Genomic DNA, 72,089 nt, shown 5'->3' on the forward strand with positions numbered 1-72,089 from the left:
GGCAACCCTACAGTACTTACAGCTGATTTTGGAGACAATCACTTACCATCAAGGTTAGTTTAGACCTTATTTCCCTGGTGGTCCAGCAGAACCCAAATCTGTTTTTTATATGGAATCCCATAACCTGTGTACACTTCTATGCTAAAGCATGTTAGTCTTTAGTGTACTTTCTATTGTTGTTTTTTGTTTTTTTAGTTTGTTATTTTTTTGTAGTGTACTTGACTGAAATGGGTCTTTAAAAGGATGCTAGACTGGCCAGGTTCAAATCTGACTCATTCCCGACAACGTGTATGGATTCATCTGTCTTCCATGATGAACTTTATAAGTAAAGATTATTCAAAGGAGAAATTGCCATGTACAAGAAGCACAAGGATATTAACTAAGAAGGTGTGTCTTTGTCAATAGTGTTAAATTGAAATGTAATGTTTCCTTCAAAAACTACCAGAAATATTGCCTCTATAGAAAAATGCACAGTATATGTTCCCTTAGATAATAGCTTCTAATAAAACTGTTCCGAAAACTCAGTAAATACAGGAAATTAATTCTTTGCGCTTGCATTTTGGCTGTAATCATTTAGAGCACTCTAGTTAATTTTCATATTCATGTAATGAATATAGCATACTATTTGGGTCAGAGCTAGCAAGCTAAATGAAGCCTACATAAAGTATAAAAGAATTTCAAGTACACATTTCCTATATTTAGTACATGCTAGACTTTGAAAGTGCATGCTGTGAGAAAAATATATTCTGCCACAATAACAGCTGCACACCATGTTCTATTGAATATTCCCCTTTAAGAATTGCTTGAAGCCTGAATGATTGTGGGGGCCACTAATAGGCCCCATTTTCTTATAACTTCAGATGTCAATGCTGCTTTAGAACAGATCGCAAAGGTAGGGCAAATGGATGCACAGTGTCATGGTAAACTCAGCACCAGCTCTTTTTGCTACCATGGAAATGGAGTTGTACCTCCTATAACAGCCCCAGGCAACAATTATTAAACTGTAAATTCTCCAGAAAGTAATTCACAATTTAAACTCTTACCAGCAGTGGACAAAGTACTAGGGATAAGGACCAAAAAATATTCGTCTGTAGAACGGTAGATTTATTTAGTGTTATAAATAAGGAAAAAAAAATAAAAAAATAACTTAATTAAAAAAGTGAAATAAACATCTGATAAAATACTGTGTCTGTATTTAATAAAACAATACTGCCTAATTGGAAAATAGCATGTTATAGGAAAACAAACAAAATCACAGTAAAAAGAATAATTTAAATTAAAAAAATAATATATAAAAAATTAAATTAGCCATGGTATCCCTTTGTTCATATTATGATCGATTGAGCCAGTGAAGGATTCATGTCTCTTGACGGAGATGATGAACCCTGTTATCTAGAGGGTGAAACGCATCGAGACGAGACCGCGGACATGGTCAAACTTGTGCCTTCCGGATATTATTTTCTCATCATTACTAATCATTATGAGGTTGTATATAAGCTAAGTATACGCTCTTTGATCATGAATTTTTTTTTTTAAGGTAATACTTAGGGACACTTTATGGACCGCCGTTGTTGAGTTGGGGCGTCATATTAGGGAGCCATCCGATAGGCAGGAAGCAGCCATCTCTAAGGGTCTTATTCATTATCTTTATCTGCGTTCCCTTTTTTGTCCTCTTTTTATGTCTCTTTTGGGGAAAAGAATACACAATATTGAAGTATTGCATTAGTACTTGCCTATATTATTGATATTATGTACCTATCTGGAATATTATAGCTTCTTATTAAATAGAAAAACATATATCTACAGGGTGTTTTAATAATTATAAATAAAGTTTTACTATTTTAATATATGTTTTTTTCTGGCCATAAAGAAAATTCAAATCATTTTTGTCCATGAACACTTCTTTAAACGCAGATTGTCATTTCTGATGTCGAGCTAACGTAAACATTTATTTAATTCATAATTTTACTGCTGTGTCTGATTCACTGTGATATCTGCAGAAAGTGATGTGGGGGTTGACGCGAAATCTACATAAATGTAAATATAGAAATGTATTTCCTGTATGAAAGCTGAACCAGCGCCACCCACTAAAATTAGCATACGATCAGCACAAAAGAAAATCTGAATTGCAGATTTCGTCTGTAACCAACCTCGCCCCGCTGCGGCATCATCGTGTCAATAAATAAAGCGGGAGAAGCAATTAAAATCTGTGATCGCTGTTATTTTATTTTTATTCTTCATGTGTACAATGCAGAGTTTATTTTTTTACATATTTTTAATTTTTTTTTTCTGTCTATAATTCATTTATGCCGAGGTATAAAAAAATAAATAAAAAAATAAGCATTCTTTGAAAATATTGGAAAGGAATGAAATGGTGTGAGGCCCGGCTGCATCAAAATGAACTCGCTATTTGCATAACCTGCATGTGCCATTTGCATAAAGCATGTCTTATTTGTGTCATTAGGAGTCAGCAAAGTGGCAGTGCGGGATAATGAATGCAAGGAAATGCTATTTCCCGGAGCCAGAAAGGTATGTATTTTAGAGGTATGCATTCATTTTGCTGGTTAGTTCTGTCTACTATGGTAAGAGATTTTTTACTTACTGAATGAATTTGAAGTGTCTCTTTACAGAAATAATGCCAGCTTAGACTAAGCCATTACAACCATCCGCAAGAAGGCATATAATGGTAAAACAAAAAGCCTGCATTATACAGCATAGTGCTAATCTATACTGTACTATGTGTTTGTCTTCATTATTTAGGAAAAAAAAATCTTAACAGTGCCTTCACACAGGCATTTGTCATGTAAAATGCAATAGATTTATATGCAGAGTCGAATATTTTAGCTCTGGTGCACCACTGGAATGATAGTGTTTAGACATAATAAGTGGTATTTGCATATTGCTGCGTGACGCACCACAGAAATGGGCCGTGCCGGGCGCCCGCTCAGTACCTTCCATTGTTCTGTGCAGCCCTTGACGACTGATTGCAAATAAAATGTAATACCTGCATGTGTAAAACATGAGAAATGACGCAACCTGAGGTAATATTCCTTCAAATTCCGGATATTAACAAGGTTTTTATACTAGTGATCGTCTGGGCTGTAATTGGTGTCATTTGTCCCAGTTTACCTCACGGTAGACCGTTCTGTTTATGGATACACATATAAGTAATATATGTTTGCTTGGGGGGTGGTCCCGTGTTCTTCCTTTCTAGCCATTTTGACTAAGAAAAGAAAAAATCGACAAAAGTCTGACAAGGAACTAAATAGCGCAGGCTTTCTATTGGAAAATGAATGCAAGTGTTAACAAGGCCTAAACGTCCGCCTTTTGTATTTGTTTCTTCATTAAGCCCTAACTATGCCTCATGTCTGCAGACACAGAGAGATTTGACGTGAAGATGGTATGACAGGCTTGGCTTCTCCCGATGCAGCTGGCATTACTGATGCCCAAAGCCAGAGCCCGTTGTAGTGGGATCATGAGAGATTCGTTCAGAACACAGTTTGCCTGTCAGTTTCCCATGCGCCTCCGAGTGCTCAGCTCTGTCCCTGAATCCCCTTAATGAGAAGTGGAGGACAATGCCAGTATTGTTGTTTCTTTTGGAAATCTTGTGGAAAGAACAATTGCTGTTTACCCAAGCATTTGTGCTACCCAAACTCTGCTGATAATTACTTCTAGAGCCCTGATTAACTCTGCTCTCCGCATCAGCACAAAAGCCCATTGAAGTAGACACAGGACAGACCCTTCTCTACCTCGTGGTCTTTTCACAGTTTACAGGGCTATGTCTGAGGACATATACTTATGGCAGAAACAAGAACCTACCACCCTGATTTCTACACGACACATTAAATGATCACAAGCAAACACTAAATCTGTTCATTTCCCTAGCCGAGCCCTTCTCCAGGTATACAGCGCATCTTATTAAATGTATTAACATACGCCTTCATGCCTGACAGATCACGCAGTTGAAAATAATTGTGCAAAAAAAAAAATATGGTCAAATGATCCTTTGTATGCCTTAGTAGGCCATGTAGAGCTTTTTTTTTTCTAAGCACAAATCATTTAGTTTTTTTTTTCTTTTCCTTTTTTTTTCTATGATTTGGGTAATAATTTCAGTCTGTCAAATCTCTGGCAATAGTCCCCTCCCCCCATGCCGTTTGCTTGCAGCTCTATGCAAAACAGCATCATGAATATGCGTAATTATGGAGATTCATGGTAATTTTTCAGGGTTATCCAATGTGACGTTTATAGGACAGCAGCATATATCAATTTAAATGGGAGTGACAAATACTGTAGCTTTTTCTTTTCTTTTTTTTGCTATAGTGTTTTCAATATCCTTCTGGTTTCTCATGGGAGCACCAGGAACTGGCAGAATTTTAATATATACCATTAAAAATCAAATGCACAATTGCACTCCAGAAAACATATAATCCACATGTAAGTTATACATTGGGATGTATATATATATATATATACACATATATATTACTGTAATAAACATATGCATATATATAGAGGTATACCTATAGCATATATGTCTTTACATGTGTGTGTGTATACTGTATGTTTGTGTATATGTATGTACATATCTAATATAGACAGATTGGTAGAGAGATAGAGATGATGCCTATGTAATGAATATACAGTAGACGTGTGTATTTATACATATATGTGTGTCTAAATATACAAGTATGTGTATGTATGTATACATACACATATATGCATATATAGATATAAATATGTGTATGTATATATACATATTTGTTTATATAGAGAGAAAACCTATATGCATATGTGTTTATATAGATATATATATATATATATATATATATATATATGTATATCTATATTCATTACATAGGCATCATCTCTATCTATCTCTCTATCAATTTGTCTATATTAGATATGCACATAAATATACACAAACATACAGTATATATGTATGTATACTTTGGGTGTATATATTTATTATTTCCTATGTTTCAATGTTTACATGTACATGCTGCACACACACACACACACACACACACATATATATGTGTGTAATATATATATATATATATATATATATTTATTTACATATATATATGTGTGTGTGTGTTTGCATGTGCATATTTAAGTGTGTGTGTATATGTGAATATATGTTTGTGCATGTGTATATACATAAACGTGTTTGTGTGTGCATGCGTATATATATATGTGTGCATGTATGTATATATATCTATATGTGTGTGTACATATATATATATATATATATATATATATATATATACACATACATACACAATATCATATGTCACCCTGATAGACCATGGATGTAATGTTAAAGATATATATCAGCTCAGAATATTCTCTATCTATGTACAGTGGTAAATTACGTTGCACATGTCTCATATGTGTCCTTATTTATCAGAACAGTTCCATTTACTATTGCTCCTTATTTAAGAGCCCGTCACCCAGGCTTGAACACTCTCCAAATAATTAGTAGTGCCTGCTGTGGAAGATAGTAGCAAGGGAAATAATGAATAATGACACCGTGCATATCTACGCGATATTTAAAAAGCCTGGCTGCATAGAAAATGAGCACTGTAAGCGGGTATACTGAAAAGAGACTGGCATATGACTTTTAGAATAATCACAAAATAAACATTGCGCATCATTTACATGATCTCGCTGCGGCTGATTAAAACACATACTAAGCCAGTACAATAGGCTGCTGATTCTTACGTGTGCATTTAAATAAAGAAGACAGATTAAAAATGGAAATTATTTTAACCCCTTCAGCCTTCCGCGCACGATATCGGAACTGCCGGCGCCTTGGTAATGGCTGTGCTCTCAAATGTAATTTATTTGTCTCATCTGTAGGCCTAGAGCACTTTTGTGCATGCTGATGAACTTTTAGGTGCGCTCATGTCAGTGCAAAATACTTGAAATGAGTATAAATATTTAAAATTAGTCTCTGATGGTAAAGCTCAAAAATATTTTACAAATATATTTTTCAAATAATTTTTTTTTAGGTGGCTTTTTTCGGGCGAAATTTGAAAAATTCACTGAAATACGGCACAATTTATTTCATGTCCAAATTTACCCTCAATGCCGGATCTTTTTTTCCTGGTCATAGTCAACCTCACTTTATCATAATTAATTATATTGTGCCGTGTTTTTTAAAGGTAAAAAAAACCCTCATAGATTACCAAGACGTTCCATGTGACTGGGAGTTTTCTGATTTCATCCTAAGTGATGGACTGTAATTAGGCCCCTTCCCCAAAAATAACAAACATATTTTTTTCCTAAATAAAAGAGGCAATGTTGCTCTTCGGTCATTTTTATTCATCTGATTTATTCATTTTCCAAACCCCAAACTTCGCCTAATATTACATGTATTATTTCCCATCAAGATTTTCTGCTAATTGAAGAGCGATTTTGTATTTTCCCAAGCAGACTGTCCTTGGAAAGTCGTCTGTCTCTACAGCGCCCAAGTATAATTGCGTGTAAACTTTTGTAGATAAATGAATGCAAAAATAAATGAATGAGAGAACACAAGACAATCGAAAGCTTTTGTGTTTCATATTCATATCATTCAAATGTGAGAAGCAGCAAGCAAAATTTCCCTGTAAGAGATCCGTGAAACGCATCTTAAATGGATGCTCTAAATCCTGTAAGAAAATCAGTTTAATTTAATCCTGGATATTCTTCAGCATGCAAATGAAGGCTCCAGGTTTCCCTCAACCCCCTGTCACATAGGCAGCCAATTTACACACACTGGCATACTGTATGTGCTATGGGTTCTCTGATCACCCCTCCCCCTCTATCTCAAGACTTGGTCTCAGCTGCCTGCCCTTCACAGAAAACCACAAACCAAGGAAACATATCAGTGGTAGCGCCCTGTAAATTAACTTGACATTTGATGCAGAAAGAAAAAAAAAAACCTAAAAGCTTACAAAAGACATTGAAAACAAAAGCCACTCAGGACCAACAGTACATATATTGCGGATTTAAGAGCTCTCCGCTCTGGTGATATTCTTGTAGCCATAGCCGGTAGATACAGGCTTCAGCTTCTTTGTTAGGATAATTCATTCATTCATTCGCCGTTAAAGGCATCAGTTAATAAACGCTAACCATATTCTGTGCCGGTCCATGTAACGAGCCGTAGGGCTGCTCCATAGTGCACATGCTTCTACATAACGAAAGGCTACATTGCTGATTATTAGAGACAATATGGAAGAATGCATGGTGTCCATCCCCATTACTGTATCTCCACTACACGCCATCAAATCTGTAGTCTTCCATGTTCTATATACGGTATGTTTTCTCAATAGAAAACGCAAATGCTTTAGGCCACCATAAGGCATTAATGGCGAGCTATGGAAGATGTAATTAGTCCATACCAGAATCTATAGTCACCCAAGGTGAGACACCATGTGTATTTGGGCTATTAGACATGCAGGAATGTTAACATTGCATTATTAAGCGTTATTGTGACTGCCGTGTCCCCCTGCCTCCTCCCTTCTTCTCCCCCTTTCTCTGGCAGTCTGTGCAGAACTAGCACTACAGCATCAAACCAATGCCCGGCCCAAGCATACAGAAGCATAAATTCACTATGCAAATACAAAGAAGCCTTTTTTTATTTTATTTTTTTATTATGCATTATAGAGGTATGAAAAATGTATGTTCCGGAAAGTATAAAACGAGGCGGCTCTGAGCTAATTATGCTTCTCGCCATTGCTCTCTCGCATATGTGATTGACCTATGAACGCTATTACATGTGGGACTCATTCTTGTAGAAATATGGAAAATAAAGGAAAAAATATTTTCCATTGAAAAGTCCAAAAATAAAAATAAAATGTAACATTTTTCAGATAATCTACTATATTTTGCTTTTTTTCTGCATTTTCATGTCTATGTAAAGTCCAACAACAGTGTTTTCTATCGGCTAGGTAATGGTATGATGTATTTAGGGGGTGCATTGACTTTCCTTGATTTGTTGGCAGTGATTTGCTACTTATCATTATCACTAAACTGTACTGTTTATTGCTGCTGTAACATATGTAGGTCGATCTTTGATGATGCCAAAATTAATATTTTGCTATAGCAACACATGTAAGAGCAATAGTACACAAATAAAATGGCAGAGAATGGAAGAAAGAGTATCATCAATAGTAAAGCAATTAATAGGCACAGCTATTTTTAGGAGATGTTCATTTTATCGAGAGTCAATAAAAGCTTTTTTTTTTTTTTCCTGTACGATCTATTTGCAATTCATATTGTAGCAGCTTTCATTGTATTCTGAATCCTTTTCATTGCGGAGAGAGATGGGGAGGATGGCACATAGTGCAGTCGGGCAAAAGGAGATGATCAGCAAAAACACAGCCTCTTATTAGTAGCGTAGCATTTGGCAGTGAAAAAGAACAAAACATACACAGCCCGTGGAAGAAGAAGAGACAGCGGGCACATACAGACAATACTACCTCTGCTAATGATAATACAAGCTCATTGGCGAGATTATTACAAAAAAAACATAAAAAAGGGAAAGAAAAAAGAAAAGGAAATGAAAAATAAATAAAGGAAATGTTTTCATTTTGGCCTTCATTGAACCTCCGTATGAAGCCATCTAAGAGATGAAAAATACACGGACATGAAATATTTAAATTCAGAATTCCCTCATCTTTCTGGTTCTGCTAGGTTTCAGAACGCCCTCACGTACAATGCCATGGCTGATTTCACTTGATTTGCATACGTTCAGTATGCATACGCTCTTTGTTCTCCTGAAATGGAACACAGTATGGTGACAAAGCAAAAGCTAAATGCAGCAAGCGTTCTCCTGTGCTTTTTACATAAAGCTATCCTATTGCCATTGAAATACTTTCTTCGTGGCCTTGCTTGCATTTCTTAGATAGGAAAGCAGGATCTTTAGCAATCACTAATGATTAGGACCCTTGTAGAAATGTAGATGTTTAATACATCCAGGCTACAATAGAAAATGCAATCTAGAATCCTCGCCTTACAAAACAAAAAAAAAGCAAGAAAAAAATCTCAATCTCCCTGTATTTCATTTTTCTTTACCATTTGAACATATTGTAGAATTTCATGTGACATTCTGAATGCAGTTTTTGCTTTATAGAAATATAAAAAATATAGCAGATTAAATTTTTGCATGGGTTTTTTTTTCAAGATACAAATTTAACCTTTTTATTATTTTCATAGGGCTATTTCAGAATATATAATGGATGGTGAAAAATAGCCAAAGATTCACATGATGTTATCATTTATTAACTATAAACTACACAGCATAGGCCATGTTTCTAGGCATTCTGTACGTGGTTAATAGATCTGGCTCAGCTCCAGCCCAATTATTTGCCCAAGGGCAAGGTAATTTGAATATAAGATTTTTTTTTTCAAATAGATATTAAATGGAAATGAGATAGATGGATGGTCAGATAGATAAATAGATAGACATTAATAGCAAAAACAATAAAAGCAGAATATGCAATATCTCAAATATTGCTAAATTGTCCTCATAATTGTATTATATAAAACCCATCTATTTAATCTCAATCGAAGAACCAATTTAATGCTGTGTCTTTGACAACTGACCTGTCTCTGCTTTAGAGGCCTGTGTTATACTAAAGGTTCCCTGTGTATGCCATTTTACTCTTGTAGGATATTCATTTTTTTCCAGGCATAGGAATTTCTCACGTCACATTTAATGCCTAAGTATTAGCCCATGTTCCATTAAATTCTCCCAACCTATGTGCCAAACATAGGGCCCAACATTCAATATAGAATTGCACACACTGGACATGTTTGTCTGCTATTCAACAGATGCTAACTATAGGTTATAGGCACGTGATTATAGATCCAAATAACTTTTATATAATATGGAATATAGGAAGTAGGGAAGGTTTCTAGGTTTGGTTATTGTGATGCCTCCTGATAAACAGAATTAGTATCACATAGATGTGGAACTGTTAGAGTAGGTAAGTAAACTGATTTGGTTATTTTGGAAATGTTTTGTGATGCAAACATTAAATAATTTATAGCCCATGTCCATATGCTCTACAGTCATGGTCAAAAGTATTAACACCCCTGCAATTCTGTCAGATAATACTCAGTTTCTTCCTGAAAATGATTGCAATCACAAATTCTTTGATATTATCTTCATTTAATTTGTCTTAAATGAAAAAACACAAAAGAGAATGAAGCAAAAAGCAAAACATTGATCATTTCACACAAAACTCCAAAAATGGGCCAGACAAAAGTATTGGCATCCTCAGCCTAATACTTGGTTGCACAACCTTTAGCCAAAATAACTGCGACCAACTGCTTCCGGTAACCATCAATGAGTTTCTTACAATGCTCTGCTGGAATTTTAGACCATTCATCTTTGGCAAACTGCTCCAGGTCCCTGATATTTGAAGGGCGCCTTCTCCAAACTGCCATTTTTAGATCTCTCCACAGGTGTTCTATGGGATTCAGGTCTGGACTCATTGCTGGCCACCTTAGAAGTCTCCAGTGCTTTCTCTCAAACCATTTTCTAGTGCTTTTTGAAGTGTGTTTTGGGTCATTGTCCTGCTGGAAGACCCATGACATCTGAGGGAGACCCAGCTTTCTCACACTGGGCCCTACATTATGCTGCACAATTTGTTGCTAGTCTTCAGACTTCATAATGCCATGCACACTGTCAAGCAGTCCAGTGCCAGAGGCAGCAAAGCAACCCCAAAACATCAGGGAACCTCCGCCATGTTTGACTGTAGGGACCGTGTTCTTTTCTTTGAATGCCTCTTTTTTTCTCCTGTAAACTCTATGTTGATGCCTTTGCCCAAAAAGCTCTACTTTTGTCTCATCTGACCAGAGAACATTCTTCCAAAACGTTTTAGGCTTTTTCAGGTAAGGTTTGGCAAACTCCAGCCTGGCTTTTTTATGTCTCGGGGTAAGAAGTGGGGTCTTTCTGGGTCTCCTACCATACAGTCCCTTTTCATTCAGACGCCGACGGATAGTACGGGTTGACACTGTTGTACCCTCGGACTGCAGAGCAGCTTGAACTTGTTTGGATGTTAGTCGAGGTTCTTTATCCATCATCCGAACAATCTTGCGTTGAAATCTCTTGTCAATTCTTCTTTTCCATCCACATCTAGGGAGGTTAGCCACAGTGCCATGGGCTTTACACTTTTTGATGACACTGCGCACGGTAGACACAGGAACATTCAGGTCTTTGGAGATGGACTTGTAGCCTTGAGATTGCTCATGCTTCCTCACAATTTGGTTTCTCAAGTTCTCAGACAGTTCTTTGGTCTTCTTTCTTTTCTCCATGCTCAATGTGGTACACACAAGGACACAGGACAGAGGTTGAGTCAACTTTAATCCATGTCAACTGGCTGCAAGTGTGATTTAGTTATTGCCAACACCTGTTAGGTGCCACAGGTAAGTTACAGGTGCTGTTAATTACACAAATTAGAGAAGCATCACATGATTTTTCGAATGGTGCCAATACTTTTGTCCACCCCCTTTTTTATGTTTGGTGTGGAATTATATCCAATTTGGCTTTAGGACAATTCTTTTTGTGTTTTTTTCATTTAAGACAAATTAAATGAAGATAATAATACCAAAGAATTTGTGATTGCAATCATTTTCAGGAAGAAACTGAGTATTATCTGACAGAATTGCAGGGGTGTTAATACTTTTGGCCATGACTGTAATAGGTCATATGTACTTGATAACGGGGAAACTTCCAACATAGACTCACTTCTGTTACTGTTCGTGCACATGACCATATTTTCGGTCCAAGAGTGACGCAACAAAACATCAGATCGCACTCAAACCAGTGTTATTCTATGGGGGCTATTGACATGTCTGATTTCTTCCTAGGACTGAGTAAATCAGATAAAAAAAATCATAGAATGTCTGAGATGCATGCAATTATTGGATCACACAAGTCAATGGGTCAGTCAAAAAAATGTTGACATCCGAGTGAGGTCCGATTTTCACTTTTTCCATTTTTTCCATCTTCTCCACATCTGAGAAAATCGGATCACACTCTGATCAAATTCTGATTAGAGTTTCAGCAGAGTGTGATTAGAATAATCGAAAATGATCCTCACAGATAACAGAAAATAAAGTTGTGTGACCCTAGCGTTAGATGGAATAAAAATAAAGAAGAAGGAGAAAGAGCTGCTTAACAAACGAATAGCATAGGTATGAAATAATCAGTCATTTATTTTCATTTTCTTTGAAGCAGGCATGTTAGATAATCAATTTTTTAATTATTAAATTTTTGGCGTACATATCATCTGTTTACGTGTTATCTTTTTTGACTGTTCAATGTTTGGAAAATTTGTCAAGTAAGGCTGTATTGGGCCACTGGCCTTAAAGGGAGACAACATGACAGGGTTGAGAGGGAATATAGTGAGATAGTTTGGTAATTAGCTGGTAGTGTGGGGGTTAAAATATTTAAAATAGACCTCTTTTAGCGTTTACATTTGACAGGGGTGTCATTTCCAAAATGGGGTAACTTGGGATGTATTCTGCTCTCTAGCACTTAGGTGCTCTGTATATGGAGTCAGCAACTAGCGCTCCATCCCTACTGAGACTCTCCGTATGGTAAGCAGTACTGTACAGCCACATATGGGGTATTTCAGTATTAAGCAGAAATTGTTGGATAGATTTTGTGGTCCCTTTTCTCCTGTTACCCTTGAGAAAATAACAAAATTGAGTGTAAAAGAAAAATTTTGAGGGAAAAAAATAGATTTTTTTTAATTTTATTAGCTCTGTTATAAACTTCTGTAAAGCACCTGGTGGTTCAAGATGCTCACCATGCATCTAGATACTTTCCTTGAGGGGTCTACTTTCCAAAATGGTATCACTTGTGGAGGGTTTTTACTGTTTAGGCACATCAGGGGCCCTCCAAAAGTGACATCATACCTAACAGACCGGACATTCAGTGTCTCCCACTCACACACCACCTCCTCACCTCGTCCCCTATCTGTCGGAGTCCCTCAAGGTTCAGTTCTTGGGCCCCTGCTCTTCTCCATTTACACCTTTGGCCTGGGACAGCTCATAGAATCTCATGGCTTTCAGTATCACCTCTATGCTGATGACACACAGATCTACATCTCTGGACCAGATATCACCTCCCTACTAACCAGAATCCCTCAATGTCTGTCCACTATTTCATCCTTATTCTCCGCTAGATTTCTCAAGCTTAACATGGACAAAACAGAATTTATCATCTTTCCCCCATCTCACGCGACCCCCCCAACGAACCTATCCATTACAGTAAATGGCTGCCCACTCTCCCCAGTCCCACAAGCTCGCTGCCTCGGGGTAATCCTTGACGCTGATCTCTCCTTCAAACCACATATCCAAGCCCTTTCCACTTCCTGCCGACTTCAACTCAAAAATATTTCACAAATCCGTTCATTCCTCAACCAAGAATCTGCAAAAACCCTAGTCCATGCCCTCATCATCTCTCGCCTTGACTAGTGCAACCTCCTGCTCTGTGGCCTCCCCTCTAACACTCTCGCACCCTTCCAATCTATTCTAAACTCTGCTGCCCGACTAATCCACCTGTCCCCCCACTATTCCCCGGCCTCTCCTCTCTGTCAATCCCTTCACTGGCTCCCCATTGCCCAGAGACTCCAGTGCACAACCCTAACCATGACGTACAAAGCCATCCACAACCTGTCTCCTCCATACATCTGTGACCTCGTTTCCCGGTACTTACCTACACGCAACCTCCGATCCTCACAAGATCTCCTTCTCTACTCCCCTCTTATCTCCTCTTCCCACAATCGTATACAAGATTTCTCTCGCGTATCACCCCTACTCTGGAACCCTCTACCACAACACATCAGACTCTCGTCTACCATCGAAACCTTCAAAAAGAACCTGAAGACCCACCTCTTCCGCCAAGCCTACAACCTGCAGTAACCACCGATCGACCAAACCGCTGCATGACCAGCTCTATCCCCACCTGTTGTATTCTCACCCATCCCTTGTAGATTGTGAGCCTTCATGGGCAGGGTCCTCACTCCTCCTGTACCAGTTATGACTTGTATTGTTTAAGATTATTGTACTTGTTTTTATTATGTATACCCCTCCTCACATGTAAAGCGCCATGGAATAAATGGCGCTATAACAATAAATAATAATAATATGGTGTCTGCTCTCGATTCCAGCCAATTTTGTGTTCAAAAAATCAATCCTTGCTCCTTCCCTTTCGGGTTTTGCCTTGAACCGACACAGTGGTCTTCCTCCACACATGGGGTATCGACGTACTCAGGAGAAATTGGGCAACAATTTCTCCTGCTACGTTTGTTAGAATAAAATAATTTAGGCTAAAAGATTCTTTTTGTGGAAAAAATTGTATTTTTAATTTTCACAGCTCTATGTTATAAAAGTATGTGAAGCACCTGGGGTTCATGGCACTCACCAAACATCTAGATAAGTCCATTGAGGAGTAAGTTTCCAAAATGTGGTCACTTGTGGGGGGGTTTCCACTGTTGAGGCACATCAGGGGCTCTCCAAATGCGACATGGCGTCCGCTCATGATTCCAGCCAATTTTGCGCTCAAAACATGAAACGGTGTCCTTCCCTTCCCTTCCATCTGTTGTGCAACAGTGGTATCCCTCCACACATGGGGTATCACCGTACTTAGGAGAAATTGCTAAACAATTTTTGAGGCCTATTTTTTCCTGCTGCCTTAGTAAAAATAAAAAATTGGGGGCTAAAAGATTATTTTTGTGGAAAATATTTGATTTTTAATTTTCATAGCTCTGCGTTATGATGAGAGCATTATACTGCCTCTGTACAAATCCCTAGTTAGACCGCACATGGAGTACTGTGTCCAGTTTTGGGCACCGGTGCTCAGGAAGGATATAATGGAACTAGAGAGAGTACAAAGGAGGGCAACAAAATTAATAAAGGGGATGGGAGAACTGCAATACCCAGATAGATTAGCGAAATTAGGATTATTTAGTCTAGAAAAAAGACGACTGAGGGGCGATCTAATAACCATGTATAAGTATATAAGGGGACAATACAAATATCTCGCTGAGGATCTGTTTATACCAAGGAAGGTGACGGGCACAAGGGGGCATTCTTTGCATCTGGAGGAGAGAAGGTTTTTCCACCAACATAGAAGAGGATTCTTTACTGTTAGGGCAGTGAGAATCTGGAATTGCTTGCCTGAGGAGGTGGTGATAACGAACTCAGTCGAGGGGTTCAAGAGAGGCCTGGATGTCTTCCTGGAGCAGAACAATATTGTATCATACAATTATTAGGTTCCGTAGAAGGACGTAGATCTGGGGATTTGTTATGATGGAATATAGGCTGAACTGGATGGACAAATGTCTTTTTTCGGCCTTAGTAACTATGTTACTATGTTACTATGTTACAAACTTGTGTGAAGCACCTAGGGTTCAAGGCACTCAACAAACACCTGGATAAGTCCTTTGAGGGGTCTAGTTTCCAAAATAGGATCACTTGTTGGGGTTTTCCACTGACTAGGCATATGAGGAGCTCTCCAAACGGGACATGACATCTGCACTCAATTCCAGCCAATTTTATGTTCAAAACATCAAAAGGTGCTCCTTCCCTTCTGATCCTTGCTGTGCGATCAACTAGTTGTCTTCCTCCACACATGGGGTATTGGCATATTAAGGAGAAATTGCACATCAAATATTGTGGTTCATTTTCTCCTGACACCTTTGAGAAAATAAAACAATTGCGTCCGAAGAAAAATTTTTGTGAAAGAAGTTAAATGTTCAATTTTTCCTTCCACATTGCTTCAGTTCTTGTGAAGCACCTGATGGGTTAATAAACAGAGTTAAGTGAATATGCTCGGGTTCCGGCTTATTTGGCAAGCTATAGCACTTATAGAATAAGCTGCAGAGGAATTGCGCTGGCCCATCAGCTGATCGGTGCCACAGCTGCATGTTTCATGGCTGTGTGACAATCACAACACATGCATGGAGAGCCTGTTTGGTGGGCTTTCCATGCATGTGTCATGACAGTCACACAGCGGCGACACATGCAGCTGCAGCGACAATTAGCTGATCGGCTGGCGCAATCCAGAAAGCCGGTTCCCTGCAGCTTATTCTGTAAACGCTATAGCTTGCTAATTAAGGCTAGGTTCACATTGCATTTAGTACAATCCGATTAATGCATCCGTTAAACGCATGTACTGAAATGAGCCAAATTTGGTGTAAATTTGGCTTCACGTTAACGCTTACGTTAATGCACGTGACTGCGTTATGTCATTTTGATGTCCGTTCATGAAGCATCCGTTTGTCTGCCTTTAGGCACTGTTAATAAAGTTGTTCTCTCTTTTTTTTTTGCTCTTTTGTCAGCATTGGGTGTGTGTGGATAAACATTCTCCATGTTGAAAGCATTGAGTGAACTTCTGCAAGCAAGATGTTTGTGTCTGAGCTTGTTAGATTTTGCTTGATGCAGTTGTGACTTCGGCAGAGAAGGCATATTTCCCAAAGGAGATATTGGATCCATGAAGTGAATTTTTTACAGAATACGTATGGTGCCTTTCACACCCTGTATGTTTAGCTTCAGGATCATCCCTTTAAATTTCAATGTTATCTTTGGATGTCCATTGAAACCTTTGATATTCTGCTCTCACTTGTGAAGGATGAGATACATCATCAGCGCAGCACTTTCCGTGATAGTATTTGTGCGGAGCAATGTTTAGTGGTGACTCTGAGGTAATTATCCTTTTTTTTAACATTGTTCTATTGACAAAGACAGGATGTAATTTATCGTTTTGCATCTCTTTTAATTATGTACACTTTGCCAAATGTCCTATTCCATTTTAACTTGCCTTTATTTTAGTTGTTCTTAAAAATCTTTACAATATGTCCATAGTGCTAATTTTTTTTTTGATTGTCGACAAATATCTGGCAAAAGGAGAATCATTTGCGTCACTGCATTTTCAATTTCGACTTTGGAAATCGACTATTTGCCAACTAGTTCGTGAAACTTGTGATGCCATTTGGAACAACTTACAACCACATGTGCTATCAACCCCGAAAACAGAAATGTGGCTATCGATTTTCCAAAATTTTGAGGATGTAGCTAATTTCCCCAATTGCATTGGTGCCGTGGATGGCAAGCACATTCAGATTCAGAAACCAGTACATAGTGGATCCCTATACTATACCAAAAAAAAAATACTTTTCCATTGTATTGATGGCTATTGCGGATGCTAGATACCGTTTTGTTGCTGTGGATATTGGTGCATATGGACGGACGAACGATTCCAGAGTCTTCAAAGAGTCCAACATGGGGAAATGTTTGTACAGCAACAGCTTCAACATACCCTCAGCACAACCACTTCCAGGGACCGAAGGCCCAAGTTTGCCCTAAGTTTTAGTTGGGGATGAGGCGTTCCAACTCGGACGCAATCTGCTAAAGCCGTACTCAAGCCGTAGTCTAAACTACACAAGAGGCATTTTTAATTATCGCTTGAGCTGAGCAAGATGTTATGGGGAATGTGCCTTTGGTATTTTGACCACAAAATGGCATATCTTACTAACTTGCATGCAACTGCAACCTGAAAATGTGGACCGTATAGTGAAGGCATGCATCTGTCTGCACAATTTTGTTTCCAGACATGAACCCCTATGGGATCACATATGTTAAGATGTCTACCAACAATCAGGTTGGACGACCAATGTCTTCAAAATATTTTTAGTAAATTTTGCTGTTATTATTAAACATTTCATATTCTTGTATGGATTGAACTTTTTAAAACTTATTAAGGTTATATAAACTAAAAAAAAAATAACAAAGAATTGCCCCACACATTGCACCAATATAAACAGTCTTTATCTTTTTCACACGTTCACATGTGTATGACTTGCCATGGAACAAGACCTTCATGTATTAAGTAGGGTTGAGCGAAACTGATCGTTCATTTTCATAAGTCGCCGACTTTTGGCAAAGTCGGGTTTCATGAAACCCGACCCGATCCCTGTGTGGGGTCGGCCATGCGGTACGCGACTTTCGCGCCAAAGTCACGTTTCAATGACACGAAAAGCGCCATTTCTCAGCCAATGAAGTTGGACGCAGAGTGTGGGCAGCGTAATGACATAGGTCTCAGTCTCCACCATCTTAGAGAAGGGCATTGCAGTGATTGGCTTGCTGTCTGCGGCGTCACAGGGGCTATAAAGGGGCGTTCCCGCCGACCGCCATCTTACTGCTGCTGATCTGAGCATAGGGAGAGGTTGCTGCCGCTTCGTCAGAAGCAGGGATAGCGTTAGCCAGGGTACATTAACCCCGAAACCACTTGTGCTCTAGCGATTTCCACTGTCCAACACCACCTTTTGTTTGCAGGGACAGTGGAAGCAACATTTTTTTTCCTCAGCGCTGTAGCTCATTGGGCTGCCCTAGAAGGCTCCCTGATAGCTGCAATGCTGTGTGTACGCCGCTGTGCAAACTAACTGCTTTTTTCAAAGCACAAATCCTGTTGTTCCTTCCTTTCTGCACAGCTATCTTTTTTGTTTGTCCACACTTTTGATGTAATTTGTGCAGCAGTCCACTCCTTCTAATTGCTGCCTGCCATACCTTGCTGAGATTACTGCAGGGAGATAGTAATTGTAGGACAGTCCCTTTTTTTTTTTTCGTTACATCTCTTCAAGCCACTTTCTGCCACAGAAAATATACTCTAATACAGTGGCCCACATGTATTCACTAGTCTCCCTGAATAAAAAAAAGGGTGCAGATTAAAATTGGCAAATCTGCACCAGTGGCAGTCCTGTGTGTGGCATCTGTGTCTCATTTTCTGGCACTGAAAACATACAGTCTCACAGTGGGCCTGATTTCTTGCCAATTCTCCCAGAAATAAAAAAAAAAAAATAGTGGGAGATTAATATTGGCATTTGTGCTTGAGTGCCAGTCATGTGTGCCATATCTCTAAAATTGTGGGGCACAGAAAGCCTAGTGTCTATAATACTGGTTTTTTTTTTTTTAATTCTCCCTGAAAAAAAATAAATAGTGGGAGATTAATATTGGCATTTGTGCTTGAGTGCCAGTCGTGTGTGCCATCTCTCTCAAATTGTGGGGCACAAAAAGCCTAGTGTCTATAATACTGTTTTGTTTTATTTGTTTTTTTTAATTCTCCCTGAAAAAAAGTAAATAGTGGGAGATTAATATTGGCATTTGTGCTTGAGTGCCAGTCTTGTGTGCCATCTCTATTAATTTTGGGGCACAGAAAGCCTAGTGTCTATAATACTGTTATTTTTTTTTTTTTATTCTCCGTGAAAAAAAATAAATAGTGGGAGATTAATATTGGCATTTATGCTTGAGTGCCAGTCGTGTGTGCCATCTCTCTCAAATTGTGGGGCACAGAAAGCATAGTGTCTATAATACTGTTTTTTTGTTTGTTTTTTAATTCTCCCTTAAAAAAAAAAATAGTGGGAGATTAACATTGGCATTTGTGCTTGAGTGCCAGTCGTGTGTGCCATCTCTCTCAAATTGTGGGGCACAGAAAGCCTAGTGTCTATAATACTGGGTTTTTTTTGGTTTTTTAATTCTCCCTTAAAAAAAAAAATAGTGGGAGATTAATATTGGCATTTGTGCTTGAGTGGCAGACGTGTGTGCCATCTCTCTCAAATTTTGGGGCACAGAAAGCCTAGTGTCTAATACTGTTTTTTTTTTTTTAAATTCTCCCAGAAAAAAATAAATAGTGGGAGATTAATATTGGCATTTGTGCTTGAGTGCCAGTCGTGTGAGCCATCTCTCTCAAATTGTGGGGCACAGAGAGCCTAGTGTCTATAATACTGTTTTATTTTTTATTTTTTAATTCTCCCTGAAAAAAAAAATTAGTGGGAGATTAATATTGGCATTTGTGCTTGAGTGACAGTCCTGCGTGTGTGGCATCTCTCTCATTTTGTGCCACAGAAAAACTAGTGTGTAGCATTGTGCCTGATTTTCCTTGCAATCTCACCCACCTATAAAGGGATATCTAAATCCTACAGAAGTTTTAGTTCACCTTGTAAGTTGTTTTACAGTAACAAATACCGTTACTTTGGTTACGTTTTGCAAACAATGAGGAAGTCTGGTGGAAGAGGTCGTGGCCGTGGGCGGTCATTGCCAGCTGGTAATGATGGTAGTGGTGGTGGAGCATCAGGTGGTCGTGGGAAAAGCAATATAGCACCTAAGTCTCGAGTTGTGGAGCCTGGTTCGTCATCTGGCTACACAAGGCCTCGAACGCTCTCTTTTCTGGGAGTAGGAAAACCGCTTTTAAAGCCGGAGCAGCAAGAGCAAGTTTTGGCTTTCCTTCTGACTCAGCCTCTAGCTCTTTTGCCTCCTCTTCTGAAACTGGTAAATGTAAAAGCAGCGCATCGTTAGTGGATGTTCACAGTCAGGGACAAGTCGCTTCCTTGTCCTCTTCAGCAAAAACAACAACAGAGAAGGATGCGTCAGGCGACACAACGGGTTACTCCATGGAGCTCTTTACACATACCATTCCTGGCTTAGAAAGTGAAACAGTTAACAGGCCATGCCCATTACAAGTTGAATCGGACATGGAGTGCAGAGATGCACAGCCACAGCCAGATTACTATGCTGTTCCTTTGACTCAGACCACAACATTGCCCTCGCAGTGTACTGATCCAGAATCAGACCCTGATGAGACTATGGTGCCCCGTCACGAACGCTATACCACCGGCTTACACGGTGACACAGACGAAGTTGCACACGAGATAGAAGAGGAGGTCATAGATGACCCAGTTTTTGATCCCGATTGGCAGCCATTGGGGGAACAGGGTGCAGGCGGCAGTAGTTCTGAAGCGGAGGAGGAGGGGCCGCAGCAGGCATCATCGCAACAGGTTCCATCTGCCGGGCCCGTATCTGGCCCAAAATGCATGGCAAAGCCAAAACCAGTTGGAGGACAGCGTGGCCATCCGGTTAAAGAAGCTCAGTCTGCAATGCCTGAAAAGGTATCCGATGGTAGAAAGAGTGCAGTCTGGCATTTTTTTAAACAACATCCAATTGATCAGCGCAAAGTCATCTGTCAAAAATGTTCAACTACCTTAAGCAGAGGTCAGAATCTGAAAAGTCTAAATACAAGTTGCATGCATAGACATTTAACCACCATGCATTTGCAAGCCTGGACTAACTACCAAACGTCCCTTAAGGTTGTAGCACCCTCGGCCAATGAAGCTAGTCAGCAACGCTACATCCCTTCCATCACTGTAAGCCCACCATTTCCCGCACCACCTGCAGTATCTGTGCAGGTTTCGTTGCCAGGCCAAAGCAGTCAGGGTCAGGAAATCACCAGTTTCGTAGTAGGAAACACTGCATCTAGGGCACCGGCAAGAATACCGTCTCCAACCGTCTCTCAGTCTGCCATGTCCACCGGCACCCCCACTAGTTCCACGATCTCCAGCTCTCCAGTCGAGCTCACCCTACATGAGACTCTCGTTAGAAAAAGGAAGTACTCATCCTCGCATCCGCGTACACAGGGTTTGAACGCCTACATTGCTAGACTAATCTCGTTAGAGATGATGCCCTAATGGTTAGTTGAAAGGAAAGCTTTCAAAGCCCTGATGGACTACGCTGTACCACGCTACGAGCTACCCAGTCAACACTTCTTTTCGAGAAAAGCCATCCCAGCCCTAAACCAGCATGTTAAAGAGCACATCGTCCATGCACTCAGGCAATCTGTGAGTACAAAGGTGCACCTGACAACAGATGCATGGACCAGTAGGCATGGCCAGGGACATTATGTGTCCATCACGGCACACTGGGTGAATGTGGTGGATGCAGGGTCCACAGGGGACAGCAATATTGGGACAGTTCTGCCTAGCCCATGGTCTAGGAAACAGTTGGCTGTAGCCGTTCACCCCACCTCCTCCTCCTCCTCATCCTCCTGCAGAAGCGAGAGCTCGTCCACAGACTGCAGTCGCACAACCACTCCATCCGCAGCTGCCACTGTTGCACACCAGGTGTCCCATTATGGGGCAGCTACTGGCAAGCGTCAGCAGGCTGTATTGGCAATGAAGTGTTTGGGTGACAACAGACACACCGCGGAAGTTCTGTCCGAGTTCTTGCAGAAAGAAACGCAGTCATGGCTGGGCACTGTACATCTTGAGGCAGGCAAGGTAGTGAGTGATAACGGAAGGAATTTCATGGCTGCCATAGCCCTTTCCCAACTGAAACACATTCCTTGCCTGGCTCACACCTTAAACCTGGTGGTGCAGTGCTTCCTGAAAAGTTATCCGGGGTTATCCGACCTGCTCCTCAAAGTGCGCAGACTTTGCTCGCATATCCGCCGTTCGCCCGTACACTCCAGCCATATGCAGAACTATCAGCGGTCTTTGAACCTTCCCCAGCATCACCTAATCATTGACGTTGCAACAAGGTGGAACTCAACACTGCACATGCTTCAGAGACTGTGCGACCAGAGGCGTGCTGTTATGTATTTGTGGAAGGATACACATACACGGGCAGGCAGTAGGATGGCAGACATGGAGTTGTCAGGTGTGCAGTGGTCGAAGGTACAAGACATGTGTCAAGTTCTTCATTGTTTTGAGGAATGCACATGGCTGGTTAGTGCAGACAACGCCATAATAAGCATGAGCATCCCCCTAATGCGTCTGCTGCTGCAAAGTTTGATGCACATAAAGGAGCAGGCGTCTGCAGCAGAGGAAGAGGAAAGCCTTGATGACAGTCAGCCATTGTCTGGTCAGGGCAGTGTACAGGACGAGGTAGCGGGCGAACAGGAGGAGGACGAGGAGGATGATGGGGATGAGTATTTTTTTAATGAGGAAGCTTCTCCGGGGCCAATGGAAATTGGTGGCGTGGCAAGGCCGGGTTCTGGTTTTTTGAGGGACACAAGTGACGTAGATTTGCCTGTAACTGCCCCTCAACCCAGCACAACCGCAGATTTGACAACTGGAACTTTGGTCCACATGGCGGATTATGCCTTACGTATCCTCAAAAGGGACCCACGCATTATTAAAATGATGACCGATGACGATTACTGGTTGGCCTGCCTCCTTGATTCCCGCTATAAAGGCAAATTGCAAAATATTATGCCACATGAGAACCTGGAACAAATATTAGCAACCAAACAATCAACTCTTGTTGACCGTTCGATTCAGGCATTCCCAGCACACAGCGCCGGTGATGGTTCTCACACGAGCTGCAGGGGCCAGCAGACCAGAGGTGTTAGAGGTGCACAAATCAGAAGTGGCGTTGGACAGAGGGGTTTTCTGACCAGGTTGTGGAGTGATTTTGCTATGACCACAGACAGGACAGGTACTGCAGCATCAATTCAAAGTGACAGGAGACAACATTTGTCCAGTGTGGTTACTAACTATTTTTCATCCCTTATCAATGTTCTCCCAAAACCATCATTCCCATTTGATTACTGGGCATCCAAATTAGACACCTGGCCAGAATTGGCAGAATATGCATTGCAGGAGCTTGCTTGCCCAGCAGCTAGTGTGCTATCAGAAAGAGTATTCAGTGCTGCTGGTTCAATATTAACCAAAAAAAGGACTCGTCTGGCTATCCAAAATGTTGATGATCTAACCTTCATTAAAATGAACCACTCCTGGATTTTGAATTATTTTGCCCCACCTTTCCCGGCTGACACCTAGCTTTCCTATGAAAAGGTCTTGCTTGTGGACTGGTCTGACTGAGTTTTCCAATCTCGTAATTTGCAGCAGCTGTTTGTCCAGCATACAACATGTTTACACCTCCCTAAATGGGCAAACTCCCCCCACGGGGCCGTGGTCTCGCCACTTGGCGCAAGCACCCGTGAGAGTGCCGTTTGTCTGAAGAGGTGGGTGTGCACGCTTTTTGTCGACGGCACTGCCACTGGGTCCCTCATAGTACAATAAAGTGTCTCTGGCGGTGGTGGCGCGCAACCAACGTCAGACACACCGTTGTAACATGATGGGCCCTGGGCCTGTACCGCCGACCACAAGACAGTTCCCCCCCCAGCTCAATCAGTGCTCTACGATTTGCAAAATTATCTCTCACAGCTCCACCAATGTTTAGTCTATGCGCTGACATCCTTCAATGCCTGGCACTGACAATACCAATGTGTTGACATGTATGATGCTACTTAAAATAGTCAGGAGCAGTGTCCTATATTTACACCAGTAAATACTACCACGGTACGAGCTACCCAGTCGACACTTCTTTTGCGAGAAAAGCCATCCCAGCCCTCCACCAGCATGTAAAAGTCCGCATTGTCCATGCACTCAGGCAATTTAAGAGTAGAAAGGTGCACCTGACAACAGACGCATGGACCAGTAGGCATGTCCACGGAAGGTTACGTGTCCATTACGGCGCACTGGGTTAATGTAGTGGATGCATGGTCAACAGGGGACAGCCTACTAAGTCTGTCTGCAGTCCCTAATTCAAATTGTCCTCCGCTGACCACACCAATGCTGCCTGTGTACCCCTGTAACCTTTTTTAAACTGCATTGAGCCAAATTTTTTGTTTAAGGCCTACTACCTGTGTCTGTCTGCGCCACTCAATACAGCTGTCCTGCTCTGAAAAAAGCTGAGCGTCAATTGTCTGGTTTTCAGCCTATAGGAATTTGAAAACTGCATTGGGGCTACTACTTCGGTAGGGCCTACTAACGGTGTATGCCGCTACAAGGTGTTCTCCTGGTAGCATTTCCTGAGCTTCAATTTTCAGGCTCTCGTTGAAGAGTTTTTTAATTTAAAAGCTGCAGTGGGCCTACTTGTTTGGTTGGGTTCTAGAAACGGTGTCTGCCGCTCCAAGGTGTTCTCCAGGTTGCCTTTCCTTAGCATCAATTTTGAGGCTCTCATTAAATTTTGTAATATAGCAATGCATTTGGTCTACTTGTTTTGTTGGCCATACTAACGGTGTCTGCCGCTCCTTGCTGTTCTCCACTGAACAAACCAGTGCCGCCTGTTTTCTTTCTGTTTCCAATTTTGAACTGCATTTAGCCTACTTACTGATTTGGGCCTACTCACTGTGTCAGCCTCTCATTACAGTTGTCCTCCACTGAACAAAGCAATGCCCCCTGGTTAGTCCTGTTACCAATTTTGAACTGCATTTAGCCCACTTTATTCTTTGGGCCTATATCTGTGTTTCCTCCTCATCCTGCCCATTGCCCAGCCAGTGATAGATGAGTCTGCTGGTACATTGCCCCAGACCACTACATTCCCCTTGCGCGCTACACAGCCAGAATCTGACCCTGCTGAAATTCAGGTTCCCCTTCCCACATACTATACCACCTTACAAGGGGACAAAGAGGAAGGTGAAGATGAAAGTGCAAGTTCCATCATCAGGTGGGGGGCATACTCGTTGGCGACGTCACTGGCACAGGGCCCCTCATAGTACGCAAAAGTGTCGCTGCCGGTGGGAGGCGCCCCCACCGTGCAAACACACCGCCGTACTTTGAGTGGCCCTGTGCCAGTGCCAATGCCAACGAGTGGGCCCCCCCTGCTTGCTCAGGAACACAGCACTTGCAAAGTTTAAATACTTACCTCGCCCTGCTCCACTGCCGTGACGTGGTCCAGATTTCCTGGGCCCACAAAATACTTGAACCAGCCCTACCCCCCAACAACTTTAGCCAAATGACCCCCAATTTCCAATGCCTAACTATTATTGTAAGGGAAATTAAGATTGACAAGCTACATTAAGAAGAATGGATGTTTTTGCCATTAAAATGGGCACTCTAGGTGTTTTCCTGGCCCCCACTCACTGCCGAATATGCTGCCCCATTGACTTGCATTGGGTTTCGTTTTTCGGTCGATCCCGACTTTACGACATAATTGGTCAATTTCACTCGACCGACTTTTGAGATAGTCGGGTTTTGCGAAACCCGACTCGACTCTAAAAAAGTCAAGGTTGCTCAACCCTAGTATTAAGTAATTTGCAAATTGATCACGAATCCTCATTATTTCAACTGTAGACCGGACAGTAGTTGAATCAATGCTCATGAGGGTCAACTCACAGTCATCGGGTCAACCACCTGGGATGAACAAAAATATACACAATTAACTTCGGTACACAAAAATTTAACACAAACATTTTAAAGGATGTAATTGTCAAAGTTTGGTGATTTTTTTAACAGTAGTTACAGACTGTGATATTGCGCGGGTGTATTTTCTGCCCAACTGTACGCTGGACTGCTGCATTGCCTTTGCATTACAATACTTGATTCACCCTGGCCTCTGTATTGTGGTTTGTAAGACGGCATGTCCATGGTTCTTAGTCTCGAGGAAGTGAGTTCTTGAGGGGCTAAAAATTCCTCAAATAGGTCATGAAATCTTTGCCTAAACATTAAATTTCTGGTCGACGGTATCTTTTGGGCTACAGGCACATATGACAAAAACAGGAGCTTCCACTCATTGGCTGCATATACTGATTCACGGGATTGCAATTCCGTAATTTCCTGCCTTAGATCTCTGTGTTCACTGCGACACAGATCCTCTAACCGTTGGAGCCCATCGACAATTATGGCATGGACTTCATCTTTGGCAGATGATCGCTTGACCCGCGGTGTGCTTGCAAACGGGCTATGACAACAGGAGCCACAGAACTACTGTCCATTGATCGTGGCTCGCTTTGGCCAGACACATCTTCAGTGCCCGTCTGCTGGCTTGTTTCCTGTCGAGATGGCTTCGGTTCCTCTGCCTCTCGAGGCACAGCGGTACTGCATATCATTCTATAACAAAAAAATATATATATATTATTTCAGAGATTTCAATTAAATGCTTGGTCCTCTCTCACACCGTAAACTTTTTACTTACTTTTTCTGTAAAAACAACAATTGCTTTAATGAACATACGGGGTTACATGTTTGCCACCAGATCCACTGGGGGTGTTTTGGCTGCTGCGGAAGTCCTGTACAAATCGATCTCTAATGGATCTCCACTGGGTATGGACAGCATCGGCTTCAAAGAAAAAAAAATTATTTGAGAGCTTCCAATCTTTACATTTTATCAATTTAAGTTCAGCAATAATTACCAATTTTTTTCTTAGAGGATGCGGACTTATCCAAATACCGGGGATCCAACTGGCATATTATTTTCTCCCACAATTTCCGGTTTTTAATAATATCATTGTGGGAGCTGTCACTTTGATCCCATATGGACGGATTCGCTTCCAGTAGTGTTATTAGTGTCTCGTTTTCCATGTCCAAGGGCTCTTCGTCAACCACAATGTTCCTTCTTTTTTTGGCGGGCAGCTTGAACTATGTTAACACAAAACGTTATATTAAAATGTATACGTTCATTTTTTGTTGAATACATTTATCTCATCCGCAAAACTACATTATTTTTAAGGACAGTTATCTTAATTTTGTACATTTTTTAACACTTTAAACTTTTTATAAATTATATTGCAATGTTTAATCGATTATTTTTGTGGCTTGTCGTTGTACTGTTTGGTTTATGTTATGACATGTACCGTATGTAGTTTTTTAAACCAGGGTTTTAAACGTTGTTATATATGTTTCTTGTGTTATATTTGTTTTGTATGTTTAATGATTGATTATTGAAAAACATAACAAACTAATTTAGTATTTTTTTTTGTTCAAAAAGGTATATTTTGCATGATATTTACCACTTCTAGGTGAGGTGAAGACAGACGGTGAGGCTGATTTTTTTTTTCCTTTTTCAACAACCTACAGTGTAGTAAATAAAAAAAGGAAATTACAATTCTTGTATCAATTAATTTATGTGTAAAAAGACACATAATTTGTGGCATGTACCTTCTTGGACACTTTGGACACTTTTTAGGAGGGTGGCCTGGCAGGTTCGGGATCAGAAGATTCCTATTTGCAATAAAAACATGATTACACATGATTACCTCAATACACTCGAGTGACACACAACATTTATTGTGGCTTTTTAAATCGAAAGCCTAACGATTGTGACGAGAAGACTGCAGACACGCTGCTGCTGCTTGATCCCTCACTATCTGACATCTGTGTACAAACAAAACAATACATTTAGTACTCATACATCCGATGGCCACTACACACTGAAATGATGTTTACAGAAAAATATAATACATAGAATTGTACTTACATTGCCTATGATCGCTCACAAGGTACACACACTGTGTTGCTGGCATTTTCAGAGTGTGTTTGCAGAGTCTATGCTCCAAAATGGCTGAAATCATATTTCCTGTCACATGACCACATGGACAAGTCTCATTAATGCAATCCAACGCATGGTTTCATTTGGACATTTTGCTTGATTTGCGTCTGGTAGCATTAGATTAGAAATAGACATCAATAGCAGAATTAACGCTTCCATTACTCTTGCATTAGCTTGACCGGACCCGAAAACGCTGCAGGCCACTTTGGAAGGTGCATCATAAAAAAATGCAATGTTGCAAATGTATGCCAATTTTGACATGCATTACGATGCGTCATACAAATGCAAGTCTATTGCGTTTTGCCTACTTAAAAACGTGTCCGGAAGACGGACTGCCACAATGTGAACCCAGCTTAAGAGGGAACCAAAACATATTCGCTCAACTCTATTATTAAACTTATTGAATGTGGTTTTTAACACCTTTCGGGGTGCAGTTTTTAAAATGGTGTCACTTTTGGGCAATATTCTGTCATACAGACCCCCAAAGTCAAATCAAATGTTATGTGGTCCCTAAAAAAATGGTTTTGTAAATTTTGTTGGAAAAATGAGAAATCGCTCTGCACAGGGTCCTACCTGTTAAAGGCACCCCAGATGAAGAGACAATAAAATTCAACGTAGCCAAAAATTACAAAGATAGTGAGAATTGTAAGAAGCATTGAAAATGTTGTGTCTGAATACATTTTCCTTAGAGAAAAATATTGCATTTAGTGCATAACCTGGCAGGTGCAGCTTTTTTTTTTAACAAAATAATAGCAGATGGGTATCTGCTATTGAGTCTGATCACACATGATTATTTTGCAAAAGTCAGTACAATTAACGCCTTAAGACCAAGCTATTTGTAGGTTAATGACCAGGCCTTAATTTTGAAATCTGACCATTGTCACTTTATGACTTTTTGTGCTTATAACTCTGGAACACTTCAACGGATCCCACTAATTCTGAGAATGCTTTTTCATGACATGTTGCACTTTATGATAGTGGTTACATTTCTTCAAAATTACTTGTGCTTATCTGTGAAAAAAATGTAAGTTTGTCAAAAATTTTGAAAATTTAACTTTTTTCAAACTTTTAATTTTTATGCCTCTCAATCAGAGCATTATTTAACACAAAATAGTTAATAATTAACATTTCCCACATGTCTACTTTACATCAGCACAGTTTTTGAAACATAATTTAATTTTGTTGGGAGGTTATGAGGCCTCAGGATACAATGCTGGGTCATCATGCCACCCTCGGGTCTGATTCTGACAGTTTTGTCAGAAGCATGCACATCAGTAGCCTACTAGATATCATTTTCAAGGGCTTTGATAATGCTCTTCCGGTTTATCCTCATATAAAGGAGTGGATAATGGTCCTACCTACTAGTTAATGCCATTTTGCAGTTCTGTTCGGCTCTCTTTGTGTCACACTTCTTGTCCTAGTATTAGATTCATTGTCTTCGTATTGTGCTTGGAGACACAGCAAACCTTTTTGCGATGACACCTATGAATGTGGACATCATGTAGGAGCTAGAACACTTGTGCCACTTGAATGAACTGTATTTACTCATGCTACCAGTAGGACACTAGAACAATTCTAGAAGAATCATTTAAAAAGGGAAAGGAGAGAGATATTGTCTGTGGCCACCACTGGCTAAACAGTTCCCTACTGGAGTTGTCTTGCATTTGCCTCTCCAGTTCATTTATTGCCACTTAGATTTGCATCAAAGCAAGTGAAATTGATACTAATACCTTCCAAATGGATACATTAGTACATCAGAAGTTTTACTTGTGATGTGCAAGTGTAATTCTATTTCTACTTTACTTCTGCTTATGTTTTTAGTGTTCTCTGTATTAGTGCAAAAAGCTGAACATGGTGCCACTGGGCAAAGAATGCAGCTACAATAATGTGATAGCACTATCAGGGACGTATGACAACATTGGGTAAAGGGTTCTGTTAGGCTACGTTCACACTAGCGTTCGGCTAGTGTGCGTCGCGCTAGCGTCAGGCGACGCAGCGGCGACGCACGCGTCATGCGCCCCTATGTTTAACATGGGGGACGCATGCGTTTTTGCTTGTTGCGTTTTCCGACACGTGCGTCTTTTTTGACGCTAGCGTCGGACCAAGAAAACGCAACAAGTTGCATTTTTCTTGCGTCCGATTTTCGTCAAAAAACAACGCACGCGTCGAAAAACGCAGCGTTTTTGCGTGCGTTTGCACGCGTTTTTCGGTGCATTGTGTGTCGCGTCGCCGACGCAGCGGGGCATAACGCTAGTGTGAACATAGCCTTACTGGGACAAGGTGGGAAGGAGTTACTCCCCTTTAGAAATATTCAACCATGTACAGTATTTGTGTGCTTGGAGGGGAGTCTAGGGTGCAGTTTCATCATCAATCTCTCAGGAGACCAGATTATGTGCTCCAATTAGGATGGGAAAATTTTTAACATAAAGTGAAAACTCTTCCAATTTTTTTATGGGCATTAAAAACGAATGAGAATCGATGGAAAGTGGAACTTAAAAATGATAAACGGAAATCAGATAGACAAAACTGATTAAACTCAGAAGGAAAATATGAGTCTTTCAGGGTATGTGCACATGAACAGTAAGCTCTGCAAGTTGGACGCTGAGTACTCGGCACCGTCCACCCTGCAGTGTCCAGCTGTTACAGCTTAGTGGATGGGATTTCTTCCATGCCCACTATGTGTGCACAGACGCCTGCAGCTCACCCACAGAGACCGACATGCAGAGCCTCTTTTCAGACTGTAGCATGTCTATTTATCTTGTGGAGACACGAGCCTTCGAAACATAAATTTCATGTATTGGATGTGGCGAATCTGCACGGTTTAGGGAACACATGCGGATTTACCTGCGTTCCATAGTCGGCAGCACTTTGGATGCAGCGTACAGGTGCTGCATCCAAAGCACTGCAATTCCTAAACGTGTGCACATACCCAGAAAAGCATATATTTACATGGGTTGTATATGCAGCATATTTTCCTTCCAAATTTTCTAGGCTGAAAATGTCATTCTCATGTAGTAGAGAAAATCTTCAACATTAATTAGGCAGCTCTGCAAATTTCATGTCCATTTATGCTGCTTATTTCATCCTTTGCAATGTAAAAAAAAAGATTTTTGTAATTTCAGTCAATTTTAACCCCTTCATGACCCAGCCTATTTTGACCTTAATGACCTGGCCGTTATTTGCAATTCTGACCAGTGTCCCTTTATGAGGTAATAACTCGGGAACGCTTCAACAAATCCTAACGGTTCTGAGAATGTTTTTTCGTGACATATTGGGCTTCATGATAGTTGTAAATTTAGGTCAATAATTTTTGCGTTTATTTGTGAAAAAAATGGAAATTTTGGCTAAAATTTTGAAAATTTAGCAATTTTCAAATTTTGAATTTTTATTGTTAAACCAGAGTTATGTGACACAAAATAGTTAATAAGTAACATTTCCCACATGTCTACTTGACATCAGCACAATTATGGAAACAAATTTTTTTTTTGCTAGGAAGTTATAAGGGTTACAATTTGACCAGCGATTTCTCATTTTTACAACGAAATTTACAAAACCATTTTTTTTAGGGACCACCCCACATTTGAAGTCAGTTTGAGGGGTCTGTATGGCTGAAAATACCCAAAAGTGACACCATTCTAAAAACTGCACCCCTTAAGGTACTCAAAACTACATTCAAGAAGTTTATTAACCCTTCAGGTACTTCACAGCAGCAGAAGCAACATGGAAGGAAGAAATGAACATTCAACTTTTTAGTCACAAAAATGATGTTTTACCAACAATTTTTTTATTTTCCCAAGAGTAAAAGAGAAACTGGACTCCAAACTTTATTGTACGTACAATTTGTCCTGAGTATGCTGATACCTCATATGTGGGAGAGAACCACTGTTTGGGCGCACGGCAGGGCTTGGAAGGGAAGGAGCGCCATTTGACTTTTTCAATTAAAAATTGGCTCCACTCTTTAGCGGACACTATGTCACGTTTGGAGAGCCCCTGTGTGCCTAAACATTGGAGCTTCCCCACAAGTGACCCCATTTTGGAAACTAAACCCCCCAAGGAGCTTATCTAGATGCATAGAGAGCACTTTGAACCCCCAGGTGCTTCACAATTTGATCCGTAAAATGAAAAGTACTTTTTTTTCCACAAAAAATTCTTTTAGCCTCAATTTTTTCATTTTCACATGGGCAACAGGACAAAAATGGATCCTAAAATGTGTTGGGCAATTTCTCCTGAGTACACTGATACCTCACATGTAGTCACAAACCACTGTATGTGCACACGGCAAGGCTCGGAAGGGAAGGAGGGCCATTTGACTTTTGAATGAAAAATTACAGTTAGGTCCATATATATTTGGACAAAGACAACATTTTTCTAATTTTGGTTAAAGAGATTACCACAATGAATTTTAAACAAAACAATTCAGATGCAGTTGAAGCTCAGACTTTCAGCTTTCATTTGAGGGTATCCACATTAAAATTGGATGAAGGGTTTAGGAGTTTCAGCTCCTTAACATGTGCCACCCTGTTTTTAAAGGGACTAAAAGTAATTGGACAATTGACTCCAAGGCTATTTCATGGACAGGTGTGGGCAATCCCTTCATTATATCATTCTCAATTAAACAGATAAAAGGCCTGGAGTTGATTTGAGATGTGGTGCTTGCATTTGGAAGGTTTTGCTGTGAAGTAAACATGCAGTCAAAGGAGCTCTCCATGCAGGTGAAACAAGCCATCCTTAAGCTTCGAAAACAGAAAAAACCCATCCGAGAAATTGCTACAACATTAGGAGTGGCAAAATCTACAGTGTGGTACATTCTGAGAAAGAAAGAAAGCACTGGTGAACTCATCAATGCAAGAAGACTTGGGCGCCCATGGAAGACAACAGTGGTGGATGATCACAGAATAATCTCCATGGTGAAGAGAAACCCCTTCACAACAGCCAACCATGTGAACAACACTCTCCAGGAGGTATGCGTATCAATATCCAAATCTACCATAAAGAGAATACTGCATGAAAGTAAATACAGAGGGTTCACTGCAAGGTGCAAACCACTCATAAGCATCAAAAATAAAAAGGCTAGACTGGACTTTGCTAAAAAAACATCTAAAAAAGCAGGCAGGTTCTGGAAGAACTTTTTTTGGACAGATGAAACCAAGATCAAGCTCTACCAGAATGATGGAAAGAGAAAAGTATGGCGAAGGCGTGGTACTACTCATGATCCAAAGCATACCACCTCATCTGTAAAACACGGAGGCAGTGTGATGGCTTGGACATGCATGGATGCCAGTGGCACTGGGTTACTAGTGTTTTTACAATACGATACGATACGATACACTTTATTGATCCCGTGGGAAATTATGGTATCACAGCAGCACGACTTAAATCATAAAAATCATAAAGGAATTACATAGTTGACATGACAGTTTGTTGGCAGAAGAACATTATACATTAGAATAGGACATTATACATTAGAATAGTTTACTGATGATGTGACACAGGACAGAAGGAGCCGAATGAATTCTGAGGTATTAAGAGCCATACTGTGTGCTCAGATCCAGCCAAATTCAGCAAAACTGATTTGTCATCGTTTCATACTACAGATTGACAATGACCCAAAACATAAAGCCAAAGCAACCCAGGAGTTTATTAAAGCAAAGAAGTGGAATATTCTTGAATGGCCAAGTCAGTCACCTGATCTCAACCCACTTGAGCATGCATTTCACTTGTTAAAGACTAAACTTCAGACAGAAACAAACAGCAACTGAAAACCACCACAGTAAAGGCCTGGCAGAGCATCAAAAAGGAGGAAACACAGCGTCTGGTGATGTCCATGAGTTCAAGACTTCGGGCAGTCATTGCCAACAAAGGGTTTTCAACCAAGCACTAAAAATGAACATTTTATTTAAAATTAGTGAATCTGTCCAATTACTTTTGGTCCCTTTAAAAACAGGGTGGCACATGTTAAGGAGCTGAAACTCCTAAACGCTTCATCCAATTTTAATGTGGATACCCTCAAATGAAAGCTGAAAGTCTGAACTTCAACTGCAGCTCAATTGTTTTGTTTAAAATTCATTGTGGTAATGTCTATAACTAGTGTTGAGCGATACCGTCCGATACTTGAAAGTATCGGTATCGGATAGTATCGGCCGATACCCGAAAAATATCGGATATCGCCGATACCGATATCCGATACCAATACAAGTCAATGGGACACCAAGTATCGGAAGATATCCTGATGGTTCCCAGGGTCTGAAGGAGAGGAAATTCTCCTTCAGGCCCTGGGATCCATATTAATGTGTAAAATAAAGAATTAAAATAAAAAATATTGATATATTCACCTCTCCGGCGGCCCCTGGACATCACCACGGGTAACCGGCAGGCTGCTTTGTTTAAAATGAGCGCGTTTAGGACCTGAGAATGACGTCGTGGCTTCTGATTGGTCACGTGCCGCTCATGTGACCGCCACGCGACCAATCAGAAGCCGTGACGTCATTCGCAGGTCCTAAATTCCTAGAATGAATAGTTTAGTGCCTGAGAATGACGTCGCGGCTTGTGATTGGTCGTGTGGCGGTCACATGAGCGGCACGCGACCAATCACAAGCTGCGACGTCATTCTCAGGTCCTAAATATAAAGATCACTGCACACGTACAAGAGAGAGGTATGCTTGCAAGTGGAAATTTATTTATAGTGGTTTTGAGGTCAAGCGACTGGTAAATTTTTGACGTTTCGGCCAATACATAGCCTTGGTCACAACGTCGCTGCAAAAAACATAAAGATACAACTATTTACAATACAATATTTACAAAAGACAATGAAAACATGTTCTGTACACTATATACATAAAAAATATAAAAGGTATGGATGGTAGTCATGTACAGAGAAATGACTCTGTGAGACTAAGTAGCGAAGTATGCTAGAATTGGAGTGAATCATTACCAAGGGTTGTATATAAAACAAGAAGATGAAAGAAGGGGTTCCATCTTGACACGAATGGGTGTACATAAAATAGTGCATGCAACTCAAAAACTTAGATGTACTAGAAATTTGTCCATAGGGCAGAAAGTGGCCTAGAGAGTTCTATCATCTAAATGGATCACATAAATTTCTAAATGAAAACACAAGGCAAAAAAGAGTGGCCCACCTAATATGCAGAGTTAAGTTTCAGTTCAGGGTTTAACAAGTGCGGTACTGACGACAGATTATGTCCTGGTGGAAATGGAAGGTCAAAACATAGGAATGAGTGTAGCTGTTTACTGGATATATGTTAAGGTATAAAGAAATATATGATGGGAATATAGACCTACCATGTAATATTCATAGAAACTCATATGATTAGGGCTGAGTGATTTCTCTTTGGAACAGATGGAGTAGATGGCTATCACGGTCGTGTGCCAGAAGCCTGTTGGAAGGTATAGTGATGAGGGTGTATCATAATAGGAAGGTGCTATTATCACTAAAAGAAAAGAAAGGCACCTGACCTGTGGAAATATTTGGCAAAAGAGATGTGATATGGGGTCCAAGAGCAAACTAATTTCATTAGTGCTCCTTAGGGTACGATGCCCATGTGTATGCCACTAACAGAGAGTAAAATAATATGAGATATACGGTATTAGATAACGGAAAAAAGGTAAAGGAACTGTGGGAATACTTATCTGGTAAATTAGACATGCGTCCAAGAAATGGCGTGTCAGTGTACAGCTGACACAATAGTGTCAGGAGTAGATGCAAAAAATCCGACGTGCAATATGGCCCTCTGAGTTGCGCCTGGCGTTTTGGCAAAGCGTGAAGATCCTGACACAGCCGTGTCTAGGTGGGTGCTGGCGCTGGCGTCAGGGCTCCCAGGTGAGTCCGGTGCTGACACTCCCGTGTCCTAAGCTGTGACCGGCGTGGTAGGGAATGAGACTCCTCCATGACAAGCGTTCAGATGTAGAACGCCAATGGGGCATGTGACCGGAAGCGCTGTGGACGCCGGCGCATGCGCAATAGGACGGAGTAGCGTTCCATCAGAGAGAAGGGCGCTTGCAGAGTTTGCGCGTGCGCATATCGGATTACAGGACAGGATGACGTTCTGACATATACAGGGTGCGCTGGAAATACCGGCGCATGTGTATGTGTGTAAATAGGACGGGACAGTGACAAAACATATAAAAGAAGGGGTGTCATCTCAGTGTGTAGCGCATAATGGAGTCAGAGATGGTCAAATGACATAAATACATGCCATAATCTGTATGTCTATGTAATAGAGAATGGCTACAGAGTGGAGCCTGCATGGTAGATATCTACACTAATGTTCCACGTGCAAAATAAACAATAATTGAATCCATGTATGGAGGGATGTATGCATTGGGCAGTAGAAAAAGTAGTATAACAACTCTATAGCATCCAATGGACTGGTGTAGTTTTCCCAATACATATAACACGGAATGAACATCATAATGTGTTAGAAATAGCAGGCGAATAACACACAATGTATATATATGTAGTAATGCGCAACATTAATGAGTAGGAGTCCAAACCATAGAAGTAAAAGGAAACTTAGAAGAAAATTAGTACAAAAGAAGGAAACTTAGACAAAAATCTGCACTAAAATGGGGAATCTTACCAACTCCACAAAGAAGATTGCCGAGTGGTTGCGTGCAACTATTCAGTGGGTCTAGGGAAGAAAAAGGCATTACATTAGCCAGTCAATTTCACGATTAAGGCCCCTCAGGCTGAGTGTGTCCAACGTGTAAATCCAGTACGTTTCACGCTGTTTCAATAGCTGGATGTGGTTACCACCCCGTCTCGGTCTGTGTACTTTTTCGAGAACCTGGAATCGTAGTTGCGATATGTTGTGCCTGGCCTCTTTGAAGTGTGCCGGCAGGGGCAACCAGGTTTTTCCACATCTAATCGTGGATTTGTGGCTTATGATTCGATCTCTGATTGCCTGAATCGTTTCGCCCACATATAATAGGCCACATGGGCATTTGATAATGTATACCACATAATTCGATTCACATGTATGGTAATCTCTGATGGGATATGATTTCCCTGTACGAGGATGGACCACATCACTCCCTTTGATGATGTTAGAACAGCATGTGCAATTCAGACATGGAAATGTGCCCCTTCTAGTCTGTCCACTAAGTGTGCGGGTTACAGTTTGTTTTATAGATCCAACGTCGGCCCTAACCAGTCTGTCCTTTATATTAGGTGGTCTGCGTAAGCACATTAAGGGGGGATTTTTGAAAATCGCTATTCTGGGGTATGCTCTAGAAAGAAGGGGCCACTGTTTGTGGATCAAGTTATGAACCCTCTGCATGGATGGGTGGTGACCATGGACGAAGGGTAACCTGAATGGTTTAGGCAAGGGGGTCACTGTGGAGTCTGTTTCGGATAGGGCTTTGGTCATCTCTGTATTCAGAAGTGCACATGGGTAATTTCTGTCCTCAAATTTTTTGGACATCTCTTGTAGTCTGGATTGTCTGACGGTGGGGTTAGACACTATTCTAGAGACTCTTTTGAATTGGGATCGCGGGAGACTGTTTCTGGTAGATTTGGGGTGACAACTATTGTATAGTAAAAGGTTATTCCGATCGGTAGGTTTGGTGTAAATGTCAGTGGTAAGGGAACCATGAACATCTTTACAAACTTTGGTGTCCAAAAATGTGATTGCCTCCGTATGATGCGAGATGGAAAATTTGAGCTCTGGTCGGATTTCATTGATAGTATTGTAAAAGGCGGTTAAGGAGCTGTGGTCCCCCTGCAAAATGCAGAAAATATCATCTATGTAACGATACCATTGACAGGCATACTGTTGGAATAATGTATTGGGATAAATGAAATCTCTTTCGAAGCGGTCCATATACAGATTTGCATATGCGGGCGCTACGTTCGAACCCATGGCGGTTCCGCATATTTGAACATAGAAGTCGTCCTCAAAGAGAAAATAGTTTTCTCTGAGTACTAGATTAAGTAGTTCGAGACAGAGATCTTGTAAGCGTGTGTCCACTCCCGCTTCGGATAAGGTTAGGGAGACAGCCTCTATACCCGTGTCATGTGTGATTGAAGTGTATAAACTGTTGACGTCAAAGGTGCATAGGATGCTATTGGCTGGGACTGTGTTGATGTCCTGAATCTTTCTAAGGAAATCACTTGTGTCAAGGATAAAGGATTTAGTTTTGTGGGTATAGGGCGTAAGTATTTTTTCCAGATAGATGGATACGGGATTAAGGATGGAGTCCGTGGATGCCACGATGGGGCGTCCAGGAGGATTCTGTAAATTTTTATGAATTTTTGGGAGAATGTATAAAACTGGAGTTACCGGATAGTTGTTTATCAGAAATGTTTTGGTTTTGGCGTCAATGGTTTGTAGTTGTGAGTGTTTGGTCAAGATAGTATCAATCTTTCTCCGAATGTTATAAACTGGGTCCGATTGGATTTTCTTATACGTGGTGGTGTCTGCCAATTGTCTCTTAATCTCAGCTGTATATTGATTTTTGTTCATCACTACGGTGGCCCCACCTTTGTCCGCAGGTTTAATTATAATGTGTTTATTGTCCTTGAGTGAGGCAAGTGCTTGTTTTTCAAGAGGTGTGAGGTTATGTCGGACCGGAAGAAAGCCTAAGCGTTGGTCGAGGATGGTTTCTTTAATGTCTCTGTCTAAAAGAGTGATAAAAGTCTCTACGGCATGGTTAGTTTTGGGAGGCATGAACTTACTGGGGTTCCTTAACCCTAATTGGTCTAATGGGATTAGTGGTCCTCTGTCTCTGTCTAGTACTGACCCTAGTGTGTTACTAGTGGAGTGTGAATTATCCTCAAAATGCACTTTAAGACGTATACTGCGGTAGAAACTCTGTAAATCCTTTTCTAACTGAAAGGAATCCCATCTAGGAGTTGGGCAAAAAGACAGACCCTTGTTTAACACCCTAAGCTCAAGAGGGGAAAGAGAGTAGTCGGAAATATTCACTACCAGGTTTGGACCCCTACCTGTGACCGGAGAGTCATCTGGCGTTCTCGATCCTTTCCTTCTCGACCTCCTGGTAAGCGACCGCTTTGGCCTAAAAAAGCCACTTTTGTTGAAGTTCCACCGACGTCGCTTCCGGACCCAGGAGAGGATCCCCCAGCCGGTGAGGAGTCCCCGGAAGCTGCGAATCTCCCTGCCGGACGGCGTGATCTCGGATAAGGTCGCCTGTGGGTTGTTTCATCCCATCGATAAACTTTGTTGTTTAAATAATCTTCAGTGTCTCTTTGAAATTTAGTCAGTTTCCTTTCTTCCAAGGTTTTTTGGTGTGATGATAGGATGGAGTCAACCTTGTTCTTTAAGGTGTTAAATTCGGAGCTGGTAAGAGCAGAGGTAAGCTGCGTCTCGATGGTTACGATCTTTTCTTCTGTTTCTTTTATCGCTTCCTGTAAATATTCAATAGTTAGTAAGATAATATCAAAAGAACACTTGTTGAGTATTTTTTGAAAGGTGGTGCAGTATTGGTCGTTGTCAGAGAATAAAGTTGGTCGGAGGTTGCACCGTAGGCCTCGTGGTATCTTCCCTTGCCGATGGTATTCCCCAAGGGTAGCGCAGTGTAGGTCGTAGGCTATAAGTCTCTTTTTCTCCTTCTCCCAATCTCTTGTTTTAATATCCCTATTCGGTATGTGTAAAAAGTCTGTTTTTGTTCTTATATTGGACAGGATTGTTGATCCTGTAGCATCATCGTACATATAAGTCTCTGATGACATGTGTTCTGTTGGTGCTGATAACCAAAAATTCGTAAATCCAAAAGTTATGATGGCTAGCACTCAACTGAGGTGAGGGTGACGGTGCTAGTGAAGGGAACCAATAGTTCCAAAGTCACTGAATATAAAGATCACTGCACACGTACAAGAGAGAGGTATGCTTGCAAGTGGAAATTTATTTATAGTGGTTTTGAGGTCAAGCGACTGGTAAATTTTTGACGTTTCGGCCAATACATAGCCTTGGTCACAACGTCGCTGCAAAAAACATAAAGATACAACTATTTACAATACAATATTTACAAAAGACAATGAAAACATGTTCTGTACACTATATACATAAAAAATATAAAAGGTATGGATTGTAGTCATGTACAGAGAAATGACTCTGTGAGACTAAGTAGCGAAGTATGCTAGAATTGGAGTGAATCATTACCAAGGGTTGTATATAAAACAAGAAGATGAAAGAAGGGGTTCCATCTTGACACGAATGGGTGTACATAAAATAGTGCATGCAACTCAAAAACTTAGATGTACTAGAAATTTGTCCATAGGGCAGAAAGTGGCCTAGAGAGTTCTATCATCTAAATGGATCACATAAATTTCTAAATGAAAACACAAGGCAAAAAAGAAACTGAACTGAAACTTAACTCTGCATATTAGGTGGGCCACTCTTTTTTGCCTTGTGTTTTCATTTAGAAATTTATGTGATCCATTTAGATGATAGAACTCTCTAGGCCACTTTCTGCCCTATGGACAAATGTCTAGTACATCTAAGTTTTTGAGTTGCATGCACTATTTTATGTACACCCATTCGTGTCAAGATGGAACCCCTTCTTTCATCTTACATAGTAACATAGTTAGTAAGGCCGAAAAAAGACATTTGTCCATCCAGTTCAGCCTATATTCCATCATAATAAATCCCCAGATCTACGTCCTTCTACAGAACCTAATTGTATGATACAATATTGTTCTGCTCCAGGAAGACATCCAGGCCTCTCTTGAACCCCTCGACTGAGTTCGCCATCACCACCTCCTCAGGCAAGCAATTCCAGATTCTCACTGCCCTAACAGTAAAGAATCCTCTTCTATGTTGGTGGAAAAACCTTCTCTCCTCCAGACGCAAAGAATGCCCCCTTGTGCCCGTCACCTTCCTTGGTATAAACAGATCCTCAGCGAGATATTTGTATTGTCCCCTTATATACTTATACATGGTTATTAGATCGCCCCTCAGTCGTCTTTTTTCTAGACTAAATAATCCTAATTTCGCTAATCTATCTGGGTATTGTAGTTCTCCCATCCCCTTTATTAATTTTGTTGCCCTCCTTTGTACTCTCTCTAGTTCCATTATATCCTTCCTGAGCACCGGTGCCCAAAACTGGACACAGTACTCCATGTGCGGTCTAACTAGGGATTTGTACAGAGGCAGTATAATGCTCTCATCATGTGTATCCAGACCTCTTTTAATGCACCCCATGATCCTGTTTGCCTTGGCAGCTGCTGCCTGGCACTGGCTGCTCCAGGTAAGTTTATCATTAACTAGGATCCCCAAGTCCTTCTCCCTGTCAGATTTACCCAGTGGTTTCCCATTCAGTGTGTAATGGTGACATTGATTCCTTCTTCCCATGTGTATAACCTTACATTTATCATTGTTAAACCTCATCTGCCACCTTTCAGCCCAAGTTTCCAACTTATCCAGATCCATCTGTAGCAGAATACTATCTTCTCTGGTATTAACTGCTTTACATAGTTTTGTATCATCTGCAAATATCGATATTTTACTGTGTAAACCTTCTACCAGATCATTAATGAATATGTTGAAGAGAACAGGTCCCAATACTGACCCCTGTGGTACCCCACTGGTCACAGCGACCCAGTTAGAGACTATACCATTTATAACCACCCTCTGCTTTCTATCACTAAGCCAGTTACTAACCCATTTACACACAATTTCCCCCAGACCAAGCATTCTCATTTTGTGTACCAACCTCTTGTGCGGCACGGTATCAAACGCTTTGGAAAAATCGAGATATACCACGTCCAATGACTCACCGTGGTCCAGCCTATAGCTTACCTCTTCATAAAAACTGATTAGATTGGTTTGACAGGAGCGATTTCTCATAAACCCATGCTGATATGGAGTTAAACAGTTATTCTCATTGAGATAATCCAGAATAACATCCCTCAGAAACCCTTCAAATATTTTACCAACAATAGAGGTTAGACTTACTGGCCTATAATTTCCAGGTTCACTTTTAGAGCCCTTTTTGAATATTGGCACCACATTTGCTATGCGCCAATCCTGCGGAACAGACCCTGTCGCTATAGAGTCCCTAAAAATAAGAAATAATGGTTTATCTATTACATTACTTAGTTCTCTTAGTACTCGTGGGTGTATGCCATCCGGACCCGGAGATTTATCTATTTTAATCTTATTTAGCCGGTTTCGCACCTCTTCTTGGGTTAGATTGGTGACCCTTAATATAGGGTTTTCATTGTTTCTTGGGATTTCACCTAGCATTTCATTTTCCACCGTGAATACCGTGGAGAAGAAGGTGTTTAATATGTTAGCTTTTTCCTCGTCATCTACAACCCTTCTTTCCTCACTATTTTTTAAGGGGCCTACATTTTCAGTTTTTATTCTTTTACTATTGATATAGTTGAAGAACAGTTTGGGATTAGTTTTACTCTCCTTAGCAATGTGCTTCTCTGTTTCCTTTTTGGCAGCTTTAATTAGTTTTTTAGATAAAGTATTTTTCTCCCTATAGTTTTTTAGAGCTTCAATGGTGCCATCCTGTTTTAGTAGTGCAAATGCTTTCTTTTTACTGTTAATTGCCTGTCTTACTTCTTTGTTTAGCCACATTGGGTTTTTCCTATTTCTAGTCCTTTTATTCCCACAAGGTATAAACCGCTTACACTGCCTATTTAGGATGTTCTTAAACATTTCCCATTTATTATCTGTATTATTAGTTCTGAGGATATTGTCCCAGTCTACCAGATTAAGGGCATCTCTAAGCTGGTCAAACTTTGCCTTCCTAAAGTTCAGTGTTTTTGTGACTCCCTGACAAGTCCCCCTAGTGAAAGACAGGTGAAACTGTACAATATTGTGGTCGCTATTTCCTAGATGCCCGACCACCTGCAGATTTGTTATTCTGTCAGGTCTATTAGATAGTATTAGGTCTAAAAGTGCTGCTCCTCTGGTTGGATTCTGCACCAATTGTGAAAGATAATTTTTCTTGGTTATTAGCAGAAACCTGTTGCCTTTATGGGTTTCACAGGTTTCTGTTTCCCAGTTAATATCCGGGTAGTTAAAGTCCCCCATAACCAGGACCTCATTATGGGTTGCAGCTTCATCTATCTGCTTTAGAAGTAGACTTTCCATGGTTTCTGTTATATTTGGGGGTTTGTAACAGACCCCAATGAGAATTTTGTTACCATTTTTCCCTCCATGAATTTCGACCCATATGGACTCGACATCCTCATTTCCTTCGCTAATATCCTCCCTTAAAGTGGACTTTAGACAAGACTTTACATAGAGACAAACCCCTCCTCCTCTCCGATTTTTACGATCCTTTCTAAACAGACTGTAACCCTGTAAGTTAACTGCCCAGTCATAGCTTTCATCTAACCATGTCTCGGTTATTCCCACTATGTCAAAGTTACCTGTAGATATTTCTGCTTCTAGTTCTTCCATCTTGTTTGTCAGGCTTCTGGCGTTTGCAAGCATGCAGTTTAGAGGATTTTGTTTTGTTCCAATCTCCTCGCTGTGGATTGTTTTAGAAATGTTCTTACCTCCCTTCTGAGTATGTTTTCCTATCTTCTTGTTTTATATACAACCCTTGGTAATGATTCACTCCAATTCTAGCATACTTCGCTACTTAGTCTCACAGAGTCATTTCTCTGTACATGACTACCATCCATACCTTTTATATTTTTTATGTATATAGTGTACAGAACATGTTTTCATTGTCTTTTGTAAATATTGTATTGTAAATAGTTGTATCTTTATGTTTTTTGCAGCAACGTTGTGACCAAGGCTATGTATTGGCCGAAACGTCAAAAATTTACCAGTCGCTTGACCTCAAAACCACTATAAATAAATTTCCACTTGCAAGCATACCTCTCTCTTGTACGTGTGCAGTGATCTTTATACTCAGTGACTTTGGAACTATTGGTTCCCTTCACTAGCACCGTCACCCTCACCTCAGTTGAGTGCTAGCCATCATAACTTTTAGATTCTCAGGTCCTAAACGCGCTCATTTTAAACAAAGAAGGTGAATATATCAATATTTTTTATTTTAATTCTTTATTTTACACATCACTATGGATCCGATACCGATTCCCGATACCACAAAAGTATCGGAATTCCGATACCGCAAGTATCGGCCGATACCCGATACTTGCGGTATCGGAATGCTCAACACTATCTATAACCAAAATTAGAAAAATGTTGTCTCTGTCCAAATATATATGGACCTAACTGTAGTTCCAATCATTAGCGGACACCATGTTGCGTTTGGAGAGCCCCTGTGTGCCTAAACATTGGAGCTCTCCCACATATGACCCCATTTTGGAAACTAGACGCCCCACGGAACTTATCTAGATGCATAGTGAGCACTTTGAATCCCCAGGTTCTTCACAAATTGATCCGAAATAATGAAAAAGTACTTTTTTTTCACTAAAAATTTAATTTAGCCTCAATTTGTTCATTTTCACATGGGCAACAGGATAAAATGGATCCTAAAATATATTGGCCAATTTCTCCTGAGTACACTGATACCTCACATGTGGGGGTAAACCACTGTGTGGGCACACGGCAGGGCTCAGAAGGGAAGGAGCACCATTTGACTTTTTGAATGAAAAATTAGCTCCAATCGTTAGCGGACACCATGTCACAATTGGAGAGCCCCAATGTGCCGAAACATTGGAGCTCCCCCACATGTGACCTCATTTTGGAAACTAGACCTCCCATGGAACTAATCTCGATGTGCAGTGACCACTTTAAGCCCCCAAGTGCTTCACAGAAGTTTATAACGCAGAGTCGTGAAAATAAAAAAATATTTTTCTTTCCTCAAAAATTAATTATTTTTTAGCCCACAATTTTTTATTTTTACAAGAGTAACAGGAGAAATTGGACCCCAATAGTTGTTGTCCAGTTTGTCCTGAGTACGCTGATACCCCATATGTGGGGGGACACCACTGTTTGGGCACACGTTGGGGCTCGGAAGGGAAGTAGTGACTTTTGAAATGCAGACTTGATGGAATGGTCTGCGGGCGTCACGTTGCGTTTGCAGAGCCCCTGATGTGCCTAAACAGTTGAATCCCCCCACAAGCGACCCCATTTTGGAAACTAGATCCCCAAGGAACTTATCTAAATATGTGGTGAGCATTTTGAACCCCCAAGTGCTTCACAGAAGTTTACAACGCAGAGCCGTGAAAATAAAAAATAATTTTTCTTTCCTCAAAAATTATGTTTTAGCAAGCAATTTTTTATATTCACAAGGGTAACAGGAGAAATTGGACCCCAATAATTGTTGCCCAGTTTGTCCTGAGTATGTTGGTACCCCATATGTGGGGGTAAACCACTGTTTGTGCGCATGTCGGGGCTCGTAAGGGAGGGAGCACCATTTGACTTTTTGAATACAAGATTGCCTGGAGTCACTGGTGGCGCCATGTTGTGTTGGAGACCCCTGATGTGCCTAAACAGTGGAAAACCCTCAATTCTAACTCCAACCCTAACCCTAACACACCCCTAACCACAACCCTAACCCCAGCACACCAATAACCCTAATCCTAACCCTAATCCCAACCCTAACCCCAACAGACCCCTAACCCTAGCCATAAGCCTAACCACAGCCAAATTTTAACCCTATTTCCAACCCTAGCCCTAATTCCAACCCTAACTCTAATTCCAACCCTAACCCTAAGGCTATGTGCTCACGTTGCAGATCGTGTGCGATTTTTCCGCACCATTTTTGAAAAATCCGCAGTTAAAAGGCACTGTGTTTTACCTGCGGATTTACCGCGGATTTCCAGTGTTTTTTGTGCAGATTTCACCTGCGGATTCCTATTGAGGAAAAGGTGTAAGATGCTGCGGAATCCGCACAAAGAATTGACATGCTGCAGAAAATACAGCACAGCGTTTCTGCACTGTATTTTCCGCACCATGGGCACAGCGGATTGGGTTTTCCATAGGTTTACATGGTACTGTAAACCTGATGGAAAATTGCTACGAATCCGCAGCGGCCAATCCGCTGCGGATCCGCAGCCAAATCCGCACCGTGTGCACATAGCCTAATTCTAACCCTAACCCTAGTTCTCACCCTATTTCTAGCTCTAACTCTAACCCTAGCCCTAACCCTAACCATAGCCCTAACACTATCCCTAACCCTAGGGAAAAAATAATAATTTTTTATTTTATTATTGTCTCTACCTATGGAGGTGATAAAGGGGGGGTTTATTTTTCATTTTTTATTTTGATCGCTGTGATAGAAGCTATCACAGCGATCAAAATGTACCTGGAATGAATCTGCCGGCCGGCAGATTCGGCGGGCGCACTGTGCATGCATCTGCCATTTTTGTAAAATGGCGGAGCCCATAGAGTAGACGGACGGACATCGGGAGGGACACTGGAGGTCAGTAAGTATGAGGGGGGGTAAATCGGACAGCGGGGGGGTTTAGACTGCGGGGGGAGCGGACAGGAGGACGGAGGGGAGCGGAGGACAGCAATGACAGGACGGAGGGGAGGAGATCGGTGGCAGTGGAGGGGGCAGATCGCGATCTCCAGCCATGGCTGATGCTATTGCAGCATCGGCCATGGCTGGATTGTAATATTTCACCAATTTCCATTGGTGAAATATTTCTATCGCTCTGATTGAAAGTGAAAGTGAAATGTCACTTTCAACAGCCAATCAAAGCGATCGTAGCCACGGGGGGGCAAAGCCACCCTCCCTGGGTTCAAGTACCACTCCCCCTGTCCCTGCTGGAAATTACAGTTAACCCTTTCACCGGACCTGCAGGAGCGCGATCCGACCATGACGCATATGCTGCGTCACAGGTCGGATTGACACAGGATTTCATGATGCATACGCTGCGTCAAAGGTCGGGAAGGGGTTAAGATCACTTATCTTTCCTCCCTTCCTGTTGACTCATCTGCTAATGACTAGCAGATTCCTATTTACACTTGGAGCTGTACATCCTAGACTTTCACAATCAATTTGATTATTGAAAAAAGAGCAAATTCTTTTTGAACATGAAATTGCTACACATATTTACACTGGTCAATGACTGCCAACAATTACTTGATAGTACAGTATTTTACATGATAATGTATGCATGTAAATGGCCCTTAATTGCCAATGTCAAAGCCAGAGCATTGATGGAGAACTGTTCTTTTAATGGGTGGATATTCAAAAATGGAGCTATAGATTCTTTATATAAAGCAATAGAAGCTAAAATATGGATACTTATGTCACCATTCTATTTACTTGAAATAAAATTCTGTAATAGAAATGTTGCCTGTCAGAAAAATGCCAGCAAAGCACATTTTTTACTGATTTGCTCAGCTCTAGCTATAATAAATGAACATAATGTATATTGTAATGAAAAAGCATGCTATTTCAATACCAACTTTTACTTCGAATGATTATGATAGTGATATAGGGGGACTAATATTTAATAATAATAATAATAATAATTTTATTTATATAGCGCCAACATATTCCGCAGCGCTTTACAAATTATAGAGGGGACTTGTACAGACAATAAACATTACATCATAACAGAAATACAGTTCAAAACAGATACCAGGAGGAGTGAGGGCCCTGCTCGCAAGCTTACAAACTATGGGGAAAAGGGGAGACACGAGAGGTGGATGGTAACAATTGCTTTAGTTATTCGGACCAGCTATAGTGTAAGGCTCAGGTGTTCATGTAAAGCTGCATGAACCAGTTACCTGCCTAAGTATGTAGCAGTACAGACACAGAGGGCTAATACTGCATAAAGTGTATGAGAACATGATGCGAGGAACCTTTTTTTTTTTTTTTTTTTTATTATAAATAGGCCACACAGGGATCGTTAGGTTAATGCATTGAGGCGGTAGGCCAGTCTGAACAAATGAGTTTTTAGGGCACGCTTAAAACTGTGGGGATTGGGGATTAATCGTATTAACCTAGGTAGTGCATTCCAAAGAATCGGCGCAGCACGTGTAAAGTCTTGGAGACGGGAGTGGGAGGTTCTGATTATTGAGGATGCTAACCTGAGGTCATTAGCGGAGCGGAGGGCACGGGTAGGGTAATATTTAGTAAACATTAAATGATAAAACAAAATCTAAAATGTATAAAATGGCCACAAACTAATAAACTATTATTCAGGATAGTAACCATGGTTTGGTAATGTTTAGTGATGAGCGAATATACTCGGTACTCGAGATTTCCAGAGCACGCTCGGGTGTCCTTCGAGCATTTGTAAGTACTCAGATATTTAGTTTTCTGTGCCACAGCTGAATGATTTACATCTGTTAGCCAGCATAAGTACATGTGGGGGTTGCCTGGTTGCTGGGGAACCCCCACATGTACAGTACAGACAAAAAATTTGGACACACCTTCTCATTTAAAGATTTTTCTGCATTTTCATGACTATGAAAATGGTACATTCACACTGAAGGCAGCAAAACTATGAATTAACGAATGTGGAATTATATACTTAACAGAAAAGTGTGAAACAACTGAAATTATATTTTATATTCTAGGCTCTTCAAAGTGGCCACCTTTTGCTTTTATGACTGCTTTGCACACTCTTGGCATTCTCTTGATGAGCTTCAAGAGGTTGTCACTTGGAATGGTTTTCAATTCACAGGTGTGCCCTGTCAAGTTTAATAAGTAGGATTTCTTGCCTTATAAATGGGGTTGGGACCATCAGTTGTGTTGTGCAGAAGTCTGGTGGATACACAGCTGATTGTCCTACTAAATAAACTATTAGAATTTGTAATATGGCAAGAAAAAAGCAGCTAAGTAAAGAAAAACGAGTGTCCATCATTACTTTAAAAAATGAAGGTCAGTCAGTCTGAAAAATTGGGCAAACTTTGAAAGTGTCCCCAAGTGCAGTGGCAAAAACCATCAAGCGCTACAAAGAAACTGGCTCACATGAGGACCGCCCCAGGAAAGGAAGACCAAGAGTCACCTCTGCTTCTGCAGATAAGTTTATCCGAGTCACCAGCCTCAAAAATCGCAGGTTAACAGCAGCTCAGATTAGAGACCAGGTCAATGTCACACAGCATTTCTAGCAGACACATCTCTACAACAACTGTTAAGAGGAGACTTTGTGCAGCAGGCCTTCATGGTAAAATAGCTGCTAGGAAACCACTGCTAAGGACAGGCAACAAGTAGAAGAGACTTGTTTGGGCTAAAGAACACAAGGAATGCACATTAGACCAGTGGAAATCTTTGCTTTATTCTGATGAGTCCAAATTTGAGATCTTTGGTTCCAACCACTGTGTCTTTATGCAATGCAGAAAAGGTGAACGGATGGACTCTACATGCCTTGCTCCCACCATGAAGCATGGAGGAGGAGGTGTGATGGTGTGGGGTTCTTTGCTGGTGACATAGTTGGGGATTTATTCTAAATTGAAGGCATACTGAACCAGCATGGCTACCGCAGCGGCATGCTCTTCCATCTGGTTTGTGTTTAGTTGGACCATCAATTATTTTTCAACAGGATAATGACCCCAAACACACCTCCAGGCTGTGTAAGGGCTTTTTGACCAAGAAGGAGAGTGATGGGGTGCTACGCCAGATGACCTGGCCTCCACAGTCACCAGACCTGAACCCAATCGAGATGATTTGGGGTGAGCTGAACCGCAGAGTGAAGGCAAAAAGGCCAACACGTGCTAAGCACCTCTGGGAAATCCTTCAAGATTGTTGGAAGACCATTCCCGGTGACTATCTCTTGTAGTCCATCAAGAGAATGCCAAGAGTGTGCAAAGCAGTCATCAAAGCAAAAGGTGGCTACTTTGAAGAACCTAGGATATAAGACATAATTTCAGTTGTTTCATACATTTTTGTTAAGTATATAATTCCACATGTGTTAATTCATAGTTTTGATGCCATCAGTGTGAATGTACAATTTTCATAGTCATGAAAATACAGAAAAATCTTTAAAAGAGAAGGTGTGTCCAAACTTTTGGTCTGTACTGTACTTATGCTGGCTAACAGATTTAAATCATTCAGCTGCGGTGCAGAAAACTAAATCTCTGAGTACTTACAAATACTCGGAGGACACCCGAGCGTGCTCGGGAAATCTCGAGTACCGAGTATATTCGCTCATCACCAGTAATGTTCCCTTTAGATATCACCAGTCATTTTGTCAATATATTTGATAACAAACTCACATTTTTACTATTAGTTTCTGAAATGTTAACTGAAAAGTGATGACGGTATAAGGACAGAATTTGGTAAATTCAGATAACACAAGCAAATACTAAGCCATCATACAATACCATTACAGAGGTATCTGGCTCCAATTTTATTTATTTATACAGCCAATGTCATTAAAATCTACCTTCGGGGTGAAGTAGAACAAAGAGACCTAGAACTGATAATATGGCCCCCACAGAGCCCTGATCTCAACATTATTGAGTCTGCGTGGTTTAACATGAAGAAACAGGAGGATTTGCACAAGTCTGTGATTAGTTCTTCAAGATGTATGGAGCAACCTCCCTTCCAAGTTCAAGATCTGTTTGCAAGTATATTTTCAAGAATTGATGCTGTTTTGAAAGCAACAGTTGTACGACCCTTACATTGCTTTGAGTTACATTTCTCCTTTGTATATCTCACTTTGCATTTTGTTAATTTATAAAGATGAATTATGAAAACTTCTATTATTGAAAGCATTCTTACTGTGCAGCACTTTACCACACCTGCTTAAACTTTTGTAAAGTACTATAAACATATATATATATATATATATATATATATATATATACATATCGTTTAACGATAAGTGTGTAGAGTCCAGTGTACTACTATAAAATGTGAAAAGGGAGAGACTGTTCCAGCTTCATGAAAAATGTTAAGTTTATTAGAACATATTAACTAAGTTAAATCACAAGGTTCATGTGACAATCCATATAGAAACGTGTTTCAAATGCTCGCAAGTGTTCTTTACCCAGGCCACACGAGTTCCGAGCTTGAGTACGCCAAATGCCGCTGTGGGTGAGCGTTTTTTTCTTCTAATTTTTGTACTAGTATAAGCCTTATATACAAATTCAATTCTTTAATTCTGAAAAAGAGAAGTATAAGCAATATCCTGTGCTTACTAATTGAATATAGAATTGAAAATATAGATATTTGGTAGGGCAAAAAAAATGTCAATTTTTCTAACTCATCTAATTTTTGCAATATAAAATCTTTTGGCCTATGTAAAACCCATTTTCTGGCAGCGAGAAAAATGTCACAAATAGGCGTGATCTTCTGATATGTCAGTTATGAAGTGATAATTGATGCAAATTTCTGCAGCCAAAACTGTAACTAAATCAATATCAGCTACCGCAATGCAACATTTAGTCCATATTAAACCTGTGATGGTATGCATTCTCAAGTCTGAGAGATAATGGCTATTCAACAGAAAAATATGTAAACTCTGTTTTATCAAAATTGGATGTTTGATGTTTAGTAGACATTCACTGTGAATCTGCTGTCTAGCATTTCCCATATCTTTCAATAGTTTAATTGGTAAATTTGAGGAAATAGCAGAAAAATGGATATCATCAGCAAACTTCACATAGCAGAGACCAAAAGATTACATGACCTTGAACCAGTGAAACCTTACATTATGAGAAGAAATATGCCAAAAAATATATTTAAATGTGTAATGAAATTATGAGAAGTAGTTAAAAAAATGGAAAGTTCGCATAGCAAACATTTGACTTATTATTGCAATATTCTAAGCACTTGAAATTAGATGAAGATGTGTACTTGTATTTTTTGTGTGAAAAGCCCATATCAGTAATGGTTAACATTGCACCAAGTATTTGGTTGCCGAATTTACACACATTTACACACATAATGACATAAAAATCACTTATTTCTGCTGTTTCAACAGGGATATTCCAGTCTTTGACATGAATATACTGTGAGGAGATAGATATATTGCCACGTTCCCCCTTGAAGAAACAATTATATTTTATAATGTACTCAGAATAATGATATGCATTGATGATGTTTATATGTGTAGTTTTTCATTTTTCCAAACACATTTACAAAACCATTTTTTTTAGCGACCACATTATATTTGAAGTCACTTTGAGGGGTCTATATGATAGAAAATACCCAAAAGTGACACTAAAAACTGCACGCCTCAAGATGCTCCAAACCACATTCAAGAAGTTTTTTAACTCTTCAGGAATTCTTGTAATGTGGAAAAAAATGAGCCTTTAACTTTTTTCACAAAAAAAGTTCAGATCCAAATTTTTTATTTTACAAGGGTAACAGGAAAAATGGACCCTAAAATGTGTTGTGTTATTTCTCCTGAGCATGCCAATGCTCCAAATGAGGGAGAAAACCACTTTTCGGGTGCATGGCAAAGCTTGGAAGGGAAGGAACGTCATATGATTTTTTGAATGCAAAATTTACTGGAACAACTGGCGGATGTTTGGAGAACTCCTGATTTGCCTAAACAGAGAAAATCCCCCACATGTGACACCATTTTGGAAACTAGACCCCTCATGAAACTGATCTAGATGTGTGATGACCACATTGAACGTTCAGGTGCTTCACAGAAGTTAATAATGTTCAGCCATGAAATTAAAAAAAAATCACATTTCCCCACAAATATGTTTTTAGCCCCAAATGTTGCATTTTCGTAAAGGATAAAAGGAGAAATTGCACCATCCAATTTGTTGTGCAATTTCTCCTGAGTATGGCACTACCCAATATGAGGGAGAAAACAACTGTTTAGGGTGCAAGGCAGAGTTTGGAAAGGAAGGAGCGTCATTTGACTTTTTTAATGTAAAATTTCCAGGAATCATTAGCAGATGTCATATCCCATTTAGAGAGCCTCTGATGTGCCTAAACAGTGTAAACCCCTCACAAGGGACATCATTTTGAAAACTAGACCCCTCAAGGATTGCATTTAGATGTGTGGTGAGCACCTTGAGCTCCCAGGTGCTTCACAGAAGTTTATAACGTTGAGCCGTGAAAATAAAAAAAATCACATTTTCCCCACAAAAATGTATTTTGGCCCCAAATTTTGCATTTTCATAAAAGTAACTGGAGAAATTGCACCATACAATTTGTTGTGAAATTTCTCCTGAGTATGCCGATACCCAATATGTGGGGGAATACTACTGTTGAGGCACAGTGCAAAGCTTAGAAGGGAAGAGGCACCATATTGAAGTTCAGAATTTGCAGGAATGGTTTGAAGGTGCCATGTCACAGGGGAGCCCCTGAGGTGCCAGAAACCCCCTATATGTGAACTCATTTTACAAACTACATTCTTCAATGAATTCATCTACGGTTGCAGTGATCATATTAACACAACAGGAGCCTCATGGAATTTTATGGCATTGAGTGGTGAAGAAAGAATAAATTACATTTTTAACACTAAAATGTGGTTTTAGCCCCAAGATTTTACTATTTCTAAGGACTATTTATTTTACAAATAGCTGAGGTCCTTTTTTTCATGAGTGTGCCAATACCGTACATGTAATCCGGAAATATTGCCGTGTGCATTCCTCGAAACACTGAAGGTCTTGACAGAGTTTGAAAAATAAGAAAATCACATTGTATGATTTTTAAATAATTTAATTGCATTTTATTGCATGAAATAAGTATCTGATAACCTACTAACCAGCAAGAATTCTGGATCTCAGAGACATGTTAGTTTTTCTTTAAGAAGTCCACCTACTCTGCACTCATTACCTGCATTAATTGCACCTGTGTGACCTTGTTACCTGTATAAAAGTCACCTATCCTTGCATTCAATCAATCACACTCCAACCTCTCCACCATAGCCAAAACCAAAGAGCTTTCTAAGGATACCAGGGACAAATTGTAGACCTGCACAAGGCTGGGAGGGGCTACAGAGCAATAGGCAAGCAGCTTGGTGAGAAGGCAACAATTGTTGGCACAATTATTAGAAAATGAAGGAAACTCATGATGACTGTCAATTTTCCTTGAAAGGTCAGAAATGGCCACTCAGCAAAATAGATGGTGCTCAAAGGAATATAAGAATACTAGAAAAAAGTAACCTTTGGCACTCAATAAGTTCAAATAATTTTTTCTTTTGAAAAGTAGATTTTATTGATGAACAGCCGACTATAGACCAACAGACATCATATTTCCAACGTTTCTGCAAATTGCCTTTCTCAAGGAAGTCTGTAAAGGGTCAATATAGTATGTGGAGTACCGCAATCCAATCGGCTTATAAAAGGAACAGCATAATTTGCTGCAGTAGGGATAATGTCGGCGTGTGTCCGGTGGCTCAGGAGAGTGGAGACAGTGGAGTCTATCAATTTTCCTTGGTCTGGGGCTCCATGCAACATCTCACCTAGTGGGATAAGGATAATACTGGGAAATGTCAGGAATCAGCCCAGAACTACACGGGAGGACCTTGTCAATGACCTGAAGAGAGCTGGGACCACAACCTCAAACATTACCATTGGTAGCACACTACGCCTTCATTGATTAAAATCCTGCAGGGCACGCAATGTCCCCCTTCTCAAGCCAGCACATGTCCAGGCCCGTTTAAAGTTCACCAATGACCATCTGGATAATCCAGAGGAGGCATGGGAGAAGGTAATGTTGTCAGATGAGACCAAAATATGATTTTTTGGTATCAACTTCGCTCACCGTGTTTGGAGGAAAAAAGAAACATGAGTACAACCCCAAGAACACATCCCAACTGTGAAACATCGACAGTGTATCACATAATTATTTTCCCTACTGTAGATTGTGGGATATTTAATTGCAATTTTATATTAATGAAACTTGTTTCTGAAATTGTGCCATAATGTCTAGACACAGTTGTTCACAGATTGTTCACCATCCTTGCTTCTTAGAGACTCTACGTCTCTAACATGCTCTTTTTACACACATGTGACTTATGTGAAAATTGGACCCTCCAATCGTTTTACATTAGTACCACTTACTCTTCAGCCTTTTGTTAATCATGTCATAAAATTTTTAACTTGTGTTGCAGCCATCAATTTCTAAATTAGTTCATTTTTTCAAAAGAACTTGAAATTTTATAAGTTTTAACTTCTTAGACGTGTACTATGTTCTATTGTAAATAACATACGACGATAAGAGATTTCACTTAATTCTTGTTTTCCTTCCATTTTGCACAGTGTCTCATCTTTTTGGGAATTAGAGTTGTATATTTACATAGTAACATAGTAACATAGTTAGTAAGGCCGAAAAAAGACATTTGTCCATCCAGTTCAGCCTATATTCCATCATAATAAATACCCAGATCTACGTCCTTCTACAGAACCTAATAATTGTATGATACAATATTGTTCTGCTCCAGGAAGACATCCAGGCCTCTCTTGAACCCCTCGACTGAGTTCGCCATCACCACCTCCTCAGGCAAGCAATTCCAGATTCTCACTGCCCTAACAGTAAAGAATCCTCTTCTATGTTGGTGGAAAAACCTTCTCTCCTCCAGACGCAAAGAATGCCCCCTTGTGCCCGTCACCTTCCTTGGTATAAACAGATCCTCAGCGAGATATTTGTATTGTCCCCTTATATACTTATACATGGTTATTAGATCGCCCCTCAGTCGTCTTTTTTCTAGACTAAATAATCCTAATTTCGCTAATCTATCTGGGTATTGTAGTTCTCCCATCCCCTTTATTAATTTTGTTGCCCTCCTTTGTACTCTCTCTAGTTCCATTATATCCTTCCTGAGCACCGGTGCCCAAAACTGGACACAGTACTCCATGTGCGGTCTAACTAGGGATTTGTACAGAGGCAGTATAATGCTCTCATCATGTGTATCCAGACCTCTTTTAATGCACCCCATGATCCTGTTTGCCTTGGCAGCTGCTGCCTGGCACTGGCTGCTCCAGGTAAGTTTATCATTAACTAGGATCCCCAAGTCCTTCTCCCTGTCAGATTTACCCAGTGGTTTCCCGTTCAGTGTGTAATGGTGATATTGATTCCCTCTTCCCATGTGTATAACCTTACATTTATCATTGTTAAACCTCATCTGCCACCTTTCAGCCCAAGTTTCCAACTTATCCAGATCCATCTGTAGCAGAATACTATCTTCTCTTGTATTAACTGCTTTACATAGTTTTGTATCATCTGCAAATATCGATATTTTACTGTGTAAACCTTCTACCAGATCATTAATGAATATGTTGAAGAGAACAGGTCCCAATACTGACCCCTGCGGTACCCCACTGGTCACAGCGACCCAGTTAGAGACTATACCATTTATAACCACCCTCTGCTTTCTATCACTAAGCCAGTTACTAACCCATTTACACACATTTTCCCCCAGACCAAGCATTCTCATTTTGTGTACCAACCTCTTGTGCGGCACGGTATCAAACGCTTTGGAAAAATCGAGATATACCACGTCCAATGACTCACCGTGGTCCAGTCTATAGCTTACCTCTTCATAAAAACTGATTAGATTGGTTTGACAGGAGCGATTTCTCATAAACCCATGCTGATATGGAGTTAAACAGTTATTCTCATTGAGATAATCCAGAATAACATCCCTCAGAAACCCTTCAAATATTTTACCAACAATAGAGGTTAGACTTACTGGCCTATAATTTCCAGGTTCACTTTTAGAGCCCTTTTTGAATATTGGCACCACATTTGCTATGCGCCAATCCTGCGGAACAGACCCTGTCGCTATAGAGTCCCTAAAAATAAGAAATAATGGTTTATCTATTACATTACTTAGTTCTCTTAGTACTCGTGGGTGTATGCCATCCGGACCCGGAGATTTATCTATTTTAATCTTATTTAGCCGGTTTCGCACCTCTTCTTGGGTTAGATTGGTGACCCTTAATATAGGGTTTTCATTGTTTCTTGGGATTTCACCTAGCATTTCATTTTCCACCGTGAATACCGTGGAGAAGAAGGTGTTTAATATGTTAGCTTTTTCCTCGTCATCTACAACCATTCTTTCCTCACTATTTTTTAAGGGGCCTACATTTTCAGTTTTTATTCTTTTACTATTGATATAGTTGAAGAACAGTTTGGGATTAGTTTTACTCTCCTTAGCAATGTGCTTCTCTGTTTCCTTTTTGGCAGCTTTAATTAGTTTTTTAGATAAAGTATTTTTCTCCCTATAGTTTTTTAGAGCTTCAATGGTGCCATCCTGCTTTAGTAGTGCAAATGCTTTCTTTTTACTGTTAATTGCCTGTCTTACTTCTTTGTTTAGCCACATTGGGTTTTTCCTATTTCTAGTCCTTTTATTCCCACAAGGTATAAACCGCTTACACTGCCTATTTAGGATGTTCTTAAACATTTCCCATTTATTATCTGTATTCTCATTTCTGAGGATATTGTCCCAGTCTACCAGATTAAGGGCATCTCTAAGCTGGTCAAACTTTGCCTTCCTAAAGTTCAATGTTTTTGTGACTCCCTGACAAGTCCCCCTAGTGAAAGACAGGTGAAACTGCACAATATTGTGGTCGCTATTTCCTAAATGCCCAACCACCTGCAGATTTGTTATTCTGTCAGGTCTATTAGATAGTATTAGGTCTAAAAGTGCTGCTCCTCTGGTTGGATTCTGCACCAATTGTGAAAGATAATTTTTCTTGGTTATTAGCAGAAACCTGTTGCCTTTATGGGTTTCACAGGTTTCTGTTTCCCAGTTAATATCCGGGTAGTTAAAGTCCCCCATAACCAGGACCTCATTATGGGTTGCAGCTTCATCTATCTGCTTTAGAAGTAGACTTTCCATGCTTTCTGTTATATTTGGGGGTTTGTAACAGACCCCAATGAGAATTTTGTTACCATTTTTCCCTCCATGAATTTCAACCCATATGGACTCGACATCCTCATTCCCTTCGCTAATATCCTCCCTTAAAGTGGACTTTAGACAAGACTTTACATAGAGACAAACCCCTCCTCCTCTCCGATTTTTACGATCCTTTCTAAACAGACTGTAACCCTGTAAGTTAACTGCCCAGTCATAGCTTTCATCTAACCATGTCTCGGTTATTCCCACTATGTCAAAGTTGTTTGGGTCTTCAATGAGTCCTATAGACAATAATGGGACTATATAATGCATGCAATTTGATCAATTGAACAAAGGCTCTGCCTATGTTGAAGTCTTCCACTAAAGCTGGACTTAAGATACCTGCCAACTGAATGTCCATGTGTTGTAAATGGGAATAAAGGAGAAATCTGCTTCCAAACTCCTCTCAGATGTTTTCTTCCCTGATAACCAAAAGATGGCTACAGACAGTCCAACGGCCTAATCTTTTTCTTCTCCGACATCATCTGTCCACGAAATGTTGGGAGTAGGGTTGAGCGAAACGGATCGTTTATTTTCAAAAGTCGACGACTTTTGGCACAGTCGGGTTTCACGAAACCCGACCCGATCCCTGTGTGGGGTCCGCCATGCGGCACGCGACTTTCGCGCCAAAGTCGCGTTTTAATGACACGAAAAGCGCCATTTCTCAGCCAATGAAGGTGGACGCAGAGTGTGGGCAGCGTGATGACATAGGTCCTGGTCCCCACCATCTTAGAGAAGGGCATTGCAGTGATTGGCTTGCTGTCTGCGGCGTCACAGGGGCTATAAAGAGGTGTTCCCGCCGACCGCCATCTTACTGCTGCTGATCTGAGCATAGGGAGAGGTTGCTGCCGCTTCGTCAGAAGCAGGGATAGCGTTAGGCAGGGTCCATTAACCCCCAAACCGCTTGTGCTGTAGCGATTTCCACTGTCCAACACCACCTTCGGTGTGCAGGGATAGTGGAAGCTACATTTTTTTTTCTCAGCGCTGTAGCTCATTGGGCTGCCCTAGAAGGCTCCCTGATAGCTGCATTGCTGTGTGTACGCCGCTGTGCAAACCAACTGCTTTTTTCAAAGCACAAATCCTGTTGTTCCTTCCTTTCTGCACAGCTACCTTTTTTGTTTGTCCACACTTTTGATGTAATTTGTGCAGCAGTCCACTCCTTCTTATTGCTGCCTGCCATACCTGGCTGAGATTACTGCAGGGAGATAGTAATTGTAGGACAGTCCCTTTTTTTTTTTTTTTTAATTCTCCCTAAAAAAATAAGTTGTGGGAGATTAAGATTAAGATGTCAAACCAATCTAATCAGTTTTTATGAAGAGGTAAGCTATAGGCTGGACCACGGTGGGTCATTGGACGTGGTATATCTCGATTTTTCCAAAGCGTTTGATACCATGCCGCACAAGAGGTTGGTACACAAAATGAGAATGCTTGGTCTGGGGGAAAATGTGTGTAAATGGGTTAGTAACTGGCTTAGTGATAGAAAGCAGAGGGTGGTTATAAATGGTATAGTCTCTAACTGGGTCGCTGTGACCAGTGGGGTACCGCAGGGGTCAGTATTGGGACCTGTTCTCTTCAACATATTCATTAATGATCTGGTAGAAGGTTTACACAGTAAAATATCGATATTTGCAGATGATACAAAACTATGTAAAGCAGTTAATACAAGAGAAGATAGTATTCTGCTACAGATGGATCTGGATAAGTTGGAAACTTGGGCTGAAAGGTGGCAGATGAGGTTTAACAATGATAAATGTAAGGTTATACACATGGGAAGAGGGAATCAATATCACCATTACACACTGAACGGGAAACCACTGGGTAAATCTGACAGGGAGAAGGACTTGGGGATCCTAGTTAATGATAAACTTACCTGGAGCAGCCAGTGCCAGGCAGCAGCTGCCAAGGCAAACAGGATCATGGGGTGCATTAAAAGAGGTCTGGATACACATGATGAGAGCATTATACTGCCTCTGTACAAATCCCTAGTTAGACCGCACATGGAGTACTGTGTCCAGTTTTGGGCACCGGTGCTCAGGAAGGATATAATGGAACTAGAGAGAGTACAAAGGAGGGCAACAAAATTAATAAAGGGGATGGGAGAACTACAATACCCAGATAGATTAGCGAAATTAGGATTATTTAGTCTAGAAAAAAGACGACTGAGGGGCGATCTAATAACCATGTATAAGTATATAAGGGGACAATACAAATATCTCGCTGAGGATCTGTTTATACCAAGGAAGGTGACGGGCACAAGGGGGCATTCTTTGCGTCTGGAGGAGAGAAGGTTTTTCCACCAACATAGAAGAGGATTCTTTACTGTTAGGGCAGTGAGAATCTGGAATTGCTTGCCTGAGGAGGTGGTGATGGCGAACTCAGTCGAGGGGTTCAAGAGAGGCCTGGATGTCTTCCTGGAGCAGAACAATATTGTATCATACAATTATTAGGTTCTGTAGAAGGACGTAGATCTGGGTATTTATTATAATGGAATATAGGCTGAACTGGATGGACAAATGTCTTTTTTCGGCCTTACTAACTATGTTACTATGTTATGTAAGATTGGCATTTCTGCTTGATTGCCAGTCCTGTGCGTGCCATCTCTCTTAAATAGTGGGCCATAGAAAGCCTTTTATATATTTATTTTTTTAATTTTGTATCTAAATTCTCCCTGAAAAAATTAAAAAAAACCTGTGGGAGATTAATATTTGCCTTTCTGCTTGTCTGCCAGTCCTGAGTGTGCCATCTCTCTTAAATAGTGGGCCATAGAAAGCCTAGTTTTTTTTTTTAATTTGGTATCTAAATTCTCCCTGAAAAAATAAAAAAAAACCTGTGGGAGATTAATATTGGCCTTTCTGCTTGTCTGCCAGTCCTGATTGTGCCATCTCTGTTAAATAGTGGGCCATAGAAAGCCTAGTTTTTTTTTTTTTAATTTGGTATCTAAATTCTCCCTGAAAAAAATAAGAAAAAACCTGTGGGAGATTAATATTGGCCTTTCTGCTTGTCTGCCAGTCCTGATTGTGCCATCTCTCTTAAATAGTGGGCCATAGAAAGCCTAGTTTGTTTTTTTTAAATTTGGTATCTAAATTCTCCCTGAAAAAATAAAAAAAAACCTGTGGGAGATTAATATTGGCCTTTCTGCTTGTGTGCCAGTCCTGATTGTGCCATCTCTCTTAAATAGTGGGCCATAGAAAGCCTAGTTTTTTTTTTTAATTTGGTATCTAAATTCTCCCTGAAAAAATTAAAAAAAAAAACTGTGGGAGATTAATATTGGCCTTTCTGCTTGTCTGCCGGTCCTGATTTGCCAACTCTCTTAAATAGTGGGCCATGGAAAGCCTAGTTTTTTTTTTTAAATTTGGTATCTAAATTCTCCCTGAAAAAATAAAAAAAGAACTGTGGGAGATTAATATTGGCCTGTCTGCTTGTCTGCCAGTCCTGATTGTGCCATCTCTCTTAAATAGTGGGCCATAGAAAGCCTAGTTTTTTTTTTTTAAATTTGGTATCTAAATTCTCCCTGAAAAAATAAAAAAAACCTGTGGGAGATTAATATTTGCCTTTCTGCTTGTCTGCCAGTCCTGAGTGTGCCATCTCTCTTAAATAGTGGGCCATAGAAAGCCTAGTGGTTTTTTTTTAAATTTGGTATCTAAATTCTCCCTGAAAAAATAAAAAAAAACCTGTGGGAGATTAATATTGGCCTTTCTGCTTGTCTGCCAGTCCTGATTGTGCCATCTCTCTTAAATAGTGGGCCATAGAAAGCCTAGTTTTTATTTTTTTAAATTTGGTATGTAAATTCTCCCTGAAAAAATAAAAAAAAAAAACTGTAGGAGATTAATATTGGCCTTTCTGCTTGTCTGCCAGTCCTGATTGTGCCATCTCTCTTAAATAGTGGGCCATAGAAAGCCTAGTTTTTTTTTAAAATTTGGTATCTAAATTCTCCCTGAAAAAAAAAAAAAAAAACTGTGGGAGATTAATATTGGCCTTTCTGCTTGTCTGCCAGTCCTGAGTGTGCCATGTCTCTTAAATAGTGGGCCCTAGAAAGCCTAGTTGTTTTGTTAAAAAAATTTGGTATCTAAATTGTCCCAGAAAAAATAAAAAAAAAACGTGGGAGATTAATATTTAACTTTCTGCTTGTCTGCCAGTCCTGAGTGTGCCATCTCTCTTAAATAGTGGGCCATAGAAAGCCTAGTTTTTTTGTTAAAAAAATTTGGTATCTAAATTCTCCCTGAAAAAAAAAAACAGTGGGAGATTAATATTGGCCTTTGTGCTTGAGTGACAGTCCTGCGTGTGTGGCATCTCTCTCATTTGGTGCCACAGAAAACAGTGTGTAACATCGTGCCTGATTTTCCTTGCGGTCTCACCCACCTATAAAGGGATATCTAAATCATACAGAAGTTAGAGTTCACCTTGTAAGTTGTTTGACAGTAACAAACACCATTAGTTTGGTGATGTTTTTAAAACAATGAGGAAGTCTGGTGGAAGAGGTCGTGGCCGTGGGCGTTCATTGCCAGCTGGTAATGATGGTAGTGGTAGTGGAGCATCGGGTGGTCGTGGGAAAAACAATATGGCACCTAAGTCTCGAGCTGTGGAGCCAGGTTCATCGTCTGGCTACACAAGGCCTTGAACGCTCCCTTTTCTAGGAGTAGGAAAACCGCTTTTAAAGCCGGAGCAGCAAGAGCAAGTTTTGGCTTACCTTGCTGACTCAGCCTCTAGCTCTTTTGCCTCCTCTTCTGAAACTGGTAAATGTAAAAGCAGCGCGTCGTTAGTGGATGTTCACGGTCAGGGACAAGTCACTTCCTTGTCCTCTTCAGCAAAAACAGCAACAGAGAAGGATGCAGCAGGCGACACAACGGGTTAATCCATGGAGCTCTTTACACATACCGTCCCTGGCTTAGAAAGTGAAACAGTTAACAGGCCATGCCCATTACAAGTTGAATCTGACATGGAGTGCACTGATGCACAGCCACAGCCAGACTACTATGCTAGTTCTTTGACTCAGACCACAACATTGCCCTCGCAGGGTACTGATCCAGAATCAGACCCTGATGAGACTATGTTGCCCCGTCACGAACGCTATACCACCGACTTACACGGTGACACAGACGAAGTTGCACACGAGCTAGAAGAGGAGGTTATAGATGACCCAGTTGTTGACCCCGATTGGCAGCCATTGGGGGAACAGGGTGCAGGCAGCAGTAGTTCTGAAGCGGAGGAGGAGGGGCCGCAGCAGGCATCAACATCGCAACAGGTTCCATCTGCCGGGCCCGTAGATGGCACAAAACACGTGGCAAAGCCAAAACCTGTTGGAGGACAGCGTGGCCATCCGGTTAAAGCTCAGTCTGCAATGCCTGAAAAGGGATCCGATGCTAGAAAGAGTGCAGTCTGGCATTTTTTTAAACAACATCCAATTGATCAGCGCAAAGTCATCTGTCAAAAATGTTCAACTACCTTAAGCAGAGGTCAGAATCTGAAAAGTCTAAATACAAGTTGCATGCATAGACATTTAACCACCATGCATTTGCAAGCCTGGACTAACTACCAAACGTCCCTTAAGGTTGTAGCACCCTCGGCCAATGAAGCTAGTCAGCAACGCTACATCCCTTCCGTCAGTGTAAGTCCACCATTTTCCGCACCCCCCGCAGTATCTGTGCAGGTTTCTTTGCCAGGCCAAAGCAGTCAGGGTCAGGGAATCACCAGTTTCGTAGTAGGAAACACTGCATCTAGGGCACCGGCGGCAACAATACCGTCTCCAACCGTCTCTCAGTCTGCCATGTCCACCGGCACCCCCGCTAGTTCCACGATCTCCAGCTCTCCAGTCCAGCTCACCCTACATGAGACTCTGGTTAGAAAAAGGAAGTACTTAGCCTCGCATCCGCGTACACAGGGTTTGAACGCCCACATAGCTAGACTAATCTCGTTAGAGATGATGCCCTACCGGTTAGTTGAAAGCGAAGCTTTCAAAGCCCTGATGGACTACGCTGTACCACGCTACGAGCTACCCAGTCGACACTTCTTTTCGCGAAAAGCCATCCCAGCCCTCCACCAGCATGTTAAAAAGTGCATCGTCCATGCACTCAGGCAATCTGTGAGTACAAAGGTGCACCTGACAACAGATGCATGGACCAGTAGGCATGGCCAGGGACATTACGTGTCCATCATGGCACACTGGGTGAATGTGGTGGATGCAGGGTCCACAGGGGACAGCAATTTTGGGACAGTTCTGCCTAGCCCGCGGTCTAGGAAACAGTTGGCTGTAGCCATTCGCACCCCCTCCTCCTCCTCCTCGTCCTCCTGCAGAAGCGAGAGCTCGTCCACAGACCGCAGTCGCCCAACCACTCCATCCGCAGCTGCCACAGTTGCACACCAGTTGTCCCATTATGGGGCAGCTACTGGCAAGCGTCAGCAGGCTGTATTGGCTATGAAGTGTTTGGGCGACAACAGACACACCGCGGAAGTTCTGTCCGAGTTCTTGCAGAAGGAAACGCAGTCATGACTGGGCACTGTAGATCTTGAGGCAGGCAAGGTAGTGATTGATAACGGAAGGAATTTCATGGCTGCCATCTCCCTTTCCCAACTGAAACACATTCCTTGCTGGCTCACACCTTAAACCTGGTGGTGCAGTGCTTCCTGAAAAGTTATCCGGGGTTATCCGACCTGCTCCTCAAAGTGCGCGGACTTTGCTCGCATATCCGCCGTTCGCCCGTACACTCCAGCCGTATGCAGACCTATCAGCGGTCTTTGAACCTTCCCCAGCATCGCCTAATCATAGATATTGCAACAAGGTGGAACTCAACACTGCACATGCTTCAGAGACTGTGCGAACAGAGGCGTGCTGTTATGTATTTGTGGGAGGATACACATACACGGGCAGGTGTTGTGAATTCTGAGGCCAAGCTCCCTCCTGTGGTCGAGAGTGGTACTTAGGCTGGTTCTGTCTGTGAGCTTCCTTTGGTGGACGAGAGTGGTACTGCGGCTTCAGAGTTTCCTTCCTCAGGTGATGAGGTTAAGTCGTTAGGGGCTGCTCTATTTAACTCCACCTGGTGCTTTGATCCTGGCCTCCAGTCAATGTTCTAGTATTGGTCTTGCTTCCTCCTGGATCGTTCCTGTGGCCTGTCTTCCTGCATAAGCTAAGTTTTGCTTTTGTTATTTTTGTTTGCTATTTTTTCTGTCCAGCTTGCTATATTGGTTTTTCTTGCTTGCTGGAAGCTCTGAGACGCAGAGGGAGCACCTCCGTACCGTTAGTCGGTGCGGAGGGTCTTTTTGCCCCTCTGCGTGGTTGTTTGTAGGTTTTTGTGTTGACCGCAAAGCTATCTTTCCTATCCTCGGTCTATTCAGTAAGTCGGGCCTCACTTTGCTAAATCTATTTCATCTCTGTGTTTGTATTTTCATCTTTACTCACAGTCATTATATGTGGGGGGCTGCCTTTTCCTTTGGGGAATTTCTCTGAGGCAAGGTAGGCTTATTTTTCTATCTTTAGGGCTAGTTAGTTTCTCAGGCTGTGCCGAGTTGCATAGGGAGCGTTAGGCGCAATCCACGGCTACCTCTAGTGTGGTGTGATAGGATTAGGGATTGCGGTCAGCAGAGTTCCCACGTCTCAGACCTCGTCCTATGTTTTTGGTAATTGTCAGGTCACTTTGTGTGCTCTGAAATTCAATGTCCATTGTGGTTCTGAATTACCTGTTCATAACAGGCAGGCAGTAGGATGGCAGACATGGAGTTGTCAGGTGTGCAGTGGTCGAAGATACAAGACATGTGTCAAGTCCTTCAGTGTGTTGAGGAATGCACACGGCTGGTTAGTGCAGACAACGCCATAATAAGCATGAGCATCCCCCTAATGCGTCTGCTGATGCAAAGTTTGACGCACATAAAGGAGCAGGCGTCTGCAGCAGAGGAAGAGGAAAGCCTTGATGACAGTCAGCCATTGTCTGGTCAGGGCAGTGTACAGGACGAGGTAGCGGGCGAACAGGAGGAGGAGGAAGAGGAGGATGATGGGGATGAGTATTTTTTTAATGATTAAGCTTTTCCGGGGCCACGGGAAATTGGTGGCGTGGCAAGGCCGGGTTCTGGTTTTTTGAGGGACACAAGTGACGTAGATTTGCCTGAAACAGCCCCTCATTCCAGCACAACCGCAGATTTGACAACTGGAACTTTGGCCCACATGGCGGATTATGCCTTACGTATCCTCAAAAGGGACACACGCATTACTAAAATGATGAACGATGACGATTACTGGTTGGCCTGCCTCCTTGATCCTCGCTATAAAGGCAAATTGCAAAATATTATTTCACATGAGAACTTGGAACTAATATTAGCAACCAAACAATCAACTCTTGTTGACCGTTTGCTTCAGGCATTCCCAGCACACAGCGCCCGTGATCGTTCTCACACGAGCTGCAGGGGCCAGCAGACCAGAGGTGTTAGAGGTGCAGAAATCAGAAGTGGCATTGGACAGAGGGGTTTTCTGACCAGGTTGTGGAGTGATTTTGCTATGACCGCAGACAGGACAGGTACTGCAGCATCAATTCAAAGTGACAGGAGACAACATTTGTCCAGTATGGTTACTAACTATTTTTCATCCCTTATCGATGTTCTCCCTCAACTGTCATTCCCATTTGATTACTGGGCATCCAAATTAGACACCTGGCCAGAATTGGCAGAATATGCATTGCAGGAGCTTGCTTGCCCGGCAGCTAGTGTCCTATCAGAAAGAGTATTCAGTGCTGCAGGTTCAATATTAACCGAAAAAAGGACTCGTCTGGCTACCCAAAATGTTGATGATCTCACATTCATTAAAATGAACCACAACTGGATTTCGAATTCTTTTGCCCCACCTTACCCGGCTGACACCTAGCTTTCCTATGAAAAGGTCTTGCTTGTGGACTACTCTGACTGACTTTTCCAATCTCGTAATTTGCAGCAGCTGATTGTCCAGCATACGACATGTTTACACCTCCCTAAATGGCCAAAATCCCCCCCACGGGGCCGTGGTCTCGCCACTTGGCGCAAGCACCCGTGAGAGTGCCGTTTGTCTGAAGAGGTGGGTGTGCCCGCTTTTGGTCGAAGGCACTGCCACTGGGTCCCTCATAGTACAATAAAGTGTCTCTGGCGGTGGTGGTGTGCACCCAACGTCAGACACACTGTTGTAACATGAGGGGCCTTGGGCCTGTACCGCCGGCCACAAGAGAGTTCCCCCCCCAGCTCAAACATTGCTCTACCACTTGCACAATTATCTCTCACAGTTCCACCGATGTTTAGTCTATGCGCTGACATCATTCAATGCCTGGCACTGACAATACCAATGTGTTGACATGTATGATGGTACTTAACATAGTCAGGGGCAGTGTCTATTATTTACACCAGTAAATAATTAGCGCCAAATTACTAGGTGTAAAACTCAGTAGAGGAGCCCACCCCTGTACCTAAGTATTCCACCCTTTTGTGTTTTGGTTTTGTTGTAATGCGAGACATTAACATCTATTTATTTTTTTGGAGTACTAACTGGCAGACACTCAATACAATCGGCCTCCGCTGACAACACCAATGCTGCCTGCGTACCCCTGCAAGAGAATTGCAAGTGCCTACAGCCAAATTTTGTTATGTTAGGCCTACTACGCCTGTCTGCGGTCCCTCCTTCCACTAGTCCTCCAGTGACCTGTCTACTGCTGCCCGTGTACCCCTGGAACCAATTTAAAAGTGCCTACAGCCAAATTTTGTTATGTTAGGCCTACTACACCTGTCTGCGGTCCCTCCTTCCACTAGTCCTCCAGTGACCTGTCTACTGCTGCCCATGTACCCCTGGAACCAATTTAAAAGTGCCTACAGCCAAATTTTGTTATGTTAGGCCTACTACGCCTGTCTGCGGTCCCTCCTTCCACTAGTCCTCCAGTGACCTGTCTACTGCTGCCCGTGTACCCCTGGAACCAATTTAAAAGTGCCTACAGCCAAATTTTGTTATGTTAGGCCTACTACGCCTGTCTGCGGTCCCTCCTTCCACTAGTCCTCCAGTGACCTGTCTACTGCTGCCCGTGTACCCCTGGAACCAATTTAAAAGTGCCTACAGCCAAATTTTGTTATGTTAGGCCTACTACACCTGTCTGCGGTCCCTCCTGCCACTAGTCCTCAAGTGACCTGTCTACTGCTGCCCGTGTACCCCTGGAACCAATTTAAAAGTGCCTACAGCCAAATTTTGTTATGTTAGGCCTACTACGCCTGTCTGCGGTCCCTCCTTCCACTAGTCCTCCAGTGACCTGTCTACTGCTGCCCGTGTACCCCTGGAACCAATTTAAAAGTGCCTACAGCCAAATTTTGTTATGTTAGGCCTACTACGCCTGTCTGCGGTCCCTCCTGCCACTAGTCCTCAAGTGACCTGTCTACTGCTGCCCGTGTACCCCTGGAACCAATTTAAAAGTGCCTACAGCCAAATTTTGTTATGTTAGGCCTACTACGCCTGTCTGCGGTCCCTCCTGCCACTAGTCCTCAAGTGACCTGTCTACTGCTGGCCGTGTACCCCTGGAACCAATTTAAAAGTTCCTACAGCCAAATTTTGTTATGTTAGGCCTACTACGCCTGAATGCGGTCCCTCCTTCCACTAGTCCTCAAGTGACCTGTCTACTGCTGCCCGTGTACCCCTGGAACCAATTTAAAAGTGCCTACAGCCAAATTTTGTTATGTTAGGCCTACTACGCCTGTCTGCAGTCCCTCCTTCCACTAGTCCTCTAGTGACCTGTCTACTGCTGCCCGTGTACCCCTGGAACCAATTTAAAAGTGCCTACAGCCAAATTTTGTTATGTTAGGCCTACTACGCCTGTCTGCGGTCCCTCCTGCCACTAGTCCTCAAGTGAACTGTCTACTGCTGCCCGTGTACCCTTGGAACCAATTTAAAAGTGCCTACAGCCAAATTTTGTTATGTTAGGCCTACTACGCCTGTCTGCGGTCCCTCCTGCCACTAGTCCTCAAATGACCTGTCTACTGCTGCCCGTGTACCCCTGGAACCAATTAAAAAGTGCCTACAGCCAAATTTTGTTATGTTAGGCCTACTACGCCTGTCTGCGTTCCCTCCTTCCACTAGTCCTCCAGTGATCTGTCTACTGCTGCCCGTGTACCCCTGGAACCAATTTAAAAGTGCCTACAGCCAAATTTTGTTATGTTAGGCCTACTATGCCTTTCTGCGGTCCCTCCTGCCACTAGTCCTCAAGTGACCTGTCTACTGCTGCCCGTGTACCCCTGGAACCAATTTAAAAGTGCCTACAGCCAAATTTTGTTATGTTAGGCCCACTACGCCTGTCTGCGGTCCCTCCTTCCACTAGTCCTCCAGTGACCTGTCTACTGCTGCCCGTGTACCCCTGGAACCAATTTAAAAGTGCCTACAGCCAAATTTTGTTATGTTAGGCCTACTACGCCTGTCTGCGGTCCCTCCTGCCACTAGTCCTCAAGTGACCTGTCTACTGCTGCCCATGTACCCCTGGAACCAATTTAAAAGTGCCTACAGCCAAATTTTGTTATGTTAGGCCTAATACGCCTGTCTGCGGTCCCTCCTGCCACTAGTCCTCGAGTGACCTGTCTACTGCTGCCCGTGTACCACTGGAACCAATTTAAAAGTGCCTACAGCCAAATTTTGTTATGTTAGGCCTACTACGCCTGTCTGCGGTCCCTCCTTCCACTAGTCCTCCACTGACCAGACCACTGCTGCCCGAGTACCCCTGGAACCTATTTTAAATTGCATAGAGCATCCTTTTTTTAACAGTAGGCATACAAACTCTGTCTGTGGCCCATAATTGAATTTGTCCTCCACTGAACAGACCAATGCTGCCTGTGTACCCCTGTAACCTTTTTTAAACTGCATTGAGCCAAATGTTGTGATTAAGGCCTACTACCTGTGTCTGTCTGCGCCACTCAATACAGCTGTCCTCCTTTTAAAAAAGCTGAGCGTCAATAGTCTGGTTTTCAGCCTATAGGAATTTGAAAACTGCATTGGGGCTACTACTACTACTTCGGTAGGGCCTACTGCCGCTCCAAGGTGTTCCCCAGGTTTCCTCTCCATAGCTTAGAGCTTCTAGCTCTCGTTTAGTAGTTGTTGAAAACAACACTGCATTCGGCCTACAAGTTGGGTCTGGGGTGTAGAGACAGTGTGTTCCACTCCAAGGTGTTCCCCAGGTTGCCTCTCCATTGCTTCAATCTTAAAGCTCTTGTTTAGTAGTTGTTGAAAACAACACTGCATTCGGCCTACAAGTTGGGTCTGGGTTGTCGAGACGGTGTCTTCCGCTCCAAGGTGTTCTCCAGGTTTCCTCTCCATTGCTTCAATCTTAAAGCTCTTCTTAAGTAGTTATTGAAAACAACACTGCATTCGGCCTACAAGTTGGGTCTGGGGTGTAGAGACGGTGTTTTCCGCTCCAAGGTGTTCCACAGGTTGCCTCTCCATTGCTTCAATCTTAAAGCTCTTGTTTAGTAGTTGTTGAAAACAACACTGCATTCGGCCTACAAGTTGGGTCTGGGGTGTAGAGACGGTGTCTTACGCTCCAAGGTGTTCCCCAGGATGCCTCTCCATTGCTTCAATCTTAAAGCTCTTGTTTAGTAGTTGTTGAAAACAACACTGCATTCGGCCTACAAGTTGGGTCTGGGTTGTAGAGACGGTGTCTTCCGCTCCAAGGTGTTCTCCAGGTTTCCTCTCCATTGCTTCAATCTTAAAGCTCTTCTTAAGTAGTTGTTGAAAACAACACTGCATTCGGCCTACAAGTTGGGTCTGGGTTGTCGAGACGGTGTCTTCCGCTCCAAGGTGTTCTCCAGGTTTCCTCTCCATTGCTTCAATCATAAAGCTCTTGTTTAGTAGCTGTTGAAAACAACACTGCATTCGGCCTACAAGTTGGGTCTGGGTGTCGAGACGGTGTCTTCCGCTCCAAGGTGTTCTCCAGGTTTCCTCTCCATTGCTTCAATCTTAAAGCTCTTCTTAAGTAGTTGTTGAAAACAACACTGCATTCGGCCTACAAGTTGGGTCTGGGTTGTAGAGACGGTGTCTTCCGCTCCAAGGTGTTCTCCAGGTTGCCTCTCCATTGCTTCAATCTTAAATCTCTTGTTTAGTAGTTGTTGAAAACAACACTGCATTTGGCCTACAAGTTGGGTCTGGGGTGTAGAGATGGTGTCTTCCGCTCCAAGGTGTTCTCCAGGTTTCCTCTCCATTGCTTCAATCTTAAAGCTCTTCTTAAGTAGTTGTTGAAAACAACACTGCATTTGGCCTACAAGTTGGGTCTGGGGTGTAGAGACGGTGTCTTCCGCTCCAAGGTGTTCCCCAGGTTGCCTCGCCATTGCTTCAATCTTAAAGCTCTTGTTTAGTAGTTGTTGAAAACAACACTGCATTCGGCCTACAAGTTGGGTCTGGGGTGTAGAGACGGTGTCTTCCGCTCCAAGGTGTTCCCCAGGTTGCCTCTCCATTACTTCAATCTTCTGGCTCTCGTTTAGTAGTTGTTGAAAACAACACTGCATTCGGCCTACAAGTTGGGTCTGGGGTGTAGAGACGGTGTCTTCCACTCCAAGGTGTTCCCCAGGTTTCCTCTCCATTGCTTCAATCTTCTGGCTCTCGTTTAGTAGTTGTTGAAAACAACACTGCATTAGGCCTACTAGTTGGGTTGGGGCCTTCTATCTGTGCCTGCCGCTCCTTGCTGTTCTCCTACAGTGAACAAAGCTGTGCCGCCGGTTTACTACTGTTGCCAATTTTGAACTGCATTTAGAATACTTACTGATTTGGGCCTACTCTCTGTGTCAGCCTCTCATTCCAGTTGTCCTCCACTGAACAAAACAATGCCCCCTGGTTAGTCCTGTTACCAATTTTGAACTCCATTTAGCCCACTTTATTCTTTGGGCCCATATCTGTTTCCCCCTCATCCTGCCCATTGCCCAGCCAGTGATAGATGAGTCTGCTGGTACATTGACCCATAATGCAACATTCCCCGTGCACGCTACACTGCAAGATTGTGACCCTGCTGAAAGTCAGGTCCCCCTTCCCGCATACCATACCACCTTACACGGGGACAAAGAGGAAGGTGCAGATGAAGGTGCAGGTTCCTTCATCAGGTGGGGGAGGAATACTCGTTAGCGACGTCACTGGCACAGGGCCCCTCATAGTACGCAAAAGTGTTGCTGTCGGTGGGAGGTGCCCCTGCCGTGCAAACACACCGCTGTACTTTGAGGGGCCCTGTGCCAGTGCCAATGCCAACGAGTGGGCCCCCCCTGCTTGCTCAGGATCACAGCACTTGCAAAGTTGAAATACTTACCTCTCCCTGCTCCACTGCCGTGACGTGGTCCAGATTTACTGGGCACA

The sequence above is a fragment of the Ranitomeya imitator genome, chromosome 1 (assembly GCF_032444005.1).
Source record: "Ranitomeya imitator isolate aRanImi1 chromosome 1, aRanImi1.pri, whole genome shotgun sequence".
NCBI classification, from domain to species: Eukaryota; Metazoa; Chordata; class Amphibia; order Anura; family Dendrobatidae; genus Ranitomeya; species Ranitomeya imitator.